The following is a 72,089-nucleotide window of genomic DNA, read 5'->3' as shown; positions in this document are numbered from 1 at the left end:
CTGACCTCACAAACATACATGCATGGTACATGCATGGACACACAGCCGAAAACTAACAAGTAAGGCCGCAGTGAAGGCTCACTTGCTGCTCTTCCTTAGAAGACCTAAGTCTGGTCCCCAGCATCCACACGGGGTGATTCACAAACACCTGTGACGTCAGCTCCAGAGGACCCCGCTTCTGGCCTCCACCTGCACTCATGTGGAATATACTCACACATACACAAAATAAAAATAAACGTAAGTCTTTTTAATTAGTTACTTAATTAAATATAATTAAAAATTTTAATCTGTGTTCTCAAGTCCTGTCCTCGTGCTTGCTAAGCCATCTCTCAGCCCCCTAAAAAGAGGACTCGTTGAAACAAGAGTTACAGCCTCTTTAGGATCCTGCTCCCATCTAGACTTTGTGTTCGACCCTATTTGTGGGTTTCTCAACGTTTATTGGCTAATTAATGCTCATAGCTCTCCTCCTTGCAAAGCACTGTGCTTTCATTAAACACAAACTTAAAAGGTGAAACGTCTGTGATTTTACCTCCAAATCTTTAGAGGTTTCCCTGAAAAAAAAATTAAATAGAATTGAAAAGTCTAAGGCGGGCTGGATAGTAACACAGAAACAGCCCACTGATGCAGAGGAACCGGCAAGTCCCTGCCGCCACCTTTGAAACTGGCAGCAAGTCCCACCCACCAACTGACGCTCTTGATTGACAGGATGAGTAGGTGGCAACTACTAATTCTACTTGAAATAGCCTTTTAATTGATGGGCCTCTGCATCAAAGCACAAAGAAATGCTTCAGAAACAGATGACTAGCAAAGATAGACGCCGACTGTTTTGTAACTCAAATGTCAGATCAGTTTCCCGTATGCAAATTACAGACTCTGGGGTATTTTAAATTAACGGACAGATATGACCCTTCATCATCTTAGTCCTTCTTCCCTGAAGTCATTCCCCCTAAGTGACTGGCCTGTGAATCTTCATTTTCAGATACTTATCATCCCCTTAAAATAGTTGTTTTCAAACTCATCGAGAGGTCGCCTCGTGCTGGTAATCACGTGTCTGTAATATATCAACAATTTGCGCAACATGTTTAACAGACTCGGATATATTATCTTTTCAGAGATTTTAAGAAACCAAGAATACTTGAATTCGTATTTGGCAAATGTTTCAGCATTTTGGCAGTTGACAAATGACTCCGATGTTTTATATCTATGGTACACATTTGTAAGCATTTATCATAGTCTATGTTTATTTAATATTTTTAAAGGATGTATTTACTTTTATTTTCTGTGACTGGGTATTTGCCGCAATGTGTATCTGTGTGTCACGTGTATGCAGTGCCCACAGGGTCCAAAAGGCAATGCTGGAATCTCTGGAACTGGGTCGTAGGCTGCCATGTGCATGTTAGGAATTGAACTCCGACCCTCTGCAAGAGCAACACATGCTCTTACCTGCTATTTTTAGACCTGCCCATGAGATTTAATATATCAGACAAGAAACGCCAGTACCTCTCATTATTTCTCTGCGATGTGAAAAATGCTCTACAATTACTGTTCTTAGATAGAGCATAGGAGAAAGCATGATGGCAATACAGAGCTAGTAGACCCTGAAACAGACAAGTACATTCAAATTATACTCACAAGAAACTGATACCAATGCAAGTCACCTGGCCTCTCGGCCAACCTTAGAACTCACTACCCTTGTGACTGGAATCCAAATTTTACATAGAAGTGACTTGAGTTACCTAAAAAACTTTACAGACCCTTTTCTTTTATTATTTTTTGTTCCAATGCATGTCTCTTGGTGTCTGCATTTCTGCCAGGGATGGCTGAATACCAATCCTAATAACAACTTTTCTTACCAGAAAAGAAAACTAGATAGAGAGAACCAAAACCCTACAATCAGACAAAACAAAAATATTGACCCATGTGCACAGAACTAAAAAGTGAATTCATCAGAAAAAAAAGGAGGGGGAGGGGTGAGACCAGAAAGAAACTCGCTGCAGCTCTCTAAGCAGCTACACTTGTATCAACTCAGTGCCCTTTCATTTGCAAGCTCCGGGAGGCAACTGGGAGTCAGAAATGACATAAAAGAAAATGTCTGTAGGGAGTTCCAGGCAGAGGCAGCTTCCCCTCCTCGTGCACGGACCGCAGGCCACGTGACACCCACCTGCTGCTCTAAGCCTCTCCCACAGCTCATAGAATCCGAAGGGTTTGATAAGAACTCCAGTTCTGCTTCAGAAATGAATGGGGGGCGGGGCTCACAACGGGTCAGAAACTGACTAAGCACACAGACACCAGACCAATGTGAACAGCTAGCCAGGGCTCGCCAGGGAGACAAGTTCCAGGCCATGGAGTCCAGAACCTCAGTTATGCAGCTTTGTAACAGGTAGGTAGGGCCATTAACATTGGCTAAAAGGGACAAAAGCGTCCTGAAACCGAACTGTGGTCTACAGCTAACTGTTGTTCAGAATGTTTGAAATGGAAAGAAGGTCATGAAATAACAAAACAAAAACCCTTCCCTGAAGGTTCCTCTGAGCAATGACAGTGGCTTCATCCCTAGCAACCCCTGCTTCTGCCAGTGCTTGAGCTGGGTATGCGTGCCTGGGTGATGACGTCCACTGTACTTACTCCTCCTGTAACCCCAGTGGGTAACAAAGTGTTGAGGTCCCAGAATGATTCACACCAATTATCTTTACTGGGTGGCCCCCATCAGGATCACTTTAAGACACAGAATGTGGGGTTGAAGAGACAGCTCAGTAGCTGGCTGCTCTTGCAGAGGACTTGGATTCAGTTCCGAGCCCCTACACGGCAACTCATAACCATTTGTAACTTCAGTTCCAGGAGATTCAGCGCCCTCTTCTGGCTCCCTTGGGTATTAAGCACACGTGGTGAACACACATGCACACAGACACCAGCACATACACATAAAATAAAAGTAAGCAAATCATAAAAGAGCAAAATGTTGTAGGATGTGTTACTGCTTGGGTGTGGGAAGGGTAGAGGACCAGGTGACCCTTATAGGGAGCAGGGTGTTACCCACAATTCCTATGTGGAGGCATGCCATGTCTGCAGGGCCACAAGGGGGCAGCACCATCAGCGTGGCATCAGGAGGCAGAAAGAAGTGGGAAAACAGTGTTTTCAAGGGAAAGAGAAGCTAAGGCAAGTTAAAGCTAAAATGGGCTAGTTTAAATAATATCCCCAGGCTCCTGATGTAAACTGTGTCCCCAGCTGCTAGTGCCTGGCCTGAACTTATAAGAATGGGGGACATTTGCTGGAGTTGGTTGGGGTGAGGGCTTTGGAATAATTGTGTGTGGGAGGTGAACTCTGGAGAGGAGAGTTAGATACATCCTGGAACCAGCTACCTAGGAAGGACAGCTGCTCGCAAATCAGCAAGGCCCAAAGATGCCAAGCATCATACAACACAGAAGACAAAACACAGTGTCAGCCAGGTGTGGCAGTACAAACCTGTAATCTCAACATTCTGTAAGAGGAGTTCAAGGCCAGCCCCGGCCACGTAGTGAATTTGAGGTCAGCCTGGGCTACACGAGAGCCTGTCTTTTAAAAGGCAGGAGTCGAAACACAGACGAGTGTGGAGTAGAGCATGTCGTACTGACCCTGACTGGCATGCCCAGTCCCAGGCTGACCTCCTCACTGGCAGTTCCCAGCTCCCCAGAGCATACTATGGCTCTCTCAGATTCAGAGAACACCCCTGAATTGGCCAGGGGGCCTCATGAGAGTACATGGAATTATTCCCACAGCTCCCAAGGAGGACCACTATGGGTTAGACAGGCTTGACCTGCCACAAAGCTCGTCTGTATGCGTCCATATCTTCAAATCATCTCTCTAGGCTTTTTTCCCCCTCTCACTTTTTTTTTCTGTGCTTAGGAACTGTGGTTCCTTTTTTTTTTTTTTTTTTTTTTTTTAAGGCTTCCTTTTCTAAATTGAGACTGCAAGGAGCCGGTTATATGTGTTCTTTGGTACACGGCATCTATCACATTGGAAAGTCTCGTTACATTTTACTTTTCATGGCAGTCACCATAGATACAGAAGGAAAGCTAGCAGAAATGTAGAAGCAGGGGCTGTAGTCCACCGTACTGCCCATCCCTGATGGCTCCCTCAACCCATTCCTGCTGACAGAGACCAAGTTTTATTCAGAGAACTCTGGAGAACAGGAATGGCCCCCAAACAGAAGAGCAAAGAAGCAACCCGTAGCTTCATCACTCTCCAGGCTCTGGATGAAGCATCGTTTCTAGTGAGTGAGATGCTAAGAGGGCTCTACCAGGGCTCTGGAAGACGTCTTTTGTTCTTTTGATTTTGTTTTTTTGATTTTGGTTTTGTTTTTTTGGGGGGGTTGTTTGTTTGTTTGGTTGGTTTTTGGTTTTTGGTTTTTCAAGACAGGGTTCCTCTGTACTGCTTTGGAGCCTGTCTGGGAACTCACTCTGTAGACCAGGCTGGCTTGGAACTCACAGAGATCTGCCTGCCTCTGCTGGGATTAAAGGCATGCTCCACCAACGACCGGCAACATCTTTTGCTTGTAAGAAGAAAACCATGGAATAAACAAAATATACTGTGGGGACACCAGACCTTGAGCAGAGACCCACTTCCCCTTCGGCCTGGGAGCAGGCAGCTGTAAGACAATATTTACTGAAAACAATTCAATGCCATAAAGCTCTTGGTAGGGCTCCGATAAGGGCTCCCTCACTGAAATGCCATGACTTTGATCCCCCCTACGGCTAGATGCTTCTTCCTGCTCCCTGCTGTTTCTCCCCGATTCTGGTGCCAGAGATTTAACGACCAGCCAGGAGGGTGAGAAGTCTGTGAGAGCTGTGAGAGGTGTGTGAGGCCTCCGTTGGAGAATTGTGTGTGTATGGATGGCAGAAGTCTTTAAAAAGGGAAGTGTTTTTTCTTGGGGAGTTCTCCTAAACCAACTTGGGGAGCATAAAGTTTTCTTAAGGCAACCGACCAGTCTCTGTGTCATCTATCCTGACCACCTCGCTACATTCTCGGATGCAGGCTGCTCAGCAGGTGGGACAATATACTATGTCTGCATAGTGCATACAAGTTTGAAAACATTATGAAGAGAAAGATACCAGACACGAAATCCCACAGTTGGCATGACTCTATCCCAGAAATGTCAAGGCTATAAGGACTGGAAGCAGGTAGTGACTGCCAGCGGCTGGGAGTGACGATGGGGAGTCATGAGAATTCAGACTTCCTTTGGGGATGAGGACACACTCGATGGAGGAGGTAACTCTGAACTGAGCTTCAGAATGGTTAATGTCATGGTAAGAAAGAGCACCTATGTGGGATTGATGCCTCTTCATACGTGGTAGGAGGAGGGCACGATGCAGCCTTTGGAACTGTCATGTGTAGGCACTCAGAGACATGGCCTTGAACAGCACTGATCAGCTATAGCACGACAAGCACTGCTGGGTCCCGAGTGGGAGATATTCAATGTTCCATAAGAAGGGATATTGCTAGTGTGGCTCACCTCCCTTCAGACCTCTGCCCAACTCTGCTTCCAAAACCCTGTGGGCTAAGTAATAGCCCCTGGGAGTCTCAAAGGGCAAGCTGCTTCCTTCCTGACTCCTTGAGAAATCACACAGCAGAAACAAAAAACAGGCTTGACTCCACCTCCATCCCAGAAGGGAGAAGCCAACTTTGTTCCTGGGTGAAGGAGGAGAAAGCACAGGAATACAGAAGCAGACGGGCTTGCCTTATGTTGTTCACCTAAAGCCTTGTGACTCTTCTGAGGTATAAACCTATCTCCCAGTAATCCTGGAGGAGCGGTACCTGAGACCAGGAGTTCAATGGACCTGATTCTCTGCAGGGTTGACACAAATTGACCACCAGCCATACCAGAGGTTGTTGTAGAGGACCAAGACAGTTTTGACTATGTCTGACATTCATCCAAGTAAAATTGGTTTTATGACATTTAAATACGAAAATAAAAATGAAGCTTGTAGGAGGGGGCAGAATCCTTTAAGAGAGGAAGAATAAGAGATCTGATCCCATGGGAATTCATAGGAAATGGTTTTGGGTGAAGACCCCAGCCATGACAAAGGAAAAGGAGCAGGTGACATGTGATGGTGGGAGTGGATGGGTCCAGCTGCAGTGAGCATGACACTTGTTCCAGCACTGGAGAGACACAGGCAGGAGACTTAGCCCAGCAAGGCCACCTGCAGCTTTTTGAGGCCAGCCTAGGACACATGAGATCTTGTGTCAAAACAGTAAACAACAACCAAAAAAAAAAAAAAATGGAAAGGAGCTGCCTTAGTTTTGTTTTGTTTTCGTATTGCTGTGATAAAATTTCCCAACAAAAGCAACTCAAGGGATAAAGGCTTTATTTAGTCCCCACTCCCAGGTTACAGCCCATCATTTCTGGGCAGGGAAAGGGGCAGGCACTTGAAGCAATTAGTCACATGGTATCCACAGTCAAGAGCAGAAAGCGTGAATTAATGCAATTGAGTGCACAGCTGTCTCCTTTTTATCCAGTCCAAGCCCAGGGAATGGTACTTCATATAGTGAGTGGGTCTTCCCACATGAATTAACATAATTAATATAATCCCTCACAGACATACTCAGCCCCGTCTCCTAGGCTATGCTAGGTTATGTTTCATTGACAATAAACTATTGCAGAAACCCCATGAGTGTGTCCACCTGCAAAGGGACACACACTCACTCAAACACACATACTCACACACACATTCAGACACACACACATCTGTACACACACACTCAGACACATTTGTATATATACATACCCACACACATTTGTGTACATACACACTCACACACATTCAGACATACTCACATGCATTTGTGTACACACACTCACACACATCTGTACACACTTCTGTAATGCCTAGGTATCAGTACTTGGAGAAACACACATTTCCATGGGCACTGAAATCTCTGATTTCATTCCCCTCTTGGTTTCTGGCTCGGAATCTGCACTATCATCTGCCATGAACGAGTGTTAGTTTCCAAATAAGAAAATACAGCTTGCTTTTTGATATATCTTTAAGTTCACGATGCCCACGAGGCATCATAAGAAAAGGTTCGTGAAGGCAAGCTCTTCTGCTTCCTCACACGTGTGAAAAGATGGGGACCATCACGGGTATTTTATTTTCTGGCGTGTTCAAGGTGGCAATTATTCTCTTCTGAATTCTCAGACAGTAATTGGTTCTCTCAGTCGCTCCGTCAGTAGCTTAACACCTATGGCTCTGACTGGAATGACTGCCAATCATTTGCCCAAAGTGACAGTTTTCGGCTCTTTGAAAGAAGTCTAAGGAAACTTGAGCCTTGAAGTTCAGAAAGCAAGGCTGCAGTCTCTGGTGTGGAGACAAAGAACACCGTACTTTGCACTGAGGTACTTGAAATTGAAGGTGTTTTCTTTGGTGGAGAATATCAGGATCCTTCTGGGTGGGCAAACATGGCAGACGTCTTCTGCTTCATCACCAGTCCGTGTGGAGAAGAGCCCGGTACACTTCCTGAGAAGTTCCTATGCCCTGTTTTGCTTTGCCAGAGAAGATGCCCAGAAATTTACTGCAAACAAAAATGCCAGACTCACTTCCTCAAGTCCAAAGGAAAGGGGCTTGGCTGCCCAATGTTTTATATTTCCCTCGAAGCTTTCTCTTCTTTTGAGTTTTAATTTTTGTCCTTGCATGTGTGTGTATGGTGTATTATGTGTAGGGACACACACATGGATAGAGAGTACATGTGCACATATGTGTATGCATGTGTGTGGTGATTTTTTGTTTGTGATCTAAGCTTGCCTGAAGATAAGAGTGCAGAGCTAAGCCACTAGTTAGCCATAGAGGCCAGGAAGTGGTAGCACACACCTTTAATCCCAGTGCTCAGGAGGTAGAAACAGACTGATTTCTGTGAGTTCAAGGCTACCCTTGGCTACACTAAATTAATCCAGTATAAAAGAGAAACAGAGCCAAGAGATGGTGGCCCATACCTTTAGTCCTAGTACTTGGGAGTCACATGCCTTTAATCCCAGCACTAGGGAGGTGGAGACAGGAGTGATTGGCTGGTCAGAGAAAGGAATATATGGCTTGGCTGGAAGAGACAGGAGCTCACAGTTTGAAGATTGGTAGAGATAGGATAGCCCCTTTGGTCTGATGACTCAGTAGAGGTAAGAACTAGTGGCTGGGTGCTCTGCTTCTCTGATCTTTCAGCATTTACCCTGATATCTGACTCTGGGTTTTCATTATTAAGACCAATTAGATTCATGCTACATGTGTGTGCCCAGATTTGATGTCCAGTGTCTTTCTCCATTGCTTTCCATCCTATTCATTGAGGCAGCGCCTACCAATTGGACCCGGATCTCACCAATTGGCTGGCTTGATTGCCCTTGCCAGCTTGCCAGGAGAATCTCATGTCTCTACAGATAGACTGCCACACTTGCCCAGCACTTACATGGGTGCTGTGGATCCAAACTCTGGTCCCCATTCTTATAGCAAAAGCTTTGTTCACTGAGCCATCTTCTTAGCACTAAAATTTTGAATGTATAAATTTCCATGGAGGCCTAAAGGAACCTGTAGGAAGAGACATTAGGACTGCGCCACTAGCCATGCCCATTTTGGGCGTGGCTAGAGGCACATACGAATGTGGTAATAAAAGGCAGTGAACTGCGCCGCTAACCACACCCACTTTGGGTGTGGATAGAGGTGGGTACAGAGGTGATAATAAAGGGCGGTGCAGGAGAGAGGCACTTTTAGGCTTCCTGTCCTGCAGCAGAAAGCTGCTGATTCACCTTGGTTGCCCGTTTTCGCGTGTAAGTAATTGCCACAATAAGTAGTTATCCATACCCTCCTCAAGTGTGCCGTTTATCTTTACAGGCACCCATTTGTCCCATATGAACAAAGATCTTCCCTCTTGAAGCCTGCTGGGTTTCCATTCAAGCTGTCCCAACCACACGGGCTTCATTTCCTAGCATATGACACTAGCACTCCATATAGAACACTCTTCAGATGTCACCTTCGTGGCTGGGATAGGCCAGTGTCTGGTTGCTGCCTTATGACTCAGGAGAGATGGTCAACTGAATAAGGTGGACAGAACTTTATGTCTGGCTTTGTCTTGTTCTAACTAAATACCCCTATCTGGCTAATATAAAAAGAAAGAAGTATGAGGACTTGATGCAGACCCCTGCAAGGGCTTTTCTGCTGTGTCATAACTCGGTGAACACACTTCATGCTGAGATAGAGCAAGCTGATAGAACCCTGGGATGACCTGAAACAGGCATTCAGGAAGCGCAAGTATAATCTTTTGTGGGGAGAAATATGACATTTTAGTTCACCAAAATCCCCAATTCCAACTTTTCCTTGAGCCATTTGGAACTTGGGTAGTAATGGCTAGTGTTGACTGTCAACTTGACAGAATCTAGAATCACCCGAGAGCCGTGTCTCCAGGCACGCCTGTGGGTAGTCGTCTTGACTACACTAATTGAAATGGGAAGATCTGCCCACTGTGAGTGGCACCATTCCCTTGGCTGGGATCCTGGACTGTGTGGATGGAGAAAGGGAGCTGAGCAGCAGTCATCACTCTCCACTTCCTGATCAAGCTCCTGCCACCTTGATTTCCATGACTACCATGATGGATCCCAGCACCCAGGAGGCAAACACGTGGTTCTTCTCTATGGACAAGCTAGCTAGCCAGATGAGCCGACTGGTGACTGGTTTAGTTCATAGACCCTAGCTCAGTGAATAAAGTGGACAGCAATGGAAGACACTGGATATAAACTGGGGCCTTGGATTGAAACAAAATGAACTTTTTCTTCCGGAAGCTGATTTCGTCAGGGTATTTTATCACAACAATAGGGAAAGAAATCAGGACAGGCACCTTCCATGTTAGCATAGTTTCCACACAGAGGGTGATCTAGCCTCTATAGCAACTTTTGGGGGTATGCCCAAGAATAGAAGTCGCTCACACTGCACCATCTCAACACTAAATGCCAAAGGATCGTTGACTTAAAACAGCCCAGTCCAAACCACACTTCAATACTTGTGAAATAGCAACTGGCTTTCACGGCCTGATTTTCCTGCTCAATAATGATTAACATTTATTTAGACTGAGGTCTGGTTCAAATACTTGCAATCTTGCACGTCTCATCTCCTCTGTAGTTCTTTTACAGCCCAGTTCCTTCCCCCTTGCACAACTCAGAGGACCTCCAGCTTTGCCCTGAGCAGACGCCCTACCTCCTCTGCACCTCATTGCGCCCAATGTCATAAGAGCACCACCGGTCATGAGGAATCCTCTCCCTCTCCCTGGAGGCCCATTCTGGAACAATGACTCCCACGAAGGTCCAAGCTCAGCCCTTAAATTAGAATTAGGCATGTTGAATTAAATCTGGGTTTGGCAAAGAAGTCATTCCTGCCTCCCTATTTCAACTCTCCAAATAAACAAAGAAGCCATCCAAGGCATGTGATTCCTTCTTGGCGAGACGGCAGGGTCACTGGCCATGCTTGTGAATCAGAGGTAGCATCCGGTCCTCATCCAGCTGGGTTTTCCCAGCACAACACCCACACACCAACTTAATGATCAGCCATTATTCTTTCCTCCCTCCTCTCATGAGCCCTCTTTAGTGAAGTCTGGAGTTATCCCACAGATGCTTGCGTTGGAGCAGATGATGTGAAACACAGATGAGAACAGCATGCCTGAAGAGAAGGAAGTGATCGGATTGACAATGAGGGACTTCCGGGGCACATGTGGTACAGGGACATTGTTATGTCCATAATGCCCTTGCAGGAAGTGTGCAAAGGGATCAGAAAGCAGAAACGAGTCAAGAGACAGTGTCATGGCATGTGTCTACTCCCTGACTCAGAGTAAGCCAGTCTCTGAGAATATCTATACATAGGTCTTACAGATAAGGAACTCTAACACACACACACACACACACACACACACAGAGAGAGAGAGAGAGAGAGAGAGAGAGAGAGAGAGAGAGAGAGAGAGAGAGAGCGCCTTGGGACTCTCTCATGCATGTTTATCATGAGCAGAGTTTAGATGGAGACCGACCATCAGGTTGGGGGAGTAAGCTCCATGGTACAGCTGAAGAAAAGAAATGCCATTAGCATTCAGAAAAGTCTTCCTTGGGCTGAGCATTGGTGGCGTACGCCTTTAATCCCAGCACTCAGGAGGCAGAGGCAGGGGGATCTCTGTGAGTTTGAGACCAGCCTGGTGTACAAAGTGAGTTCCAGGACAGGCTCCACAACAATACAGAGAAACCCTGTCTCAAAAAGCCAAAAAAAAAAAAAAATCTTTCTTGGACTGGGAGACGGCTCAGTCAGTAAAGCATTTGGTGTATTAAGTATGAGGTCCTGGGTTCAGATCCCTGGCCTACCAAAACTAAAAGCTGGTGTCCTCACTTGTATTGCTGTGATAAACACCATGACCAAACTCAACTTGGGGAGGAAAGGGCTTCTTCGTGTTTACAGTCTATAGCCCATCATAGAGGGAAAGCAGGGCGGGAATTGGAACAGGAGCCTGGAGGCAGGGACTGAAAGCCGATGCTATGAAAGAAGGCTGGCTATTACTGGCTTGCTCTCTACGGCTTGCTCAGAGTGCTTTGCTACAGCACCCAAGAGCACCTGCCAATGGGCGACACCGCCCACAATGGGCTAGGATCTCCCACATCAAATATTAATCAAGAGAATGTTCCACAGCCTTGCCCACAGGCCAATATGATGAGTCAATTCCTCAACTGAGATGTCATTTTCTTAACAGGTTCCCATCAAGTGTGTGGCTGACACACTAGATCGGGTGCAGATGTTGCTGGAGACTCTGCTTTCTTGCATCCTGCTTGGAAAAAGTAACCGGCACACTGGACAAGGGAGCATAAGCCTATAATACCAGTGCTGTCAATTATGCCAATTATTATGCAAATGATGTCCTTCTGCTCAAATGTGTCTCTGGAAACAAAGGGACTGAACTGGATCTGAGGAGTATGGATGGAAAATAATCCTGTGGTTTAGGTAAGTATTCCCAAAGGTCTAGGTGTCAAAGGTGTGGCCCATAGCCCCTGGTGCTGGGGGGGCGGAGACTAGAAGACGGAGCCTGGAATGAAATATTCAAACATCTGGAGAACATCCTCAAAGGGAACTGTGGGAACACAGCCTCTCCCATCTCTCTTTGTTTCCCAGATGCCTTGAAGTGAGCCACTTACTCCACCAGCCACCCCAACCAACACAAGTCCTCCTTCACATAGGTCCAAAGACAACAGAGCATGGACTAAAACTTCCAAAGGTGAGCCAAAGTAACTTTTTCCCTCTTTTTAAAGTTAATTGCCTTGTAACAGCCATGCAATTCTGAATGACATAAAAATCACAAAGACCACAAATTAAAGTTCTAAATTCGACAACTTAGACCCTCTACCTTGTCTCCAGGGACTAGGCATGGAGATGACAATTCCTTGACGTAAATATTTCCTGCCTTAGAATGGAGAGCAACATAGGTGTCTGTCATTGGAGCATCACTTACAAGGCAACCCACAGTAATTGTGAACTCCTACTCCGATGATGTCTGCATTGACACTCGAGATCTGGTGCAGACATTTCTGGGGGCTGTGATTTCCTACCTCTCCCTGGGAAAAACATCCACACAATTCACAGATGCCTTCATTTGTTATGGATCCACAGTTTCAGTGCTGGGAAAAATCTCTTTGGGACCAGCAGCACCGCGCGGTGAGTGAAGCGCTTGCCTCCCAAGCACGAAGACCTGAGTTCAGTCCCCAGACCCCATGTAAAAATGCTGGGTGAGATACTAGAGAGATGGCTCCGTGGTTAAGAGCACTTGCACTCCAAGGCATATGGGTTTGGTACCTAGCACCCATATCATGTGTCTATTAAGCCCATCTCCAGGAGACTTGGCATGTATGGCCTCTGCTGACACCTTCATTTATGCACACATGCAGACACACACATACACATAATTTAAAACAGCAAGCACTAATCTTGCAAAAATGCTGGGCTTGTCAATATATATTAATTACCCAAGAGATTTTTTTATATGACCCTGGGTATGTAGGTATGTTGAATATGTATACAAATCACAAACATTTGGTGATAATCACTACTTGTTAACAAGGAAATCAAATTTGCATATACATGAGATAGATATGCATATTCATTTTTCCAATAAAAACTTGACTGAATGTTTGATACCGTAGGATTTAGAGTTTATAGATACTTTGATTTTATAATTGTCAATACAGAGAATGCTTCTTTGCATAAATATGAAGTACACAATTGCAGAAGTATGTATAGGTCCCTCCAGGAATTGATGGGAATTCTGTCCTACTGGGCCCAAATTAATTCAGTGAAGTTTTTTAATGAAATTAAAGTCAGAAATCAAACTGATTTTTTAAATCAAGGTTTCTAACACAATGCAATCCGAAGACACACCTTAGACTCTGAGGAATAAGCGCATGAAATTATTAAAGTCTTTATTTTCTGTTGCTAAACCATTATGCTTCTCTAAGAGCAGAAAACTTTGCATATTCCATAAAAACATGGCAGTTCACAGCATGCATTTCTGGCATATCAGTATGCACAGTGCTGGGCGTGTATGTTGTGTATTCAGAACCAAGATTGCAGTGAAGTCAAGCGATGCAGTATGGTGAGGCCTGCCAGAAACATCCTGGGTTCATCGTGTACTTGATTTTGAAAGCCTTGGTGCATTTTCTGTTACTGGAAGGAAATATTTGAAACTGTAATTGACAAAGAGTAGATGTGATTTGGCTGATGATTCTGGGGGCTAGGACACCTGAGAGATGGTGCAGGTATCTGCTTGTCATCTGGTCAGGGCTTCCCTACTGCATCATAAGGGGGCAGAGGATCACATAGTGATACTGGGTAAGCCTGTACTCTCTCCAGTCTCTCTTCCTGTTCTCATAAAACTCCCAGGCCCATCATGGGGGGGGGGCTCTTTCATAATGACCTTATCTAATCTCTCCCCTAATTCCAAATACCATCAACATCTGAATTTGGGGATAAAGTTTCAACTTGAGTTAAAACTATGGGCACTAGAGCAGTCATTACTGATTATACACTTCTGTCCAATGAGTAGGCACTTGGCTCAGTAGGTTCCCAGCATCCACATAGTACGTTTTCATGTTAATCTATGCCTGTGGCAGGATTGTCTGGTCACTCTTCCTGAAGGGTTCTCAAGCAATGAAGACTGTGTAAACAAGCAGGAGCCAAACTTGCTGCCATTTCTGGGTGACATGTGCCTGTAATCTTGGAAGGATCAGCCTTGGCTACACAGAAAGGCTCTGTCTTTTAAAAAAACAAAACAAAAGGTCAATGAGATGGTTCAGTGTGTAACACACTTGTTACTAAACTAGATGACCTGAATTTGATGGATTCACAGGATAGTAGGAGAGGACTGCCTCACACAAGTTGTCCTCTGTCCTTCACACATGGCATGTGTGTGCCTGCAAATAAATTAATAAGACCAAGACGATAAATGTAATTTTTTAAAATCTGCGTCAAAAAAATAAAACCAAATTTTAAAAAAGTTTCTCTAGAGAGCAGAAAACTAAAGATGGGGATAGAGACTAAATGTGTACTTAGTATAGATAGTGATGTTTAGTGCCTGAATCTATTCGTGTCTACACCCAAGCCCCTAAGCTTTTCCATAGTGGACTGATGATGTTGGTGGAGTCAGGTATTGCATCTACCCTGTGCTGCCTGAAGCTGTCTGCATTGTACTTCTATAAGATGAACTGAGAGTCTAGACATAAACAAAAGGGAGGGCAAGATCTGCTTCACTCTTTGTTGGGTTGTCCTTCTGTGTATATGTTTCTCTTATTGGCTGATGAGTAAAACACTGTGTGACTAGCAGCCAGGCAGGAAGGATAGGTGGGGCTGCCAGAGGAGGAGAATTCTGGGAAGTGTAGGCAAAGAGGAGTTGCGATGTGAGCTCAGCAAGAGAGAATGCATCAGGCATTCTCCAGTAAGCCAAGACCACGTGGAAATACATAGATTAATAGTAGTGGGTTAATAATTAAGACAGAGCTAGCCAATGAGAAGCCCTAGGCACTGGCTAACAATTTTGTAATTAATATAGCGTTTGTGTGTTTATTTGGGGCAAAATGGCTACCGGGCCAAGAATCTCATGTAACAATTCTTTCTCAATCCCTTCTGGCTGTCTTGCCTCCACCAACATCTTTTCTTCCTGTCTCCCAAGTTCTCATCATTACTTATGTTCTCATTCCTTTCCATCCAGACTCCCTCAGGCTAAGCTTGCCTCTGTGGGCCCAGGATCATTTTGCCCTTTCCCTAGGAATCATGGAAAACATTTGGCTTCATTGGTGTGTTCTGAACTCACGGTGTTTTAAGGTATGAGGCTCAGACTGCACTGTCTCCTCCTATGAGGGAAAACGGTAGCCCAAAACAGTCTGTGCTTGAGGAACTGGGGGTTCTAACAGTGTAATGGCTGTAGAGATATGAGGTTTCATTACCCAATGTGTATCCTGCTTCATGGGAAAGAGTCCTGTATTAAGTAGAAGTGTGCTGTGCTGATTTAGAGCAAATGCAAGTAAAGACAAAGCAAAAACTTCAAGCTCCTCTGGTGATTTAAAAAAATTTAACCAGGATTTTCCAGTCGATAAAGATAAATAGTGATTAGCCTTGATAGATGCTTGGTGAAAACATATAAATACATTATTAGGGAAGTGGAAATAAACATTTTCAGTGAATGTTTGAATAGTCATGTTACAAATCTTCTCATTTAATGATACAGAGCCAGAGTAAGAATGCTAAGAGAGAGACTAGTGAAAACTCTTCCTTTCAAAATACAATGGGTTGTCTTTGAAGAATACCTAATTGTTTCTATATGTACGCATAGCTTTAGAGCAAAATAAATTCATCAACCTAGCCATGGGATTGTGAAACATTCAACATATCTTCAAGAAGTAAATGGACATTCTACATCACGCCATTCCAGTGGGAAACTCATCAAAAGGGATCTCTGGAGGAGGTATCTGGCATGAGGCTAGCTGGAGGGGAACAAAAGACCCCCATAGCACTGATCAGTGAACTATGGCTCTGACTGGCCGAAGGCCACACTATAAAAGTAGCTGGGAACCGGGAGAGAATGATGGCTTCTCTTGCTGTCAATATCTTAATTACTGAGGTGTTTGGAGAAAAGTGAGAATGGACCTATTTCTGAAGAGCTCACCAGGTAGGAAAGATCCACAGTGCTGCCTGCCAAAAGAACCAAGAAGAAAACATCTGTGAGGACAGAGATAGCCATGCAGACAGGATTGAGAAAGCTCACTATAGAGTCAGCAGGGATTTCACTAGACCCTAAGATTAGTGTCTGTACATCCAGAATGTGATCATGAGCCCCTCACTAAGGCCTTGTCAAATATTCTTTCCTTGTTACAATGATAAAATATTCTGACAAAAGCAATTTAAGGGAGAAAGGGTCTATTTTGTCTCACAGTTCAAAGCATAGTCCACCACAGAGAGAAAGTACAGGCAGCAAGAACTTGTAGCCACTGGTCACATTGCATCCAAAATGGGGAAAAATCCAGTTCCTTCCTCTGGTTATACTGTCCAGGATCCCAGGCAAGGAGTAAACCCACCCACAGTGAGCTGTTCCTCCCATTTCTTCCCTCTCCCCCGAAGATAGGGTTTCTCTATATAACAATCCTGGCTGTCCTGGAACTTGCCTTATAGACCAGTCTGGCCTTGAATTCACAGAGATCTGCCTGCCTCTGCCTCCCAAGTGCTGGGATTAAAGGCAGGTGCTCAGTTAAAGTAATCAATATAATCCCACCCAAAGGCCCATCTCCCACATGATTTCAGATCCTGTCAAGCTGGCAACTAACACTAATCAACACAGACCTTAAATAAATGAGGCTCCCAACAATCTTTGCTTGTACTGCCTGTCACGGTTTATTAAAGTCTGAGTAATAGAAATCCTGCTCAACTTGGCTTGAAGAATCTATATGATTTAATGACTTATACTTGAAACAATGCTGTTCAGGCATTTGTTTTAGCTTTTGGCCATCTTTTCCTGGCATGTTGACTTCTTCCTTAGGTAGTCTACCCTCATGATGGAAGATTGATGTCCTTAAGATCCAAGATGGCTGCCATCAGGATACAAGATGGCCACTTTCAGAATACAAAATGGCCACTTTCAGGATCTAAGATGGCCCTTAGAAAATAAGATGATCATTTTCATGAAATAGGATGACAACCTCCATCATGTGCCTTACAAGGTAATTGCCAGTGATAATCAAGAATAGAGTTTCTTCATCCATATTTAAAAACAAAGGGATTCTGTTTTCGCAACACCAGCACACTCCAAACACAACTGTCCACCAGAAGCCTGAATGAGTCCCCAAAATTCTTGAGTAGTTGCTGATATGACCTGTCTAAAACCTTCCTATCTAAAACTCATGAGAGGATTGCTCATCTGGTCAGCAACAGCTTCAAAGACCTTTGTGAACTTTACTGAATAATTCCACATTCATGAACCTTGTTAATCCTTGCAGCAGCCTTTTGATATAAAAACTATCATCATTTCTGTTTTACACAAGTATGGATCAGAGATTTTATTAATTTTCCAAAGGTCCCAAGGGCAATTAGCTTGAAGAATACAGAGTCTAACTCTAGATTTCCACTCATCTTTAACAGTAGAACAAGAGAACTGTTGTGAGCATCTCCTTGGGACAGTGACTCTGAGGCCCCACAGGCACCTCAGTGACCCGTCCAGCAGGCCAGGTTATTTACTGGGTCTCGAGCGGGTGTCACCTGTAGGAGTCAAACGGGGGGAGAGAGAAGTGGAAGCCAAGCGCGTAAAGAAAGAGTCAGTCTGAGTTGCGTCAAGGCTTCGTTTATTAGCTAGCAAGGTCTTATTTTTATAAAGCAGTTTAGGCAGGGCGGGGGATGAGGACAGGGGCAATGGAAAGTACCGGGCCCGGGTACAGAAGGAAATATTTCTTATAGAACACCTTATGTTTAGCCTGTTCCAGGAACCAATGTATGCATGACCAGTTTGTTCATAATAACTTTTCAATTCCAATTGTTTCAATTCAAACTGCCACTTAGTTCTGCTACAACTTAAAGGTCTCTGGGGCTCCAACATCTCCCCCCTCTCTAATAAAATCTTAGGCAGATTAATTTGGGATCTAGGTGCCGAAGTGTGCGACTAATAACTGACGAGCTAATAGGTCTTTCAAGACGAATCTTAAAATCCGGCTGAGCCTAAGCTGGTGCAATGGAAGCAAGTCCTCAGCGTGCAAGGCCTCAGTGTCAGGGATTTCTTCGCCTCACCTGCTCTTGTCAGAATCCAATGAGAGAGACTGAGCCTGTTGGAAGATCGTTGCTAGGTTCTTACCCGTCATTGGATCATCCTCCCCACCAGGATCATCCTGTCTTAGGTGAATCTAGACTTAAACGACTCTTCCGTCACTGACTTTCCAGTCTATCGTCTCATGGGGTGCACAAGATTTAAGGCACCATGGGGATAGATCTTAAAGGGTCAAATTTTTAGATCTGAAAGGCCAAATTTAAAACTTCCTCCAGAATTTTCGTCCTGTACCCGGACCAGAGGGGACTGTAAATCTAAGGTGGGTTTGAGGAGGGGTTTTTCCAGAGGAATCATGGGTAATAGATTCAGAAGCAACATTAGAAGGGCGTTCTTCTTTTTCCAAAGTTGCCAGCCAAGTTTGGGCTGAGCGACCACTCTCTAAAGCAATCATGGCTTGTAATATAATTTTCTTATCCCGAGAAGTTTGGGCTTTCAGGCGGCAAATCAGCCAAAAACATAATACACATCCTCCTAGACAACAAACAAGGAACAATCCCACCCCTATCCATTCCTTAAAGAAGGAAAAGGCAGAATAAAGCCAATCACTAAATTGTCCAAGGGTAATGGGCTGTACACGGGTATTATTTAGAACAGCAATTTGAAATAATTGTTCCTGTAATAATATTTCTCCTTCTAGGGACCAGTTACCTGCTAAGTATTGGCCAATTCTTAAACTTTCATTTCTGGAATTATTAAAAGGGAGGGAAGTAATGCATACATGCTTCTGATATGCAACACAGCCGATTTGTACTAAGCTAGCTAATTCATCAATTTGGGTCTGTACAAAATCAATCCTCTGATTGGCAGCTATAATCCCTGATGTTATATGTTTATTAACTCTGGATTGTGTAACCAAAGCATCTGCTGTTTTGCTAACAATCTCATTAATAGTGGATGCCGTCTGGACCTGATTGGCCATGGCTATTCCGGCCGTAACAGCAGCCGTGGCTGACAGAACAATGGCAGAAACGATGGCAGCAGTGATCCCAAAGTCACGTCGCTCTCGAAGGAGCAGGGTGACAGGAAAATGGTTTGGGTCTGTTTCTACAGGAAGAGGTACAAACGTGGGTATTCGTAGTACCACTGCCAACCCAAAACTACCATTCCAACATTCAGACAGAAAACATTGTATTGAATCATTTTTGCAATCAAGCTTAGTAGACCCCTTATTATCATTAGAAAGTAAAAAAATAAAGGGAGGGAGTACACACACTGCAGCTCCTGGGAGTGTATGATTGGCTATCTCCTGCTCCCGATTAATACGGAGCCTTCTGTCAAAACCCTTTTCTTGGACTGTGCCAGTAACATTTAGCAACTGGAATGTGGTAGGTTGTAAAAGCGCCAGGGCAGAAATGTCTGCAGTTGCACCCAATTCATTAGACAACAGCCATTGAAACCAAGACCATCCCGCTTGAACGGAGGAATCAATGTTGTTACTATTATAAATATACTGCTTCATAGATGGGGATAAGGAAAATCCAAAAGAGACTTGTTTTTGTTCCCAGGTCTTGGCCTGGCAAGCAGTAAAGACTGGTGGAAATGAAAACTCAGTAATACAGTGGGGTGATGCTTTAAAAGCTATTGCATTGTTGTTGCTATAATTGCTCGGCCTGGGCACCAGGGAGCTAACTCTCACGGCCAATGTGGTGACATTTAACTTTGATCCTTTGGTGCTCTGTCCAGAGCCCTCTGTTGCCCCCGCGGCTATCAGCGCGAGCGCTGCACTCAATATGTCCACCCCCACTCTACTATCCACCAAGGGATCCTTCCAGTTAGTGAGATTATCCCTTTTGAGTCTGATGCAAGGAGAGCCTCTTTTAAGAGAAAAGCACATAGTACCATTTAACTGGATACTGGTTAAATTAAAACTCTCAATCTTTTGTTCTGGGGCGGGTATGCAGGGCGCATCCATATCACAGGAAGTAGAAAACAGGGTAGGTAACAGTGAAGAATTAAAATGAACTGGCATGGGAACTGGCCAAGCCCTGGTCACTGCCCAGAGCATCATATTTTTAGCATCAACTATCCAGGCTTGTAGTATAAAAATCATCATCCAATAAACAACCCTCATTTTTATGATAATCTCTCAAAGTTTTACCCTTAAACTAGACAGCACAAGCGTTCCTGTCCTGATTCAAGACACCGTAACCAAAAGCAGCAGCAAGATACTACTATAAACATTAAAAATACAAAAAGAACTCCATATAAGGGATCCAATCCAAAGAATATCTTCTGCACTTCTTGTTGGCCTCAGTTGTTTAATCAGCGGGTCAAGGCAGACGTTTTGGCTTGGGTGCTCAAGAAGATAGATATTACCAATCCTATCCAAAGCATCTCAGCAGCAACAGGTGCGTTTTTCTCCGGGCACATGACATCGCAGCCACCAGCAGCAGCAGAGCACCACCACGACTATTAATATCAGGATGAGTGTTCCATCTAAAAAGCTGATGTCTCCAAACAGGATCCTTTGCATCCTCTATCGGGCCGCTCCTACAACCATAAGATATTTTTTCCTCAGGGGGGGTTTCCCTGGGTCTTATCAGAGAGGGGTTTGATCAGCCTGGCTTTCCACATTTAAAACAGGTTCTTGTCATATTGGACCTTCCTGCAGATGACTGAATCATGGCCCCAATGGCCAGACTAATAGATTTTGAAAGTTTATGGTCAAGAGGATCAACATCATTACAAAGCCTGATCATACCGTGTAGGTCTAAGATTTTTACTTTCCCTCTCAATACAGCTTTGCATACCGAGTTGGCATTTTCAAAAGCCAATTGTTTTATAATAACATCATCAGCACCGTTTTCTCCTAATAGTCTTTCAGCCACCTCTAGCAGACGGCCCACAAATTGCGAATATGGCTCATTAGGCCCCTGGACTACCTTGGAGAGAAAGGTACCCAATGATGCTGCAGCTGGTATAGCCCGCCATGCCGCTAGGGCAGCGTGCATAACTTGATTGAGCAACCCAATGGGTAGGGTCTGTTGTTTGTTTTCCAAAGAATACTTGCCTTTACCTGTTAACTTATCTATGGTCCATGAGGTAGTAGCAGTATTACGTTTATTTATATCTGCCTGTGTCTCCAGTCTCTCCAACAACTCGGCCTTCCATGTAAGGAATTGGCCTCAAGTCAACGCTGATTGCGCAATTTTTTCCCATTCAGCAGGGAGGAGGCTTCCGCCCTGCCCCAAGCCTTCCAGAATGGATAGGGTAAATGGAGCCGTGGGACCATAATTTTTTACTGCTGAATGGAGCTCCTTTAAATGTCTAATTTTTAAGGTCTTAATAATGCGTGATCCTGAGCTAGTAGGAGATGTTACTGGGTCTTTCTCCTCATCAGATTCAGGTGGCTCACTGTCTTCCCCCTCTTCATCTGCTGAGGTGGCATCTGCGGCCGAGTCAGCAGGTGTTTCTGTCTGTCTAGATCGAGTAACGACTGGAAAAGCAAGAAGGGTTGATTTTGACTTCATTTTATTTTTATTTATGCCTTCTAATTCCTGTGGGAGTTTAGTCCCCGCAGGGTAGAACAGGTTTAACTGTAAAGCAGAAACCTGTGAGGTTAAATCTTGCAGTTCTTGTTGGAGGGAGAGGACGCCCTGTAATTGGGATATCTGGGCACTTAACACATTCTTAGAGGCAACCAGATGAGCAACCACCGAGGGAGAGGGCTGTATAGTGGGGACCTTATTATCCCATGGCTGGGGAGGGACGGAGGAAAAGGTGCTGGAAACATATGGAGGGGAGCAAGACCAATGTAGTCGTCTTGAGTCCCCTGGGCGGGTATTTACCGGTGCTGCAAGTGGAGGGTTGTATCTCCCACTTTCATATTTAGCTGCTTCTTCCTCTAAGTCTATTTCTTCTGAAGGATCTATCCAGTCATCGCCCTGTTCTTTATGAATTACAGGATACAACGAGTTAATTGGTAACTTTGAGGGTTTCGGGATTAAAGGAGGGGCCAGATTCTTATCTGGGATTTTTTCATCAATGATAGAGGGGCTCTGAGAGGTGGCGGGGGACCAAGAGGACACCCTATCTCCTTTTATATTAACACTCTTTTTTAGATTATTTCCTTCATCTGCCCTAAGCATCTTGTCCAATAGTGGACTTTCATGATTATTTTTCTTTTCTCTATTATCCTCTCTTTCATTGATAAAATCCTCTGCCAGGGCCAGAAGATGGGAGACCTTTCCCTCTGAATCTGATTCTTTTAAAATATCTCTGATAACTCCATAAAAACTGAAAAATGATTCTGGGACTTCCCTTCCTTGTCTAAGAACCTCATTTATATCTTTCCCTACTTTATTCCAAGTAAGGGGATGAATATCTGGCCCACTGAGGACCAGCCATGGACATATTTCCTCAACATAACAAAAGAAATCTAATAAATCCTTTTTCTTAACTCTAATCCCCCTCTCCCTTAGCATGCTCTTTATCTCCTTAATAAAGAGGGCCTCTTTAGAAGCCGTATTTCCCATGACTCAATTCTGGACAACACACTTACCTCCAGTCGCTGCACGAGCGATGCAGACGATCTGTACCCAATCGACCGGTCAGTCTTGCTGCTTCAGGTTGTCCTGTGCCCACTGCTTCTCGAGCCCCACGTTGGGCGCCACTTGACCCGTCCAGCAGGCCAGGTTATTTACTGGGTCTCGAGCGGGTGTCACCTGTAGGAGTCAAACGGGGGGAGAGAGAAGTGGAAGCCAAGCGCGTAAAGAAAGAGTCAGTCTGAGTTGCGTCAAGGCTTCGTTTATTAGCTAGCAAGGTCTTATTTTTATAAAGCAGTTTAGGCAGGGCGGGGGATGAGGACAGGGGCAATGGAAAGTACCGGGCCCGGGTACAGAAGGAAATATTTCTTATAGAACACCTTATGTTTAGCCTGTTCCAGGAACCAATGTATGCATGACCAGTTTGTTCATAATAACTTTTCAATTCCAATTGTTTCAATTCAAACTGCCACTTAGTTCTGCTACAACTTAAAGGTCTCTGGGGCTCCAACACCTCAGTAGCTGTGTCTTGAACCCCACCACTGGGTTTCTAGGAAGCTTCCACCCTGCAGCTCTGTTATGTGGCATGGCAGAGATAGGGGTAGGCCCACTGCTGGAGGACCTGGAGCTCCTCCTCAGCTGACTTTGGCCTGAGAACTTCCAAGTTTAGGATGCATTTACTATCATTCTCTCAATTCCCTAGACATGAGATAGCTCTTCCCATTAACTCTCCAGTCAGTCATCAGATCCTGTAACAGGTCTCCAGACACCATCCCGGAGACCATTCATACCTTCATCTCTTGTGACACTGAGAAATCAGAAATGACAACACTAGACCCTATAACAAAATAATAAGCATAGCTAGGATTTCTTATCACCTGCCCAATACCAGACGTCTGTGATTTCCCACTTTCATCCATGCTGACTTCGGTGCGTGCTAGGGTTAGTTGCTACTCTTAGTTCTGCTTCAGAGGGAACTAAGACAGACTGAGACTAAGTGAGAAAGCCAGGCCATTAGCCCTGTCACTCCCTCAGCCTCCTTGTACAACCACTGCTCCATGGTGCCAAGTTTCAAGAGCTTCCTCCAGCCTTCGGGGACATGCAGGGGACCCCAGCCTGCTCTTCTCAAGTAAGCTGGTCTCTTTCCGTTGTATAGACGCCACAGAATTTACATAAGTTGGCATTGCCAAAGCTCACTGGTGCCATCATAGGAGATGCCAGGCCCTGCCTCTCACAAACACTACCCCATACATATCCCCCACATTGCCCAGGAGCTTCAGATCTGTCTTCTCTCACAGCAGTACAGCAGCCTAACTACAAAGCCCTGACATTCAATTAGCCATTTCTGTGTTGTTAGACATCAGAGCAGCTAATTCTTTGCCATAATAAATGATGCTATAAGGAGCATTTCCATGTACACAGCTTTCGCTTTGGCAGTCAAATTGAAATTACCTGTAAGCATAAAGATAAGGACAGAGGCCTTAGTGCCTTCTCGGCTGACTGACTGCCTGTCATTTGAGGTGAGGAAGGAAGGTCTCGTGTCCTCTAATGAGCCAGCCCATTCTTCTACCTGCTTCCAGCTGTCCCAAAATATGACACACGCAGGTACCTAGACATGCAGCCCTGAAGCCTGCTCCCCAGTGTGACTCACACTACCACACTCACTCCTCTCTCCTTCTGACCGGTCCCATTGCCCCCAGCGAAAGGCTGTCAGATATCTAGCACAAGATAGCTAGCAGACCTCTCTTTCCAAGTCAGGTGGCCTGGGTATGACACTCTGTTCCCATCTTAGTCAGAACAATGTTTATGGATGCCTACTCTTTTATTATTATTATTAATTAAATTTCATTTTATGTGTACGAATGTTTTCCCTGCATGTATGTCTGCACACTGTGTATATGCTTGGGACCTTGGAGGCCAGAATAGGGTGTCCAATCGCCCTCCTTGAAACAGGAATTATAGACAATAGTGAGTTACCATGTAGGTGCGAGGAATCAAGCTCTAGAAGAGCAACAATGCTCTTAGCCACTAAGCCATCTCCCAGCCTTGGCTGCCTCTTCTGAGAGGAGGGTGGTGCCTAATGCATCGCCATCTATTGAATGAGAAAATGAAAGAACCCTCAGAAATACACAGACAGGCAAAGGACCTGATGCTTAGGGAGGTCTGATAGCTTGCACAGACCCCAAAGCCATTCAGTCAGGGACCATTCTCAGGCCATGTCCTTGTGGCCGCAGGACTTGAACCCTGACCATTCCTTTTCCCCATCTTCTCGCTTGCTACTTATCTTTTCAGATGTGACATACTGTATTCCTAACACCCTGGCTGATTTTTACATCTTTATCAAAATATATCTGGTCTTTCAACAGCCATGTAGAATTGAATCTCACTCATCAGGGAAACTACTTTCCAAGCTGACAACCAGAAAAACCATCACACTTAAGACCTAACTAAGAGTCTGCACCCAAAGATTGTTTTGTGCTATTTGTTGCCCAAGACATGTGTGCATTTGGACACATGGACATGTGTGTGTTCACACATGGACACTTCAATGGCAAATGGCAAAAAAGAGAGAGAAGAGAAAGTTCTGCTACACCTAAGGGAGTGTTCCTAGCCTCAGACTCAACACATGTTTCTAAGACTCCATTAGGATCCCAAATGGAAGAAGAAACCAACTCCAGCGGCTGTGTGGAAAGCTGTTCATTTGGAAATTAGGCTTCTAAGATGACCTTACACTAGGATGTCTTTCCAAACTTACGGCATTTGAAGAGTTTACACTCACCTATCCTACTCCAGAGGATTACTTTAAATCAGAAAACAGAGAGCCATCTCAGTCCCCATCCTATCCAGCTGTGGCCTCTCTCAGACCACAAGAATCTTCAAGCCAGGCTTGTGGAAGAGAATGCCAGGACTAGATACTCTATGTATCTATGTATCTATCTACCTACCTGTCTCCCTATCTATCTCTCTATCTCCCTATCTCTCTATCTATCTGTCTGTCTGCCTGTCTGTCTATCATCTCTATCTGTGTGTGTGTGCACATGTATACACATATGTGTATACGTGTATATGAAGGCCAAAGACCAACTTCAGGCATTGTTCCTTAGGTTCTATCCCCCACCCCCACCCCCACCCCTGTTTTGAGGATGGGTCATATCACTGGATCTCACCACCTGGCCAGGGAGCCCCAGAGATTCTCCGGTCTCTGCCTCCCCTGAGATGGAGTTACAGTGTGTTCAATTATGTCTAGCTTTTTTTTCTCGGGTTCTGGGTCTCAAACTCAGACCTTCAAGCTCACAAGGCAAGCCCTTCCCCCACTGAACCATCTCTCCAGCACCATAGCCTGTTTCTTATTCATCCTGAAGCCATCCATCCTCGGAGTCAAGTTTTCCTAAAGCTCACACCAGACACAGACAGTGACCTTGACAGTGCACGAGTCGATAGTTCAGTTCAGCCAGCTGAAGTGGCTAGTGCACTTGAACCATTCCTCAATCCTCTTCCCCATGCAATCCCATACAAAGTATAGATCCCTTACTGAGCCTCATAGCACACACTTTATAAAAAAAAAAAAAAAAAACTGGCACAGCCACTATCTGGTGACCCTGAGGAGTAGTCAGAAGCTTGTGGCTCTCGATCAAGGACACTCATCCTTGCAATGGTTCTTTTCACCAGTGGGAAATATTTCATTCAGGAATTGGGGTCATAATTTGTCGCACCTGCTGTGCGGCCTGCATCCGAGAATGTAGCGAGGTGGTCGGGATAGATGACACAGAGACCGGTCGGTTGCTTTAAGAAAACTTTAATCTTCCCAAGTCAGCTTAGGAGTTGACCCCAGTCCGCTTAGGAGAGCTCTCAGGCGAAATCTCAGGAGAAGTCTCTCCAAGAAAAAGGGCTTCCCTTTTTAAGGACTTTTGCCATCCATTTACATACCATTCTTTCCACTTCTCACCCTCCTGGCTGGTGGTTTAATCTCCGGCCCCAGAATCGGGGAGACACCACAGGGGGCAGGAAGAGGCATCTAGCCATAGGAGGTGTGGAAGGCATGGTATTTCAGTGAGCCAGCCCTTATCTGAGCCCTATCAAGCTTTAAAGCACTGAATTGTTTTCAGTAAACATTACATAGATGCCTGCTCCCAGGCCGAAGGGGAAGTGGGTTTCTGCTCAAGGTCTGGTGTCCCCACAATTCACCCCTTTTTATTTTTAAATGAGGCACTCCTGTCTTAGGTCAAGTAGGGTCACCCTCCCTGGCCCGTCTTTGGGGGACCTTGAACCCCTGTTAGGTGGGAGTGGGTCTTCCCCACAAGTTGCCCGTCATTGAAGTAGCCCCACCCTTAAAATCATTTGTAATAAGGCTTTATGGCTATCGGGATTGCCATGGGCTAAGGCACTTTGAACTCAGCATGAAGCCAGAATGCCTACTGCCACTGTTACCATTCCTAGGACCCCCACTGACTAGCGCCTCTCTGTCACCTGCCCATCCCCCGATCTGGGCCTTAGCATTCTACCACCAGCCTTTCTTTGCTACAAGGGTGATTTATAGTTACAATTTGCCGGTCAAAACAGTGATAAAGTTTACAATTATTTTAAGATCTACTTAGGAAAGCATTAGAGAGTGCGCTTGCACAGATACATTAGGTACAATCATTGATGTTACACATGTAGCATTATAAAAATATGAACAAGAGGCTTGTTGCACTATTTACAGGGTACCAATTTGTTCCTGTGGTGATGTAGTCTGTTGATTTAATGTCAGTAGTATCAGCCGAACATGCAACCCGAGTCAAAGTCTTTTTGTCGCACCAGGACAAACCACATTTCTCCAGAAAAACACTGTGATTCCAGAAACAGGAACTACCGAGTCTGATATTTCAAGTGACCATGTCCTGTTCAAATACTGAAAAAAGGCTTTTGCCATTCATCACAATCCATACCAATGTCTAAATGTTAAATGGGTCCTTTTTCCCCCAAAGGGAAAAGCTGGCAAAATGAATTCTGTTGTTTTAAGGTGTATCAAAGGCTAGCTGCTAATCTTCCAGTTTTGTTGGCTTTGGGATGAAAACTCACGGGTCCAAGAGGTTGATGTAGCAAGCCTGATGAGAAACTGGAAATCTCGAACTGACTGTTTTATTTCTTTCTCGGGCTGTAGATTTGATGACATCAAGGGTCAGGAACACTGATTTAGGAGATCTCGAACTGGCTTGAGCAGGCTCCCACGGTCTCAGGTCCAGTTTTTCTGCTCCATGCATCTCACCAGATGTTGTGACCGCTACTGAAGCTTTATTCTTTTCCTGTAAGAAAACACAAACATGCCCTCGACCCCAAATTAGGGTCTTCTCTACTGTCTAGTGTATGGATGTTTCCATTTGGCCTGAGTAATAGTTATTTAACTTTCATTATGTCAGAATCTGTCTGAAGCAGATTCCTCATTGGCATTTATATTTTATAAATATTTAAATGAGGAGTGGATTATTTAATGAATCATGTGGAAACTGGGGACATTACTCCCTCTTATTTTTAAATTTTGTTTGAACTGTTGAAGTTGGACCATAACAGTAGAAGGATTTGTCTACCCTCCTTAGTCAACTATCTAGGTGAATTGGGATCACTATTTAAAATATTAGTAGATGTCCTTTAAAAGGGACATAACCATTAAGTACCTTTGAGAATCATTTAAGGATTGTTAACTATACTATGTCCCAAATAGTCCTTTTTTTTTTTTCTAACCTGTAGCTCTCACTAGCTGACAAGGCCTCGTTTGCATCTGAACTGACAAGGCCTAATTTGCATCTACACAGACACCTTTGGGGGTGGGGGCCTGCCAAAGCGGCAGGACAGTTCCCTGAAAAAACCTCTCTTTCTCTCTCTCTCTCTCTCTCTCTGACTGGCTCTGAGGGCTTAACTTGAATTTTTTTGTTAAAATATTAACCGACTGACTGGATGTTTCTTTTGGCTATATCTAAATCGATTTAGGTAGTTTTTAACTGTTTGAAGGGATTTAAGTATCCCTTTAATCATATCCAAGGCAATTAGAACAGTTGCTTTTGTCAACATTCACGCATTTACATTTCACACTTCATACATACTGACGTGGCCACGTCCATACACACAGACCATGCATACATATCTCTCCTTGCCTAGGTTATGATTAGTTTGTTGAACTGAAACGTCTTTAACGGAACAACTCCAGTCAATCTTTTCATTAAAACTAAAGGTTGAAAAAGTCCTGTATGTCCCTCGTCATTTCTTCATTAGAGAAGTTTTGAGCTACACTCAGGGGCTACAGCCATACCCACTTCTTGTAATTCTGTAGATGCAAAGTGGAAAGGCCAGGCTTTTGCCAAAAGTTTTTAGAGATGACTTACAAAATTCAATAACCTACCCTATATAAATGTAACCAAACATTTTTACTTTATATACCTTTGCCTTTTTTTTTTTACTGAATACTAATACCTCATTTATTAACTGTTCCCAATTTTTAATTGACCTTAAACTTGTATCAATAACCTATCCCATATAAATGTAAACATTTTTATATACCTTTGTCTTTTTCTTTACTGAATACTAATACCTCATTTATTAACTTTACCATTTTTTTTTACCCATCTTTAATCTATCCTCCCATTGAGGATGATCCTCCAATCCACCCTCCAACTGAGGGCAACTTTTCATCTTAGGTTCCCTTGACCTTTGTTAGGTGAGGGCCTAGACATTTAATCTAATCCACCCTTCAACTGAGGGTGATCTCTTAGGTTCCCTTTTTTTTTCCTGACCTTTTTTAGGCAAGGGCCTAGAGATTTAATCCAATACCCCCTCCAACTGAGGGCAATCTCTCAGGGTCCCCTTACTTTCCTGACCTTGTCAGGCGAAGGCCTGGAGATTTCATCCGGTACCCCTAGCTTGGTACCCCTTTTAACACATCCACATAGCCTTACTGGCTAGCCTTTTAGATCTCTCAGTTCCCCTTTACTTTCCTGACCTCAGTGGATCAGGCGAAAGACTGGAGATTTTTTATTTTATTTCTTATTTTACCCTTTTTTTTCATTTCTTTTTTTTTCTTTTTTTCTTTTTCTTTTTCCTTTTTTTTTTGAGACTGGGTTTCTCTCTATCCTTTTGGAGGCTTTCCTGGAACTCGCTCTATATACAAGGATGGCCTCCATCCTACCTACCTCTGTCTCTCGAGTGTTGGCATTAAAGGCATATGCCATCAACACCCGACTCTAAAGATCATAGAGAACATCCTTCCAATCTGGGACATTTAAGTCTCCCCCAGTAATGAACCATGGACTGGCATGTTCAATCCATTTTAAAAAGCCTTCCAAGGTTTTAGGCTTTACTGTAGTCCCATGTCCTTCAAGTAACTTTTTAACTTGATACTGTAATCACTTACCTCGCTTTCATGATCTCGGTGGGATCCTCCAATTGTCGCACCTGCTGTGCGGCCTGCATCCGAGAATGTAGCGAGGTGGTCGGGATAGATGACACAGAGACCGGTCGGTTGCTTTAAGAAAACTTTATCTTCCCAAGTCAGCTTAGGAGAGAGCTCTCAGAAGAAATCTCAGGAGAAGTCTCCCCAAGAAAAAAGGCTTCCCTTTTTAAGGACTTTTGCCATCCATTTACATACCATTCTTTCCATGATTCTGCCCTCTCTATGCACAAGATCAGCATGTGTCCAAATGTGAGCAGCCTGTGCTTTGTCATAGAAGAAAGGGACCTACAGGACCAGCCTCGGCAAAGCTACCATCAAGGGACAGATCAAACCTCAGAACACTGTACAAGTCAGATTCCATTTGTAAGAAAGTGTTACACATGTAGACTAGCATGAAAATGCACAGAGACAACTTCTAAGTTGGACAGAAAAAAACTTCCAAAAGGAGTAAGACTTTTTCTTATGAGTGGGGAGGCTGGGACCAGGGACCAGGGACTGGTCAATTTTTCTTCATGTTTCATACTTCCATAAGGATGGGAGATTCTGTGATGATTACATACAATTTTACAAACTGACACACAAAGTGATGTCCTTTCTGAGTCATTCAATGATTTTTAAATGCAATTAAATGCTCTTTTAGAACACAAAGGCAGAATGCACAAGAACATGGACACGGTCACCTACAAACCATTCAGAATGTATTGATCAAAGATAACTGCAACTCACTCTTTCCCCCCAAGAGGCCAATGTGGCATTTTAAAATGTATCATACCCAGCTTCTACTGTGGCATTCCAGTCACTGGAGTCTTCCAAAGGTGCTACAGAAAGCGGGGGGGGGTCTTTTAATTTTCCTAGATGAAGTGACACTACCTGATTCGTCAAGCATCGTTAAACTGTGGGAATGTACTTACTAACCAGTTCTGTTGACTTGTCTCAGCCTAAAGGACAAAGGGTGACACCAGCTGTATTAGTAACCTTTATTGTTGCTATAACCAAACACCTGAGGAGAAGCAGCTTATAGAAGGAAAGTGCTTATTTTGGCTTTCATTTAAGGGGAGACAGTCCACCATAGCAAGGAAAGATGGCAGCAGGAGGGGTCCAAATTTCCACCTATAGACAGGAAACAGAGAAGAGCAGGAAGTGGGATTGAGCTATGAAACCACATGGCCCACCATCAATGATTCACTCCTCCAGCAAGACTCCGTCTCTTAAAGGTTCCACAACTTTCCAAACAGTACAACGGCCTGGGGGCCAGGTGTTCAAATATATGAGCCTGTGGTGAACATTTCACATAGAGTCACAACATTAGAGCTTGAGTAGGGCTGGCCTTGAGCAGTATGTCCAGAAAGCTTCACAATTGACAGAACAGTGTCTCATGCTTCTAGCTCAGTCTTTATAGAAGCCATGTAGCTGCTTAGACAAGTACTTTTCACAGGTAGGGGAACTGAAGCTCCCATAAGAGACATGAGCTACCTAGGTTTGTGCCACTGGAACCAATCTGTGTTCCTTGCAGCCTGCTATCACAAATTTAAACCACAGTAGGAATAGTCTGGAGTCTCATACATATACCTTTGGGTGGAGGGATAAACTTTCAATCCCTTTGGAAAGATCTGGCGATATAGAAATTCTCATGTCCTCTGGCAAAGCAATTTCCCCAGCAAGAACTTACCACATAAATATAGCTAAGAATGAAAGTGAAATGTGAATGTCAATATCCATCCCAGAATCATTTGCATCAAGGGAGCATTAAAGATGACCACTTTAAGAGTTCATTTGATAGGCTTGGGCTTCCTCTAGAAGATGGTATAGAAGACAGTAACCTCTAGAAAGGAAGCTGGCATATCACTCGGGGCCAGTATAGAAGACCTAACATACACTCTATCCTGTTACATCTTGTTTTCAACCACTGTTTGCAGATGGCCTGCTTAAATCATAAAATGGAGGAAAGCCCTGCTCCAGGAACTCCAGCTGACTCCCACTCTTCTACAGCTTCCATGGACTGAGAGTGGCTTTGCTATCTGGATAATGAGAAATCCAGAAAGCAGTGAGCATAACCTCTTTCTGGACAGATGGATGGACGGGCAGGTGGAATTCTGTGAGAGCTGTAGCTGGACATGGATTCTCAGGTTGGAGCAGATCCTCATACAGATCCTGTATCTTGAACCTCTACCCAGCTTGTGACTTCCTTCTATAAATACCAACACTGACCTTCAGTTTGGACCTGTCTGTCTACATTGTCATGATGCTGTTTTGGAGAAGGCACATGAGAACACTTCTGGTTGTGCCTGACACATGGTGGGTGTGTCCGGTTCTATTGATGTGAACAGTTCAATTGATGTGATGTTAACTGAGATGCAGAGCCTGCACACTCTTGGGTATCCTATTGTTAGCATCCCCACAATGCTGTCTAATAGTTCACCATTTAGAAACTGTAATTCACTTGCCTGCACATTTAATCTGCTCCTGTGACCATGCATGTATGTACACACACACACACACACACACACACACACACACACACACACACTGTCTTGCACACAGAATGTTGTAGAGTGAAGTCTTCCCACCAGCCTGGTTTCAGAGCCGCATCAATCCCAAATGAACACACAGGACACTGTATTAATTATGAAGCTGTTGGCCGTTTGCTTGTTTCTTACTGGCTAGCTCTGACTTAAGTATTTAACCCGTAATTGTTAATCTAGATATTTCTCTTACCAGAGAAAAGGGTCCGGACTTCTTATTCCTCTGGCAGGCTACATTGTCTCTGACTCTGCCTCTCTTTCCCAGAATCCTCCATGACTCCTAGTCCCACCTATCTTGCTTCCCTATTGGCCAACAGTGCTTTATTCAACAACCAATAAGAGACAGATTTACAGAATTACATCCTCCATCACAATGTTATTTTTTCAAGCATCCTTGCTTCTGGGGTACAAACATTCAATCAAAAGAACAAGCTTTTGTTGGGATGGCTCAGCTAGTAAAAGCGTTTCTGCCAAGCTAATGACCTGTGTTCAATCCCTGAAACCCACACACTAAAAGGAGAGAACCAACTCCTGCCAGTTATACCTGAACTTCACATGTATGCTGTACCATGTGCATGGCCCCCAATAAATAAATGCATGTAATAAAGGAAGCAAATGTCATGGGGAATAAGTTTTTCCTAGTATGACAGTGATGTTCTGAGACACCTGACCTAAGAACAAAAGTCTGGAATAAGTGGAGGGATAGAGCAAACAGGAGCCTGGAAGGTAAACCAGGGTCCTCTGATATTATTGACACCCAAACCTTCTCGACTCGGACAGAGTTCTATAACGTTTAGTTCTATAACCTTTACACCATTATTTCAGCTAAATATAAAAATAGGAGGAGGCTGGTATTTCAAAAGGGTAAAGAGACATGACAACAAAATGTAGAAAGTGTTCATCTCGTCCTTTTACCCCCTGAGGAAAAATTGAGACAGGAGGTGGCCCTTTATAGAAAAAGACAGTACCCCCGTCTGCGGGCAAGAGCATTGAGCAATAAAACAAGGAAGCTTTGCTGGGGCTGGGGGGTCACAATGGCTGGCTGACACTGAGGAGGCAGCATTACCCACCCTGCCCATTTGTCCTCATTGCCAGAGTCATCAGTGTCCTGTGATGCCTGAGTGAATGCTTGACAAACACAGGATTCCATTCACACCTTCTATCTTAAATTGTACCTCATTTTGTTGAGAGCTCTAGGGTCACACTGCACCAGTGTAGACCTTTAGAGACTGGTCTTGAAGCCCCACTGCAGGCACCAACTGGTCTCCACTCTGGAAAGTTCTTAAGGCAGCTGCTGTGGTCAGTGTGAGGAGTATCATGTTGTGCTGACTACTATTGGATTCCCTCATGATGGAACCTTAGAGGCAACACTGCCATGGTGACCATAGAGACAAAAAAGTTGCCTTATGGGGGATCAATGGGAAAAGCACTTGCCATGCAAACATGAGGACCTGAATTTGAGCCCCAGAACCCACCTATATCTAGACATAGTAGCATGTATTTGTAATCCCAGCATTCCTAAGATGAAGGGGCATGTCGAGACAGTAAAACCCCCAGAAACTCACAATCCAGGAGCAGAAAACAAGAAAAACTACCTCAAACAAGGGCAACGTAGAAATAGATCACATAGGCCTAACATTGCTTAGCACTTGGCCTGTAAGGGGCGTGTTCTCAGGCTTTAGATACTGCTCCTGTGTGAGCCTCACAGCCAAATCGTGAGGAACAGAGTCCAAGTTCATTGATAAGGATTCACCTATGCCCTCACTGCAGGATTTTCAAGTAAGACTAGGGTTTGAATCTAAACCCATGGGGCAGCACATCAGATGTCCAATGGGGGATAAGGAGAGGGGAAGGAGGTGCTTGGGTCAGCAGAGCTGGTCTTCATCCTTCTGGTCTACCTACCAGGGTTATTCTTGATGTGGAGAAAGGGACACTTGGCTAGTCTTGTCCCAGAGTGGGAGGGTGGAGTACTTTTCAGCCTATGTTTCAGGAAGGGTAAAAGGGGGCATTTGGTCCATGACCCCATCTTGGGCAAGTTGACTGAGAAACTCTTTCCACAGGCAAGCAAAGGTAACCAAAACCCTTCGTGGAGTGAGGAGAAGAATAAGCCTGCCACATCCCATTCACTTTTGTAGATCTCATGATATCCTCTTATAAAGTTTGTCCCCACCTGTCCTAGTCAGCATGAACTGCCATTTTGACACAGCCTACAGTCAACTGAGAAGGGAATCTCAATTGAGGAATTGCCAGAAGAGATAATGTCTGGTATTTATTATAGTGATGAAAATCTGACTCAAACACATCCAAAGACTGATGGGACCCAAATTTCAGTCTACTTAGATTGTCATAGACAACTAAAACTTACTATTTCTAAAACTGAGCTGTTTTTGTTTAGATGGGATTTCCCAGGGTAGCCTGGGACTCACTGTCTATCCTGTGTTGGCCTCAAACTTATAGCAATCATCCTCATCTGCCTCCTGAGTACTGGAATTATAGGCCTAAATCACCACACTCAACTTTTTTTTTAACTTTCCCCACTCTCTTATATGTTTATTTATTTTGTGTGTGGATTGTCTTACCTGAGACCCAAGTATGGAGGTCAAAGGACAACCCAGGGGGAAGGTTTCTTCATTCTACCATGCAGGCTATGAGGATCAAACTCAGGTTTGCACTCTTATTGCTAACATCACTGACCCACAACTGTATTCTTAATTTCCTTCTGACCACAGACATCATACACACACACACACACACACACACACACACACACACACACACACACACACACAAACACACACTCCTCAGGACCTGTAGGTTTTCAGTTACAGAATACCTCATGTCATCTTCTGAAAGAGGAATGGCTTTGAGGCAAAAGAGACCCAGCTTCAAATCCTGGCACAGCATTTTAAGCAACTCTACAATACTTTCTAAAAGGTGTGTGTGTGTGTGTGTGTGTGTGTTTGTGTGTTTGTGTAGGCCAGAGTCTGTTCTCTCCTCCCTCCTTATCTTTGAAGCAGGGTCTCTCTCCTTTCTGCCACTGTGCTTCATATACAATCTGGGAACTCCCCTGTCTCTGTCTCCCACTCTGCTGCAGGAATGCTGGCATGACAAATGCCCAGCCAGCCTATTACACAGTTTAAAGGGCTCTAGCTCCAGCCCTTAGGCTGACACAACAAATGAATGTTCCTATTGAGCCACCCCCACCCCCATGTTGCATTTTTTGATAGACAAGTTCTTCAAGCACAAATAGATCAACAGTACCATGTGACAGGGTGTCCATTTGCAGTTGAAGGAGACTGTGAATGTGCAAACCACCATACAGTGTTCCCCATTGTCTGCCTTCATTTCTTTCCCTTTCTCTTCCTCGAAGGCTGCTATGGAGCTTGAAGCTGACCTCGGCTGCATCCCAGAAGGGTTTCTCCTACCCACCCAGACCATGGTGGCCTTTCTTCAGCTCCCCCAAATCTCAAAGTCCTAATTCATTCTCCTTGTCTGACTCAACCTCCACTCGGGCCTGCCCTGCCCTATTTCTTTCATCCTTTGCTGAGACTGTTTCAGCAGGGATGTGCTTTGAAATATAATCTGACCTACCCTCCCAGGCCAGGCAGTGGGAGCATAAATATAGAACACGTCCTGGGGATAGATACTTTTATAAGCATTAGAAATGTTAATTTGCATTCTTTGGGGACCTCAGAACCACCATTCACTGTGTGGATTTGTGAACTCCACTCCATGCTTTAGATCAACTATTGCCCCCTCTTCATCTGAGTGGGAGGCCTCTTGGCTTTTCACTGGGACAGGATGTTTCCCATTTCTAGACAGATGCAGATCAAAACTCCAACCGCTGGTATGTCAACTATGCCCTCATTTTTTAAAGTCAGTATTACCATCCAGTTGGGACTTGGTAGGCGACATTATTTGGCTTCCTGGCAACCTGGTAGAAACTACTTAGAACTGAGAAACAACCCCCTCCATATGAACTTCAGCAAACACTGATACCCACCCACCCAATCTCTGATCCTCTTTAGAACAAAACATCTTTTCTTCTTTTCCCTCTCATAGGAACTTTGAGAGCCCTGAATTCTAAAATGAGGAATCAAAGGGTTGCAGGTGTGTTGCTTTGTTGTCTCTGGGTATTTTGATTATTCCCCCTAGATAAACCAGAAAGATGCTAAAAGTAAAGGAATTGAATAGTGTACAGGTCAGTATTCTAATTCTACCATCAATCCAGGGCACTGTTTTAATTTTCATGTTTTCTACCAGAAATATTAGCTGTTCTTTTCCAGAGGACCAGAGCTTAAATTGACGTGGCATTCAAAGACCCCGACAAAAGAGTGGACATATGACATAACCACAAAGTACTTGTCAAATATGGACAAGACCTTGAATTCAAGCCCGCAAGAAATCAAAGACACCACCACCACCCCAGATATAGATACAGCTTGCCTCTGTAGATGACTGAAAATCAACCCCCACCACGTTAAGACCTAATGGGTAGGCTCCCAGTGTGGTGATAAGTCTCACAAATACCAAACCAGGGCCTGGACACCCACACCTCTGAAAGGGAGAAAGGAAAAAAAGGCAAGTAAAAGAGGCCGTGAGCACATCTCTGCTGTTGATACAGAAATCCTGGCTGCTGTTTGCACCAGATGCCAGAGCAGCATAAATCCAGAGAGCATCTGGCTGGGAGCATGCTTCCCGAGGACACCCGGTAAGAAAGTGCCTGATTTAAGCTCTCTTTGGGATAAATGGTTGGAGGTTATAATTCCGTGACAGAGTCATAGATCAACCGGATCTGGAAAAGAAGGCTGGAGGAGCTGTAAACACCCATCGATTATCCTATCCGGTGCGTTGAATCTGGAGCCTGTATTCCCAGATGTTCTCTGGGGAGTTGTGCTGAGAGCTAGGGAAACGTCAGATTATAAAGGATTTATTTTTAAGGCATTAATAAGGAAACAAGTTGCTTTGGGGTCTAGTGAGGGCCAAGCTTGTTTTGTTAGTGACACATATGGAGAACTCAGAGCTACCTAAGCTCCAGGCTTTAGCCATTAGCTGTTGCTACTTAACTAGTCACCAATATTCAGTGACTTTAAGCTGCTATTAATGGTTTTCAAGAGTCTACTAGGAATCTCAGCTGTGGGCTGACTGGCAAGCCAGACAGGGTGGCTTTCCTAAAAATGGGAACTCTCCAACATGGAGGGGAAGTGACAGCTGCCTCCCAAGTTTTAACTCAAGACCACCCCACATCATTTCTGTCTCAAGTGAGGGACCAGAAACGGGCAGATTCCAAAGGTGGAAAAGCAAACTCTACCCCTCCTGAAGAGAAAGCTCCCAAGTCACATCACAAAGGCCAAGTACAGGAAGCAACTGAGGACAGCAGTGAATGCTTTCATTGGTCTCACAGGACTTCCTCCTGAAGTGAATATTGCTACTTTACTAACTATTTAAGGGCCGAGGAGATGTCCGGTGGCTCAGGCGCTGCTGGGAAAGTATGAGGACCTAAATTTGGATCTTCACTGCCCACATAAAAGCAGGCTTGCTTCTGTAACCTCAGGGCCAGGGTCAGGGCAGAGGCAGGAAGAGCCCAAGGACTCAGAAATGGTAGGGTTCATGGTGAGGTTGAGACCTTGTCTTGAAAGAATACTATCTTCCGGCTTCTACATGCATACACATAGATACATGTACCTGTGAGCACGTGTGAACACACCACACACACACACACACACACACACACACACACACACACACACACACGATGTAAGAAGAGCTGGAGAGCTGTATATGTAAAGTCTAAGTATAGGTGGCTTGTAAAGAATTGAAGTGCTCATGGAATGCCGGAGGCCAGGAAACTATAGTCAAGCTCCAGTAGATCCTCTGTCTGGGGTACCTGCTTCCTGCTTCACAAAAAGTCTGTCTCCACATGGTGTCCTTACATAGTAGAGGAAACGGGAGATCCCTCTGCTATCTCTTGCTAAAGATACAGACCCAAACCTCAAGGACTGCATACTTACAACCCAACACCTCCAAAAAAAAAACCCCTCCAGCACTGCTGAGCTGCAGAGATGGGAGAATTGGTCAAGCCACAGCCATTGTTGAGTTGGCAGCATTTATTTTGCATAAGTTTGTTATTAAACACTCATTGTGAGTCAACAGCTTCCTACCTGCATCCGCTAAGGCGGGAGTATTAGCCTCCATCAAGCATACACTCATTTGTCTATAAACTTGCCCTTAGCTGACATGAGATAATTCAGAGTCTATATTTATCCTCCATGGTATGAATATTCATAGTTTTACTGTAGAAATTTCAATGCACTTAATTACAGACTGTAGCCCCAGGCCCCCCCCCAGGGGATTTTATATAACACATGGTATGTGCACTGAATAGCTTTTTTAAAACCTTCAAATTTCAGAAATCTTAAACACAGATGCCTTAAAATTTTCAGCTAAGGAGTCTTGTATAAGTTTACTGACTATTATATAAACTATAAATAATATTTGAAATATATCTTCAAAAATCTCTAGGAACATTTTAATGCCAATTCCCACTTTCCCTGGTGCTTAAAAATATACGGCTATAAATTCTATCCTGTCCTCTCTCCAAAGCCCTAATGAAATTCCTTGGGTCATCAAAAAGGAGAAAGCTGAAGGTAGAAACAGAACTGGCTGGGAAGAAGGAGGGGACCAACAAGAGTGGGGGGGCAGGAAAGGGTGACAGGGGACACAGGATCAAAATACATTAGATAGATGTTGAAAATGCCTCTGTGAAGTTGATTATGTATAAGTAATACGCAGTGATTTTTAAAAATGAAAGAAAAAATGGGTGAAACCTAATTTCCCTCTTCTTGAATGTGAACAGGACCCACGGACTGACTTCTAATGAGAGCAATACAATAGGAGAAGTGGTCTGTCACTGTCAAGATTAGATTAGAAGACAGCTGCAGCTTCCACCATGGGTGATGGGCCCCCTCCCCCGAGAAGGCTACTGCCATGTGATGAGCTGCCCAATGAGGAGGCTCAAATGTTACGACAGTAAAGGGGACCTTCACCATCTATCAGTGAATGGAGGCCCTGAGGCCAAGAGCCCACAAGGACCTGAGCTTATCCGTGACCATGTAAGTGAGTTTGAAAGTGGATTCTTCAACCTCAGCTCAACCTTTAAACAAAATTCCAGTGTAGGACAGCAACTGGCTGGAAGCCTCCCAAGATAAGAGATGTTTGTTATTTCAAGGTTCTAAATTTGGGATAATTTGTTATACTGCAATAGAAAATTGATTAATCCATCAGAATTTCTGTGTGTGTATGTGCGTATGTGTACGTGTGTGTGTGTGTGTGCATATGTGTGGTATGTGTGTTCACGTGAGTTTATTTATGTTTGTGCTGATACTTGTCTGTGTTTGAATCTATCTGCACATTTGTGTGTTTGCATGTTGAGGCCAAAGGACAGCCTTGGATGCCATTCTCCTGGAGGAGTCCACTTTGTCTTTAAAGAAAGTGTCTCCCACTCTCCTCCAACTCAGTAAATACTCCAGTCAGTGAGCCCCAGAGATCCTCCTGTCTCTGCCTCTCCAGATCTGGAACTACAAGTGCCCAGCATTTTGACATGAATTCTAGGGCTCAAACTCAGGCAATTCATCCTGCTCCTGAGGCAGATACAGTATGAACAACCACCAAGCACCACCTCTAGTGTTTTTCAATAGTTCCCAGTCATTTTTCCTAACACCCTTTAAAGGGAAGACTTATTTTGTTTCAGATTTCTTTGCTATTTACCCTCCTATTGGTGAGGGAGGAGCCAAATGGGTCTATTTAGTGCTATGTTCACACCACTGAATACAGACTGGCTCAAGAACAATGGTCAGAGCCGGGCGTTGGTGGCGCACGCCTTTATTCCCAGCACTCGGGAGGCAGAGGCAGGCAGATCTCTGTGAGTTCGAGGCCAGCCTGGTCTACAAAGTGAGTTCCAGGACAGCCTCCAAAACCACAGAGAAACCCTGTCTCGAAAAACCAAAAAAAAAAAAAAAAAAAAAAAAAAAGAACAATGGTCATACACCCAAAGATGGGGAGGGAGGGAGGGAGGGAGGGAGGGAGGGAGGGAGGGAGGGAGGGAGGGAGGGAGGGAGGGAGGGAGGGAGGGAGGGAAGAAAACTCTTGTTAAGGGAGGACCAGCAAGCCAAGAGGGTTTGGTCTCAGTATTAACAAATAACTGGCAGTTCTTTGACATGTCTAAAGCTCCAAAAGGCAGCCTGGACTCCTCTGTCTCCCACTCTCCAAGTGAATACCAAGACTCCTGACTCTAACCTCTGACACACCCCGCTCCTCCATCCTCAGTCTGTCAGGTCAGCAATGTCCTCCTGTCTCATCTGCCTGTCACCATGTGGACATTCTGAACCCTAAGCATGAGCAGTAAGTGGAAGAGGGACAGTTCAGAGTCCATCTTTCCCCCAGTAGCTTAAGTGGATCCTCACTCCTCCATACTGTTCCGAGATAGGTAGTCTTGTGTGTGTGTGTGTGTGTGTGTGTGTGTGTGTGTGTTTCTTGTCTTTATTTGGGGTGGGAGGAGGCAGGAGGAAATACAGGGTGAGAGAAACGGCTGAAAACAGGCAACCTCCTAATTTTTCTTCTCAAACAAGAAGTACTGCCATTCTGACAGCAGGCTACCTAAAGGACACATTTTGAGTTTATAACAGCACCCTGGACTAAAATTCTAAAGGAAAAAAAATGCTTCTTTTGACATACTGCCCACTAGCATTAGGTGATGTGAGTCTGACCACATTTCTAAGGACAAGTAGAGGTGACTGGGTGGCTTTTGCTGAGACTTGGCAGTGGGACAGAGGACTCAATTAGTGGGACAGTAACCACACTCTCAGGGTGAGTGGAACAGCAGATGAGGGACTCCGAAGTGCTTCTGAGGAGGGGTGTGAGAGAAGAGACGGGACAGAGAGGTGAACAAATCGGAGAGCAGAGGCACGAAGGGAGAAAGACCGAGCCTACAGATGCAGTAAAGCCTTTCTTAGACGGCCCTGTCAGGTAACCCTGGGGACAGTGGCACTGCGTGCAGGGGGAAGCTGACTTTTGCTTCCAACAGTGACCTCATGCTGCCTCGCTACTTGTTAGAAGGAAGCCATAGGTAGTCTTAACTGTCAACGTGACATAACTTACAAGCACCTGAGAAGAGAGCCTCAAGGAAGGATTTCCAGACAAGGTTTGCCTGTGAGGACTTGTCTTGATTATATTAATTGATGTGGAAAGACCAAGCCCACTATGGGTGGCACCATTCCCCAGGTCTGGGTTTGGAACTGTATAAGAGTAAAGAAAATGAGCTGAGGGGCAACAGCCCTTCCCTCTGCTCATAACTGTGGGTGTGACTGTCTGATTCAAGTTCCTGCCTTGATTTCCTCTCAATGACAGATGGTAACTTGGAAATATTAGCCAAATAAAACTTTTTCCTTTCTTTTTTTGAAGATGCATTTGTTTTTATTTCGTGAGTATTTTGCCTGTATGAATGTATGTGCACCTTGAGAATGCTTTGTGCTCACAGAGACCAGAGAGGGTTTCAAATCCTCTAGAAATGGAATTCCAGTTGATTGTGAGCCACCATGTGGGTGCTGGGAACTGAACTCAGGTCCTCCACAAGAGCAACAAATACCTGACTTTTACTTTCAAGTTGCTTTTATCAGGATATTTTATCATAGTGATGTGAAAAAGAATAGTGATGTGAGTGTGTTTATTTACTCTCAGTTTTATAGAGAGTTAAGACAGCTTGCCTCATTCTAGGGTGGCAAGAGTGAACCACACACTTTTGTAGAAAGTGTTTTACCCACAAGTTCAGAAAGACCTAAGGTCATCATATTCTGCCATCCTGTAACTCTAATAATCAAGCTTGCAGGTGTATGGGCCTTTAGCAGCGCTCTTCACACAGATCTCAAACAAGATGCTCGGTGCAGCTTGTTTATAGCAGGTGCAATGCAGCTCTGCATACCCAGCAGGGGGAGGGACTTCAAGTAATTAGAACTTAACCATTGCCTAAATATCACTCACCTAGTAAACATGAAAGGTTTTAGTGCCATGAGAGAATGCTTGTGACATGGTATAAGGTATAATCTATGAATGTATATTTTTTCTTTATCCTAATTGTATGTATGATTCTATGGAACTCGAATTGTTTTTATATTCACCTAAGTAATACTATTTTTCAGTGAAAATCAGGGAGAAATATGGAGAGAATTATTTGAAAATAACATTCAAGATTCTTGTTAGAATTCTCCTTGAGCTTGGTATGTTAGCACATGCCTTTAATCCCAGAGCGTGGGAGGCAAAGGCAAGCACATCTCTGAGTTCCAGGCCAGCCTGGTCCGTGACAGCCAATGCTACACAAAGAAACTCTGTCTCAACAACAACAAAGGGTTCGTCTTGTTGGCCAAGGGGATGCCACCCTGGCCACCCACTGTGGTTCTGAGGAAAACAAAAGCCAGCTGACAATGGGGCTTGCACCCAGGCTTACCTGTCTTCTTTACCCAACTTCAGAGGACAGCTGTGTCTGTCAGGGAAGGCCGACTGGAACAAGGAACAGCACTGGAACCTTGTGGACACAGCACTGGCTTGTTTCCTGCTTAGTTGAGGGGCTGTATTCCACATCCTGGGATGGCCTGAGAATGGGTTGCCTCCAAACTTCAGTAGGAACGTGACGTCATTGTGTTGTTTGGTGTTGGGGGGCTGGGCCCTTAAGTACTGACAAGAAGTGGTTCAAGGATAATCCCACAGAAGGACTTGTTGGAGAGTAGGCTGCTAGAGAGCAGGGCCAAGCCTCCTGTTCTCTGCCCGGCAGGGGATCTACTTTCCTTTCTGCCTTCTGCAATGAGGTATTCAAGTGAGAGGCCTTACCTCAATGTATAAGGTAAAGGGTGGTCAAGAAAGACACCCATTCATCAATCCCTGGCCTACACACACACACACACACACACACACACACACACACACACACACACACACACGACGTAATGTTTAACATGTGTTCATAAATTTGACAGTAATATGTGAGCCAACCCACAGGGCCTATCAGCTTCCTGTTTCTCGTGTGCCAGCTCTGAAGCAGCAGCAATTCATGGGAACTTCAAGAGACCAGGACGGAGCATGGAGTGGACTCTGTGTGCATCTTCAAGAATGTGAGTGACTGTTCTAGCACAGGTGCATGATGGGTCACACATTACCACCTCCTCCATGGCAGCCACCTGGATGCTGGGAAGAAACAGCACCAGGAGAGGTTCTGTGCCCTGAAGCAAAGCAGGGATGCAGTCAGTCATGCCCATCTTCCCGCTGCTGATCGTGGACACGCAGTCCTCACTTGGGTAAATGTATGTGGCCAGAGGGAAGAAGTGGGAGTGCCATAAATAGCTCCAGCTGTACCAAAGCCATGGCAACAAAGGCTTGGTTCGCAGACTCTGGAGCCTCCAGGGGCTGGATAGGAAAAGGAGGAGCCAGACCATGAACCACAGGAAGGAACTGGCCAGAGAACCTCAAACACACCCACAACCTGACTGCTCCCCAGGGAACGAGGGCTACCCAAAGACCAGCTTCTCAAGACAGGCCAGGAACCAGGGATTCATGGGAACCAGGGACTTATGGGCATTTCTAGCTTTCACCTTCCATGTCCCTACAATAGAAGAGACAGTATGAGGGAGCAACAGGAGCTGGTTGCTAAAGAGGATGCGTGCAGCATCTCTTGACGAAGGCTTAGGATGCTGTCAGTGATTGAGATGAGGTCACCTCCCCTGGGCTTTGAGGAGTTCCAGAAGATGCTGATTTATTCTTGACTCCTGACTTTCAGGATGCTCAGGCAGGTGCTGATGCTGGCAGAGTATGTCCCTTTCCATTGGTGTAGGGGGCTGCCACCCCCAAGTCCCTCTGACATGTGGGCAGGATCCCAGCTGAGACTGGAGTAGTGAAGCCCACAGAAGCCAGCAGTTTGGGACAGGGAATCAGATGATTCGTAAGGAAGAGACACGCTGGGGCTGGGGGCTGACTGGTGAAGGACTTGAGGTAATCTCACGAAAGAAGAGAGAGACAGCTTGGAAAAACAGTGCCACGTCCTGTCGTGTCCTGACTCCTGCTTGACTGCATTTCTCTCCAGGTTGGTCCTGAATCAGAACCTACAGCTCTTGACTAGGAGGGTCTGACCAACTACTAGTTAACGGGTGTTGTAAAATGTAGAGTGCTTCCCTGACTTCCTGGTCCCCGCCCCCCGGAGAAAAATAAATCTCATATCCAAGTGTAAAAAAGAAATGCTGAAATACGGTGTAGCTAAGTAAACAATATGCTGTTGACTGGGCAGTTGGAACTGGTCTGTTTGCCAAGCAGAATTTCTTTGTGTTGTGTCTGAGGATGGAGGCGAAGCTTTTGTCATGGTCCTTGGGTCTCATCCCATGGCTGTGCTTTCTTAAGAGAGCCAGAAATATTTTTGTGCCAATACCAAGCTGTTTTTTAATTGAAAGCCCTGATATTAACCCACACACCTGCGAACACCTGATTTTTGACGAAGAAGCTAAAACTATACAATGGGAAAAAGTTTCCTCAACAAATGGTGCTGGCATAACTGGATGCTGGCATGTAGAAGACTGCAGATAGATCCATGTCTATCGTCATGCACAAAACTTAAGTCCAAATGGATCAAAGACCTCAACATAAATCCAGCCACACTGAACCTCTTAGAAGAGAAAATGGGAGGTACCCTTGAACGAATTGGTACAGCAGACCACTTCCTGAACATAACACCAATAGCAGAGACACTGAGATCCCACAAAATGGGAAAAGATATTCATTAACCCCACATCTGACAGAGGGTTGATCTCCAAAATTTACAAAGAACTCAATAAGCTAGTCTCTAAAACACCAAAGGATCCAATTAAAAAGTGAGATACAGAACTTGTAAGAGGAAAACAGAACTCCGCCATTAGCCATGTGACTTATTAGAGGCGCATACAGATGAGGTAATAAAAGGGCGGTTTACCACACCGCTAACCACACCCACTTTAGGCATGACTAAAGACGTATAAGGACGTAGGTGGTGAACTACATCACTAGCCAGGCCCACTTTTGGGCATGGCTAGGGGAGTTACGAAGGAAGGGTATAAAAGACTGAACAACGGAAGTCTTGCTCTCTTTTTCCGGCTTTCCAGCTTCCAGTTCGGTGGCAGAAAAATACTTGGCTCACCTGGGTTACTTGTTTGTCTCTTGTGAGTAATTTCTACAATAAATACTTATTTTTACTTTCAGTAAGTGTGCCATTTATCGTTGCAGCATCAAGAACTAAATAGGGAAATCTTAATAGAGGAGTCTAAAATGGCCGATAGGCACTTAAGAAAGTGCTCAACATCCCTAGCAATCAGGGAAATGCAAATCAAAACAACGCTGAGATACCATCTTACTCCTGTCAGAATGGCTAAAATCAAAAACACCAATGACAGTTTATGCTGAAGAGGATATGGGGAAAGGGAAACACTCCTCCACTGCTGGTGGGAGTGCCAACTCATACAGCCACTTTGGAAATCAGTATGGAGATTCCTCAGGAAAATGGGAATCAGTCTACCACTCTTAGGCATATACCAAAAGATGCACATTCATACAAGGACATCTGTGCAACTTTGTTCATAGCAGCCCTATTTGTAATAGCCAGAACCTGGAAACAACCTAGATGCCCCTCAGCTGGAGAGTGGATAGAGAAAATATGGTGCATTTACACAATGGAGTACTACTAAGTGGGGGAAAAAAAACAAAGGAATCTTGAAATTCACAGGCAAATAGATGGCACTAGAAGAAACCATTCTGAGTGAGATAACCCAGTCACAAAAAGACAAACATGATATATACTCACTCATATATGGATTTTAGACATGGAGCAGGGGCGTCTCAGCCTACAATCCACACTGCCAGAGAGGCTGGGAAACAGTGAGCATCCTAAGAGAGACATATATAGTAACCCGGAGAAAGGATCTCCTGAATGGATTGGGAGCATGGGGGAGGGGAGAGGGGAAGAAGAGGAGGGGAGAGGAGGACATGGGGGAGCAGGAAGTTTGAGTCAGGGGAAGAATAGAGGAGAGCAGGATGAAAGATACCATAATAAAGGCAGCCACTATACGTTTGAGAAGAGATCTGGCACTAGGGAGATTTCCAGAGATCTACAAGGATGACACCAACTGGCAATCTAAGCAATAGTGGAGAGGCTACCTTAAATGACCTTCCCCTATAATGAAATTGATAACTACCTTATATACCATCCTAGAGCCTTCATCCAGTGGCTGATGGAAGCAGAGGCAGACACCCACAGCTAAACACTGAATTGAACTCCTGGAACCCAGTTGCAGAGAGGAAGGAGTGATGGACAAGGGGGTCTAGACCAGGCTGGTGAAGCCCACAGAAGCAGCTGACCTGAACAAGGGGGAGCTCATGGACCCCAGACTGATGGCTGAGAGGTCAGCATGGGACTGATCTAGACCCCAGAATGTGGGCGTCAGTAAGGAGACCTTGGCAATCTCTGGGGCCTCTGGTAGTGGATCACTATTTATCCCTGGTGTATGAAGGGACTTTGGGAACCATTCCACATGGAGGGTTGTGATCTTAGCCTGGACACATGGGGAGGGCCTGGCCCCTACCCCAGATGATATGACAGATTTTGGGGACCCCTGTGGAGTGCCTCACCCTCCCTGGAGATCGGAGAGGGGATGGGATGGGGGCTGATAGGGGGTGGGGTAGGAGGGAAGGGAGAGGGAGCTGGGATTGACATGTGAAGCAGGCTTGTTTCTAATTTAAATTTAGAGAGAGAGAGAGAGAGAGAGAGAGAGAGAGAGAGAGAGAGAGCCAGAAATATGTCTAAAAGACTGTTTAAGCCATGGGGACTTACCCACAGTTCTCAGTGGGGCTATCTTATAAATGTCACTGGGGTTGAAGAGATGGCTGGGCCACAGGGATCACCAAGACCATCAGAAAACACAGATATTTACATTATAATTCATAACAGTAGCAAAATTACAATTATGAAGTAACAAGGAAAATAATTTTAAGGTTGGTCACCACAACATGGGTAGCTATAGTAAAGGGTCACAGCATTAGAAAGGTTGAGAACCACTGACTTAAAGGGTTTGGGGCTTGCCAGGCAAGCATGAGAACCTAAGTTTGATCACCAGCACCCCACATCAAAGCTGGGCAAAGGGTCAGTTCCTGTAACCTCAATGCTGGGAAGGCTGAGACGGGAGGATGACAAGACCTTGCTGGCCTAACAGATTCCGTGATCGGCAGGTTCTGTGAAAGACTCGGAAAAACACAAGGTGGAGAACAAGAGAGGAACCAATGTCCACATGTATGTACACACAGGTATGCTCATGTGCACGAGTATACACAAAAACAACAAAACAAATACACGACACTGTCAAGGTTGAATGAAAGGACAACACCTGGTCCTTAACACTCCCAGGATAGGGATGAAGCCAGAAAGTATTTCAGCACCACAACACCCATTTCTCAAAGACCAAGGACAGAGACCCCACCTCCTTCTCCCATGGGAGTGTTCTGTCATGGGAAAGGTGTTGTCACCTGTAACATAGAAGAAGTGCAGGGACTGCCTGGTAGAGCCAGCAGAAGCCCATTTTGAGAAAGGGTTAATAGACAAGCCCTTTGGGAGAAACATTTCCCAAAGGAAGGTCAGAAGAGGCCTCAGTCATCAGAGGAAGATGAAGTCCAGTCCCCATGACCCTGACCCAGCCCACAAATTCAGCCAGAATTCTGAAGAGAGAAGACTAAGCATAGACAAAAAGAGATGTACTCATCAAAAAACAGTTAGACTTGGGGTGCCAGAAGGAGAACAGACCACCCCAGGAGTCTCAACACTCCTGGGGTCAGCACACCAGGCTGGATGAGCAGCAAAAACCAAAGAACTGGGTGATGTCTGCTATAGGAGATAAGATGTATAGAATCTCCTGCGATTTCTGGACCAGGGACAGCCTATGGCCTTCAGATACTAGGAATGACAAGAAGGCACACACTGTAGGTGTAGGGGGTTTATCCAGAACCTAGCTTCAAATTGCAGAAGCTACAGAAGACATTGGCAATGAGACCCCAGGATCCCCCTAATTATTGTGTTGACAGCAGGTCAAGCAGGAAGCTTCCTCTCCTTTCCTAAATGCAACAGTCAGTGAAAAGCATATACCTGATCTATAGTAACACTGACACTGTCTGCAGACACTCCCATAAATGTCACCTCCATGGGTTTTTAGATCCACAGCACCTGAGTTTTTGTGTTAGTAGATGGCTTTTTCTAAATAAGACCTCTTGGGGAATCTCAAAGAATAAAACAGATAATGACGAACTGCCAAGCTCGAAGACCAGATCAGAAGAGGAGTCTGTGCCCAGCCCAACCTTCAGTCTCAATCACATCCTTTGCCTGGCCTGAGAATTCTATAGAAAAGAAAAACTTGGAAGCACAAATATGCTTGTGACGGTTCGTTTAATTATCAACTAGGCACAGTCTAGAATCACAAAAGTTTCAGTCAGAAAGTGTCTAGACCAAACTGGCTTGTGGGAATGTCTGATAGTGGCAGGGGCGTGGCAATAAAGCTTCCTTTTTTTTTAAAAGATTTATTTATTTATTATGAATACAACGTTCTGTCTGCATGTATCCCTGCAGGCCAGAAGAGGGCACCAGATCTCATTACAGATGGTTGTGAGCCACCATGTGGTTGCTGGGAATTGAACTCAGGACCTCTGAAAGAGCAGTTGGTGCTCTTAACCTCTGAGCCATCTCTCCAGCCCCTAGAGCTTCTTATTTACTAGCGTTAATTGATTTGACGGGATGCAGCCCACTCTGGGTGACACTATTTCCTAGGCTCTGTGCTAAGTGTGGAGAAGGGCTTGAGTGTGCATGAGCATGCATGCATGTACTTCTTTCTGCTCCTGACTATGGGCGTGATGTGATCAGCTGCTTCAAATTCCTGCCTTGACTTCCAGGCAATGATGTGTTACCTGGAATCATATACTAAAATAAACTCTTTCTCCCTTATGTGGCTTATTATATCACAGCAGGAGAATGAAAGTAGGACAAAGATCACGCTGTGAAAGGGGAAGTGGACAAAAGATGTCCCTGTGACCTTTCTTTTGTCCATTTTGTAGCATTAAAAAAAACCCTCTGTGATAAGGAAGGAGGCCCCTTGGGAAAGGATCAAAGCAAGCTTCCATAAGGCTTGGTGCAGACGCTCAAGTCAGGACATCGGCTAGCTTAGAATGCAGTGATGGAGGGCAAAGCCACTCAACCCTGGACCGTCCTGCTCCCCCAGCCAACATGTCTGCCTCTAGCCTGCTCTGACACTTCATGAATATTCATAACCGTTAGCTCAGCGCTTTCAGAATATCCCTGAGTTTGAGCTCTGCCTCCCCACTTTCCTGGACAGGAAGTCAGGTGGAATGAGGATGCAGTCCTTGCACTTTCCAAAACTACTGCATTTGATTCTATTATTATCTTACCCTTCCTTCCCCGAACTGCAGTTCTAACTTTTATCAGGTTATTCCTAGCCACATCTGGTGGCAATGTCACAATGTCCCTGTCAGGTGAAGACTCAAATGGAGTCCTACTCACTGGGGCACTGTAACACTGGCCAGGTCTATCTCCCTGGAGTAAAGAATCACTCTGAATGGAGAGTCAGTACAGGAGATCACAGAGCAGAAACCCAAGAGTAGCACACTGCTTTGACCTGGGAATATTATTCCTTTGGGTGACTTAGTAGGTTTGCTTACTAGGGGAAAATACTCATCTCAGTTTCCTAACTGTGCCCGAGCCAACAGTCTAAAGCAAACTTTCCCTCTTCCGGTTCGGAAGTTGAAACTCTAGCATGGATCTCCCCAAGCTAAAGCCAATACAATACCAGAAGGGCTTGTTGCTCCTGAAGGTTCCAGAAGGCAATCTGCTTCCTGTCTTCCCAGCCTGGGAAGTCCACAGTTGCCGTCGGCTATGTCCATTCCTCCATCTCCAAAGCCTGTGGAGCCACAGAAGCTGTCTCATATCATAGCAGTCCGAGTTCTGCCTGCAGCTCCCACTTATAAGGGCTCTGGCATTACCTTGGGACGGTCTAGAAAATCCAGAATCATGCCTCTACTTTCAGGTGGATGAGCACACTAATTCCACCTTCGTCCTTAATTCCCTCTTGCCCTGCAAAGCACAGGGTCACAAGTTCTGGGAATTAAGATTGCTAATTTTTCAGACCACATCACCTTCATACTCTCTCTCTCTCTCTGTCTGTCTTGCATCTTGTGGATGTGACTAGCTGTGTGTTGTGGTGAAGAAGGAGCACACAGCACTGGCCATGTGCCCAGTGCTTCCCCTAGCAACAGGAAGCACCAAGATTAGACAGACACCAGCCTGCAGGGTCCTGTAAGACTTGCATGCTTCCCATTGCTGTGATGAAATATTCTGAGCCACTTGGTGAGAAAAGGGTTTATTTGGTTTATACATCCTGATCATAGTCCATCATTGATGGAAGCCAAGGCAAAGCAAGAATCTGGAGGCGGGAACTGAAGCAGCAACCATGAAGAACTCTGCTTGCTGGCTTGCTTCCCCTGTGGCTTGCACAGCCTGCTTTTTATACATCCCATGGGATGGTACCAGCCACACTGGGAAGAGCCTTCCCACATCAATCATTAATCAAGAAAATGCTACCACTGACTTAATTACAAGCCAATCTGATGGAGGCATTTTCTCAATTGAGGTTCCCTCTTCCCAGATGAACCTAGCTTGTGTGTAGTTGACATAAACCTAATCAGCACACCCAAGGAAGATTCTAGCTAATGCTGCCCACCCAAACTGTCAACCTTAAGACGTTGAACTCATCTGCCATGGTTCAGCAAACCTTTCCTGTACCTTCACTTGTGTAAGAGACTCAATGTCCAAGCTCCTTCTGTCACTTTCCACTCAGCAGCAGGGAGGGATGGCAAATAGTGACACTCTTTCTGGAACTCGAGAGTTCATGAGATCAGGAATATTCCCTTGACACTGAAGTCAATTTCAGGGCTCCCAGGAGCAGGCTCCCCTTCTGAGGAACAAAAAACAAGTCAGCTTCACTCTCAGGAGATAGCTGTATGGCTTGTCTCTACCCAATATGGACATGAGTTAGCCCCATATTCATTCTCCCCAAGTCTCTTTATCATGGCTGTCTCCATGGTTCCTGGGAGTTTTTCCTCAAGTCATCTTTGTCCTGCAGACCCTGAGCAATCATGAGCTGACACCCTAACTTCCCAGTGTCCTTTCTGCTGAAGGGATTCACTGCCCTTAGCCATCTATGGCCAGAGGGGCTGCTACACATGGGCACAATTCCTTAGCAAACTGAACCAACGTAGCTGCACAATTGGAGTGATATTAAAGGTGAAAGGAGACTATGCATGATGAGACAGTAAATATTTCAATAAGGGCTGTAATGCAATGAGAAAGACATGAGTACACCAATGCTGGGCTCGAAAGTCAGGTGTGGTGAACACACCCATAATCCCACCAACAGGGAGGTAGAGGCAGGAGGATCAGGAGTCCAAGGCCATCATCCTTTGCTGTGTGGTGAGTTCAAAGCCAACCTGAGCTACATGAGACCTTTACCTAAAACAACAAAACAACCAACAAAACAGTAGGCTTGCATCAATACCCCACCACTCTAGAAACAAGAATGGCCATCAGTATTATCTGGTCCCAAATTCTGTTCTGGTGGCCTGCCTCTGTATCACAAACTGCCTCCAGCATGAACAAAGCAGAAGCCATTACACTTCACAGCATGTGAGACGCTGATGCAGTTCAGGACCTTCCTCCTTTGTCCACTGAGACTGTTCTCTGGTCCTCAGTTAATGAGACACTGAGTTGGGAGATTCTAAGACACTGTCATGGTGGCAAAGCCAATCTCATCCTTTGTCATAGCTCTTGTACAGCCCCTGTAAGCCCTGAGCCTCCTCAAGCTGAGATGCTGTTCCTAGGAGATTCAGTTAGGTTCCCGGGAGTGTCAACTCAAAATATGTGTCAAGCGAGATGTACACAACTTTGAATGTTGTCTCTTTCTGGTTAAAGATGCTTTACAGAAAACAAATTTCTAAAAGTGATTCGCTGTAAGTGCTACTTTCTTCACTTAGATAAAGCTGTGGCTGAGACATTTCCCAACCTTCAGTAACCTGACCCCAAATTTCTTTGCCTTGTAGCCTCACAGCAACACTGTCCTCAGCTCTTCTTAGCAGTCTTCATCTCCAGAGTCTAAAGTTTAGCTTCACCATTTTCCGTCACTTCTTTAACTTTGTCATATCTGCAGATGGTACCCTTGGCACTTTCGGTGCAACCTCATTCACAGATTGGCAGACTTCCATTTCCCTTATCCGTGTACATTGTTGACTCATTAACATTGAACTCACCGCCAACACCACCTATCTCTCACCCAAAGGAAGCCGATTGAACACATCTCTTTTCTCCCGAGGGCACATCACAGGCTTCTTCCCAACAGAGAGCCCCTCACTACTGCACATGGGAGGGTCAATTCAAACATGGAGGTCAGCAACGAAACACTCAAAGTTCAGAAAATGTGGCACAGATAAGAAAAGGCGAATTGGCAGTGTTGAGAGCCGAGGCAAGACAGCAGAGTCGCCTTGTCTGACCTCAGAGTAGAGCCTGTCGGGAAATCGAAGGTTTGCCATTCTGCACACTCTGAGGGCAGCGAACAAACAACAGCAGCTACGTGCTTAGGGGTTAGGAGAAGATTTTGGTGAGCAGACCAGTTCACAAATGCGGAGATGTGCAATGAGGGTTAGCTCTATTTGATGAGGCCTCAAAAGTGAACCGTGGGCCGCATTGGCTGGTACTGCCCATGGGTGTAGCCTCTCCAGTGTGGTGGTCTCGGGGATCTGGACTGCTTCCGTCTGCTTTTCCTCTTTCAAAGTAGGGGTGCGTCTGTGTCGGATGTCTGTGATCACACCAAATGTCACTGTGTATCCAAACTAAGGACTGGGAGAACTCTGAAGTGCACCTAGTGACAAAGCTTACTAACAAAAGACATGTGCACTGGAGAGATGACAGCTTAGAGGATAGAGCAGGGCCTCTGCTGTTTTGCTGACCAAGCATGAGGACAAGAGTTCAAATCCCCAACTCCAATGTACATATCAGAAGGACATAGCAACCCTCCTATTCTCCCAGCACTTGAGGATGAGAGAGCTACTTAGCTAGAGAAATTGAATCAGTGAGCTCCTCAAAATATAAAGTGAGAAAATGATTAAGAAGGACATCTTTGACATCAACCTGAGGCCTCCAGGTGCCACACAAGGCAACTCTTAGAAAGGAAAGCATTTAGCCGGGCGTTGGTGGCGCACGCCTTTAATCCCAGCACTTGGGAGGCAGAAGCAGGTGGATCTCTGTGAGTTCGAGGCCAGCCTGGTCTACAAGAGCTAGTTCCAGGACAGCCTCCAAAGCCACAGAAAAACCCTGTCTCGAAAAACCAAAAAAAAAAAAAAAAAAAAAAAGAAAGGAAAGCATTTAACTGGGACTTGCTTACAGTTTCAGAGGATCAGTCCATTGGCACCGTGCAGGGAGCATGGCGGCGTGCAGGCAGACATGGTGCTGGAGAAGGAGCTGAGAGATCTACATCTGATTCCTCACGTATCAGGAGTAAGAAGGCACACTGGGATGGAATTGGGCTTTGAAACCCCAAAGCCCACCCCTAGTGACACACTTCCACCAAAAAGGTAACCCCTACTCCAGAAGGCCACACCTCTTAATCCCTCTCATGTAGTGCCATTCCCTAATGAGCAAGCATTCAAATATATGAGCCTATGGGGGTTGTTCTTATTCAAATTTCCACAATCAGCAAGAGCCATTTAGGAAAAAAGTGTATCACCGTGTCCTTCCCTCAGTTTACACAAACCTATAATCTACTCATTTACTCCATTAAGAAAAAGAACCAAATCAGCCATATGGTGGTGGGAACACCTTTAATCCCAGCACTTGGGAGGCAGAGGCAAGTGGATCTCAGTGAGTTCCAGGTCAATCTGGTCTACAAAGTGAGTTCTAGTCAGGACTGTTACACAGAGAAATCCTGTCTCAGTAAAAAAAAAAAAAAAAAACAGAACCAAATCATTTTATCACCTATCTAGGATACTCTTAATTATGCTGGGATATTGGGCTTAGCCCAGGATGGTCCAGAAAAACTAGGACTCCCTACCTATGGAGGTACAATAATAAATGTAAACCCGCCAACATCTTCAAGGCTGGTTTGGTTGTAATGAATCGTGTCTTCTCAATTATGATACAAATTGCTTCCAGGGGACACAAGTTGAACTATTCCCTGTAAAGGCACATTGAGCAGACCTTAATTGGTTCACAAACTCCTGCAAACTATCCCAGAGATCTGTCTACCCGGGCAGTTTACTTTTGTAAGAAACTAATGACATGTCCACAGTGATTAACGACCGCCGTGTTCAGGGGGGATGAGGCATTCAGAAGTGATTCCTGCTGCCGTTTATTTGAATACATTACCCTTGATTCTCTCCCTAACCGGACTGCATCTGGACCTTATTTCCCATTGTCAGTCTGTGTTACAGGCTTTCTAAAGGGCTGGTTTAAACTTAACTCCTCCCCAGAGGAGATGTAACAGCTACCTCTAACCAGGTACATCAAGGCAATAACAGCTGTTTCTTTCTCCATTCCTACACTCACCACTCACAAAACCAAGTCAATAAAGTGCTGAGACTGTCCATCAACAGGATGGCAGAGTCCTGTTGGCATTCTAGACACTCGAGGCACAGTTTTATTTCAGAAGTGGTCCGTTCCCACTCCCCATGCAGACACAGCCTACAATATTATGTCCTGCTTGCCAAAGAGGCTACTGTTATCACAGTACTGCTTGACATCTTTCGGAGAGCTGTGATGGTAAATGAGTCCCTTGACATTGCCTGCAGTAAATGCTGTGTTTGTGTGTGCACAATACATGCACAATGCTTCCTGAGGACGTGGTTCGGGCATTCCCCAGATTCTCGGAGGGATCACCTGAGACTGGGGAAAGGTCACTATGTGGTCGCTCGAGAGATGGCTCAGCCATTAAGAGCATGTGTCGCTCTATCATGAGGACCCGGGTTTGGATGCCAGGATCCATGTCAGGAAGCTCACAAATGTCTGCAGCTCCAACTCCAAGAGATCTGGGAACTGACACTCACTTGCATGCGCATACACACACACAAACTAAATAAATATTTAAAAACAATTAAGGAGCCTGGCAGTGGCGGTGCACGCCTATAATCCCAGCACTCAGGAGACAGAGGCAGAAGTTCAAGGCCAGCCTGGTCTACAAGTGAGTTCCAGAACAGCCAAGGCCACACAGAGAAACATGCTGACCTTCCCTGGGCTTTATTTTGGTGCCGGTGCCTGTGAGTGTGGAGAGCCCTTTACTGACCGAGCCATCTCCCCAGCCCCAGGGTCTCCTTGACTTTTACAGATAGTCTGCTTGACTTTGAAGCCATTCGTATCCATAAAAGCTTGTTGTTTACCTGACTATTTACAGAGAAAAACCAAGAAAAAGAAAAGAAAAGAAGAAAACAAAACAAACAAACAAAATTGTGAAAGGTCAAAACAGACACCCCTGGCTCAAAAGGAATATCATTCCACAAGCAGATGAATTTTTATATATACACAAAAGCTGTGGCCCGTCCCCAAAATGTCGAAGTCAATCTCCATGTTCAGGCTCGTCTGACATGCTCCAGGTACACAAGCCTCTCCCTTTATTGTTTTATATAACTGACTCGGTCTCTACTGGCACGAATTCTGCTGGGATTTAAAGCAACTGAATATTTTCTTGTGCCCTTTGATGAGCCTATTATTTCTCCTGTTCCAGAGACCCCTCCCTGCCCTTCCCCTGCTCACGTATTGATATAAATTAATGTCACCTCCTCTGTGTTCAGGGAAACTCAAGACTCCATCTTCTACTGTCTGCTTGGGTGGAGAATATTTTGTGGAGGCAAAGGGGAAACATGGACTTTCTACAAAAATAAGATCAAAACAACATTTCCAAGCTGTCCCTCTTTAGATTTTAATCTGATTTTAAAATTTTCACAGCCTTGCCCAGGATAAATCTTCATGAGAGAGTCTGGTAACCAGGACAGTTTGGGGACTGTGCTGCCCCTGAGTTAAACACAGTAGAAGTTCTCAGAACATGTCTGTCAATCTTTGATCCTCATTCGTGACACCCAATTATTTTAAAAATGAAGTGTATGATTATGGGGGCAGGGGTCCCAATGCCCCCTGATTTGGTACACAGAGGTGATTCTCTAACTTCTCAGTCTCATTTTCTCTGTAAATAGTCAGGTAAACAAACAACAAGCTTTTATGAATACGAATGGCTTCAAAGTCAAGCAGACTATCTGTAAAAGTCAAGGAGACCCTGGAGCTGGGGAGAAGGCTCAGTCAGTAAAGAGCTCTCCACACTCACAGGCACCGGCACCAACAAAAGCCCAGGGAAGGTCAGTGTGTCTGAACTTCTCACAATGGGGAAGTAGAGGCAAGCAATTCACCAGGGCTGGCCAGCCACTCTAGACAACTGGTCTCCGGGTTCAATGGGAGGCACTGTTGTCTCAAAAGGTGAGGTGGAAGGCAGGAGCAGGAGACCCTGCGACCAACCTCCGGCTTCCACACTCGTTCCCACACACACACACACACACACACACACACACACACACACACACACACGCACTTGCGCCCACATGCACACACGCATTCACACACACACACACACACACACACGCACGCACGCAGGCACGCACGCACGCATGCACTTGCGCCCACATGCACACAGAGTAAAGGAAGCTCGGGCCCTGTCCTTCAATGCTGACTTCTGTTCTCCATGGGATCTCCTGTTTATAAAGAACAAGGCTGTGATTTTCATGGTCTCCTCCCCCAGCCTTTGACCCTGCAGTCACCATTCTGGTTTGGGTTTTTTTTTCTTCTAACCAAAAGGAAGAGTCCGTGCATAATTCTCTGTGCCCTTCGCCTCTCTGTGCAAGTTGCCTGAGGAGTTGGGATTACAGGATCGTTGAACACTGCCCTTTTAAGGTTGTTTCAAATCTGCAAGGATTTGGCCCATTTTCTTCAGGGTAACTCTGTCTTTGCCAACCTTATCTAGCTTTCTTTTGTTAAAGAATGTAATGAGAGCAAGCATCCAAAGCTCAGAGGTAGACCAAGAGCTGCTGAAACCCCTCTGCAGCTGTGGTCCAAGCCAGCATCCCCTCCCTAGAGGATGAGTTCCATAGGTACCACGGCTGTGACTGCACTCTGGGACCACGGTCTGTGTGGCTTGTAGGTTACTCTCCGCTACGTGGAGTCTGCTCTTTTTATTTTCTACATTGACCATATTTTGACTCTACTGAAGACCACAAGGTAGAAACCCACCCCATCTCCAGACTCGCTTCTCATCCAAATGGCTGCAGGTTTCAACTATGTGGTGTCTAGAAGCTACTCTGTCCTGCAGTGACCATCCCGTGACCTCCTATTAAAAGTAACCAATTTGTGCCTCTTTTTGAACCTCAAAGTGTTTCCCCGTCAGTTTCCAGATAAACCCTACAATGACCCATTCAAAGGGGCACAAAAGGGCATGAGTCCAGCTTTCTCTGTGGTTACAATGAACGTCTCAACCATGTGACTTTCTACTTGGGGTCACCCATCAATGACACAGCTAGCTCAGGAAATGCAGAAATGGCTGCCAGACCCACTAGAATAAGTCTTTCTGCCCTGTAAATAACAATGTTTTGTAAATAAGAACAGCTTTATATCAAAGTTCATCAGGTTGAATTTCTTGAATTCTGCATGTGGCTTCAGGAACAGGGAAAGGAAAAAGAAGAGAGGGACACTTACTGAGTCCGAGCCTATCCTGTGTTGTCCCTTACACAGCGATGCCAGAAACTGATGTCACAGGTTTCTGTTTCTTAGTGCAGTACTAGAGACTGAGCCTCAGGCCTCCTGCATATTAAGCTGCATTAACCTACAGCCCAGCCCTCTTTTTACTTTTTACTGTTTTTTAGTCAGGATCTCATAAAGTCACCCTACTTGGCTTCAAACTCATAGTACAGCCCAGGTAGTCGCTGAACTTGTGACTGTCCTACATGAGGCCCCAGGGTGACTGAGATGACAAGTCTCTGTCCCAAGGCCTGCCTACTAATTCCTAATTATAGATGAGGAACTGAGGCTCAAAGAGGCCCATACTTTGCTGGAGATCATCCCAATCAGCAGAGTTAACAGGTGAGATTAGATTATGCTAACAGTTTCCTCATGTAAAAGGCATTTCCTAGGGGCCAGTCACCACAAACAGAAACCCAGCATCCTCCTGTATAAAATGGTAGGTGGCCTAGAAAATGGAGTACCATACCAGAGAGGGAAAAAAAGCATCCATGAGAGAAGTGACAAAGGCCTACCCTCAGAAATGACCCCAGCCCAGTTCTCAAGGCACAGCTGATTGGATCTCCATTCCTCTGACTGCTAGGGTGGCCTGACGAGGCTCAGCCAGGAGGCTCTGAGACTTCCAAAAACTGCCAGAGTGAGAAAGAAAGCAGATACAGGTTGAGGCCAAGGTGGAAAGGGGAGGCCTCACGGTAGTGTCCTGGGCATAGTGATGTCCTATTGGATTCATGGCTAGGATATGGCAGAAAGTATATTTGGTAAAGAGCAGAGGGAGAAGTGTTGTATGACCGTTCCTAGGGAGACATGAGCTCCAGATAGGGTACCAACGAGAGAAGAGAAGCGATTTCACCCAAGCCTAAATGGGTGAACCAGTGAGTTTATGGGCCTTACTTACAAGAACATGGGAGCAAAGATGACTCAGAGCCAGACCCAGCATGGGAATCATCAGAGCTACATCCCTGGGACACCATGCACAGCTTCTGGCTCCACCCAAGAGTCTACTCTCCCAGGCAATTTATAGTCTGAGTCCTGAAACCTTCTCTCTCCCTCTAGGAGGAAGTGCAACTGGGAGGGAATGTCTACCCAACAGGGATCGAGTCAGAGCAGAGGTGTGCCAGGGGCCCAATAATGGCATTCAGAAAATTAGAGCACACGCCAGAAATGGGCAAACTGTAGGGAGAGTGGGTGTCCAGGTTCTGGACTAAAATGGACAGGCAGAACAGGGTACCTGGCAGGGAGCCCCATTCCTAGGACACCCTCAGCCTCGTCAAAATTATCCCAGAAACATAGAAGATCTCCCCAGCACTATGCCTAGTTAGCCTGGCAGGGTCTTACAGACATTCCAGAAAACACATGAAAAGCCCTGAGCAAGCCAGTGTCGACTGGATGAGGAACAAGAAAAATAAGTTGAAATCTTCCATAGCCAGAAAACACACTGAGTCTGGCAATAATGTCAGAGGTGTTTTGTTTAGAAAATACGTTGGCTTTGACTCCTGGCTATAAGTTCAGGAGATGACGTAGGGATGTCTCATTTTAAAAAGTGGAGAGCAACAGAGGACACCTGATGTAGACCTCCAGTCTCTGCATGCAGGCGCATAATTGAGTGTACACTCACACACATGCACACATGCATATATACAGCATACATATACACATACAATAAAATAAGAAGGTGTAACGAGCGTTATTCCCGACAGCCTGGTCCCAGAACCACGTCAACCCCAAATAACACACAGAGACTCTATTAGTTACTATGCTGTCGGCCAATGTCCAGGGCTTCTCATTGGCTAGTTTTGTCTTAAGTATTAACCCATGACTACTAACATTTATATTTCTATAAGGACTTATCTTTCTGAGGACACCCTCCTGACACATCCTCTCTTCCTGGGATCACATGGCGACTCTCCACCCTTGACTACATTCCCAGAATCCTCCTCGACTCCTAGTCCCACCTATCTTGCTTCCCTATTAGCCAACAGTGCTTTATTTATCAACCAATAAGACAAACATATACACAGAAGGACATCCCCCATCAGGAAGGTTTAACTAGAGTCCATATATAAAAATGAAGCAAAGGCAGAAGTTTAAATTCTCGGGCACAGGCAGCCTCCCTCCCTATCTGGAGGATAGAGAAGATGGAAGGTGCGACAAGAGACAGAGACAGCAGGTAAGCAGGCTATGCGAAGCTCTGAAAACACCTTCTCAGCCAGTGCACACCTGCTCGGGATGGGCACAGGCAGCTGTTAAACTTGGATCATTTTGGAGACAATGGCAAGCCAGCCAACTACCGTCCCCTCCCAACTCCCCAATTAATCGTGGCATCTGCTGAGTCATGAGGTGTGACGGCTCCTCCAAGCAAAAGTGCAAACACTGCCCAAGTACCTGTGTGCCTGGGAGCTTTGGAAACTAGGAGAGGCGTGGGGCGCTTTCTGAAACCAAGCCTGGGCAGGATGTAAAAGCTCTGTCAAACACAGGCAAGGGGGTTTCTGGAAGCCTGAAAGGAAGGGCATTCTCAGAGTTACATTAAAGGAAAATTCTCTCTCCCTCTCTCTCTCTCCCTCCTTTCTGATACTGACATTATTTTCTGATTCATCACATTTCCTCCCTTCTTTATAGTTCTAGTTTACTTTCTATCACTATGATAGCTGCCACAACTAAAAGCAACCTTGATGGGTGAAAGGGTTTATCTTGTTTACCTTTCTAAGGTTCCCAATTTTGCTTCTGGTTTCAAAGCTGTCCCCCTATCCCATAACCTGACATTCAATGTTTCCAGAAGTTCCTTTTTTTTTTTTTTTTTTGGTTGTTTCTGAAATAAGAAACCTTAGTGGTGCTAAGTCTAGGTGTGGACTCTATAATTGAGGCCACTTTGTTCTGGTGGCTCTGTAGCCTGAAGGACCAACTCTTTCTTCAGCTCAGAAGTTTGTCATCCCCATGTCTCCCACTTGTTCTGGACCTCCTGAAGTGCATGAGGTCTCTCTGGGCTGCTCTCACCACTTCTCTTCATGTCGGTTTCAGACCCTTGGTTTCTACTCAGCAAGGGGGTCCTTCTCCAGCTCATGGTCTACTCAGCCAGCAGCATCAGATCTGGTATGTGTTGCTTTGGGTGGATTTCCGGTCCCACTCCCATGGCCCCCATCTCCAGCTCCTTGGCAGAGATTTTCCACTCAGGAACCCCGTGTGGGTCCCTCTTGCTCCTTACCCTCTCCTCAGAAGACATTCTCTCTGGTACTTATTTATTATTTATTTTAAGTTGCTTGTTGTCTGGCTGGTGTCTTTCTCCATATTGTTTTATACGGCTATCCAGGGGTTTTGTCTTCTTAATTCTTAAAAGCAGCAGGCCCTGTCAAGAAATTAGATGGATTCCGACACATGTGATCCAAATCCCTCCAAGTGATTTCTGGACTCCATGAAATTTAAAGGCTGGTTAAGAAAAAATCTTCACTAGCCACCTCAGGGGCAGGCATCCTGTAGAGACCAGTGAGGGAGACGGAACCCCAGCTACAGTGACACAGGGCATCAGTTGGTAGAGAATTTGCTCTGAATTTCTTCTCACACCCTCAGCCAACACTAGGATACAATGACCAAAATACCTGGATTCATATGAAAATAATCTTTACATTAAATGCAATCTTTAACTGGCAGATAAAATTGTATGAATATGATGTACAACATGACATTCACCCAAAGTATACACTCATTTTGAAATGAATAATTTGGCTAATTAATGTGTGCATTACTTTGCATATTTAGCATTTGGGGTGAGAATATATGTTTTCTGAAAACAATATGTAGATTAACTACTGATGCTGTATTGTATGGTATGTCTCTTGAAGTTATTCCTCAGGTCCAACATAAGTTTGTATCCTTCTATGAACGTTTCCCAAATTTTCTCCTTTAATAACCCTAGTCCACAGTAACTATCATTCTACTCTCTTTATATATACGAAATCAACTTGTTTAGATTCCGCATATTAGTGAGGTCATGGGATATTTGCCTTTCTTTGTCTGACTTACTACATATACCATGATATCAAATTCATTTGCATTGTCACAAACTTTTAAGGTTCCCTTTCTTATGGGTGAATAGTATTCCCTTATGTATATATGTCTTGTTTTCCTAATCTATAATCCACTGATGGACATGGGTTGATTGCACAAGCACTGTGAATACTGCTACAATGAACAGTGGTGTGTGGATCTCTCTCTCTCTCTCTCTCTCACACACACACACACACACACTCTCTCTCTCTCCTTCCCTCCCTCTCTCCCTCCCTCCCTCTGTGTGTGTGTGTGTGTGTGTGTGTGTTTGTGTGTTATTAACAGAAGATATGATGGTTCTATTTTTAGTTTTCTTAGGAAATTCCAAAGATAACTTATAAAATCAGTTAACGGATATAATAGTTTCTTGATTATAAGGGGAAAGAACTGTACACACTATTTTGTAACTTAATGTTTTCATTTTATAACATATGCTCTAATCAGCTTTGACTGTCAACTTGACACAGCCTAGAGTCACCAGAGGTGGGAGATTCAACCATTCCAGTCTGGGATATTGGGCTAGCCTGCAAGCATATCTGTGAGGAACTGTCTTGACTATTAATTGATACAAGAGGACCCAGCCCACTGTGGGCGGCATCATTCCCTGGGCAGGTGGTGCAGGGCCATATAAGAAAGCTAGCTAAGCACGATCATGCAAATGCGTCAGCAAGCAGCATTCTCCCATGGTTTCTGCTTGAGTTCCCATCTTGGCTTCCTTTAATGATGGGCTCTGGTCTAGAAGTGTAAGTCAAATAAACCCTTTCCTATTCAAGGATGTTACAGAATCAACTTGAATAGCATATACAGTATTCCTTAGACCCCCTCCCATTTCATAGTGTGTCCCCCTTTGTCATGGATACTTGACTCCACCAGAACCTAACAGATCCACTAACCAGCCTCATACTGATGGCACAAAAGCTGTCAAGGCAGGTGGCTTGGTTGATTTAACCGTGTTATTTTGTTTGTGTTGTGCTTTCAAAGATAGGAATCTTTGAAATAATTAAGAAATTATTTCAACAATCCCTGAAATATTGTTGAAACCCAGATTAAGACTTTTATAAAAATGTTTTTGAGATGCTTATTTATCTAAATAAGCCTTTTAGAAAAATGTCAAGACAACTCCCCTTTACCAGGCAATGGATGCTCATGCCTTTAATTCCAGGAATCAGGAGGCAGAGGCAGTTGGATCTCTGAGTTTGAGGCCAGCCTGGTCTAAACAGTGAGTCCCAGGATATCCAAGGATACAGAGAAACCCTATCTTGGAAAACACAACACAACAAAACAAAAACAAAAAAAGAAGAAAACTCCCTTTGAAATGTGAGGCCCAGGCCAGCCAGTGGTAGCACATGCCTTTAATCCCAGCACTGGGGAAGCAGAGGCAGGTGGATCTCTGTGAGTTCAAAGCCAACCTAGTCTACAAAGAGAGTTCCAGGACAGTCCCCAAAGCTACAGAGAAACCCTGTCTCGAAAAACCAAAAGGAAAAAAAATAAAAAGAAAGAAATGCGAGGATTGGAAGGGTTGTATGGTAGGATATTTCTTTTTCTATGTTCCTACTGTTTTAACAACCAAATATAATGCTATTAGAATTTTGATTAGTATCCATAAGGAAATATTGCTGTAATGAGGTCTTCATGATAACATACAAGCCTGTCTCTGAAATACAGAGAAATTCGATCCCAGGATGAACAGTGTATGCTTGTACTATACCATCTCACAAGCGCAGAAGGCCTTAGAGTCTTGACCTTCTTCCGCATGGCTCCTCCACAGGCTGAGACAGGCAGCCATGTGGAATTGAGCTTTGGTGCATTGTGGTAAGGTTCACTTCCACAACCAGTATGGAGGATCCATCTTGAAATCCACCCAGGCAGGCTCAGTTAGTGAAAGGGCTGGAGTGGTCCTGTGTGGTGTCTTTACCCTCTTTGCTTAGCTGCAATTCAAGATCAAAAGCCCAGGCCTTAGTGCCAACTCCTGCCTAATCTTACAGACTCAAAGAGGCACAGCCAGAGTAATGGGTGAGGGTGGGGACAGATTCCTGCTCAGACTTTGCTCAAGTTCCACTCCTGCCTGTCCCTCCCTGTCCCTGGCTCTGTCTTCTGCTGGATTTGCTCAGGGTCACAAGATGGCCCCCACAGTTCCCAGAGCCCTGTCCTCCTTGTACATATGTAGAGAAACATTAAGTCCTGAGCTTTGCATTGACTGAGTGACCCCTGAGCCATCCCTGCAGCCAAGTGGTCTACATTCACTGCTGCTGAGCTTCGCCCAGAGCCAATCATAAGGGCAAGTGGAGGGTTTATAATCCACAGATATCAATTGAGGCACACCCCTAAACCCAAGAGGAACCAATCCCAATCAATCTTAAACTGGTGGATAGGGAAAGAGGTCATCAGATGCAGTGGGTATTTATCTCCAAACTCTCTCTTCCAGGCTAGTATTCCCACAGACAGGAGTAGAAAGCCAGTGTGAACTGAGTTTATTTACTGGACACTAAGCAAGAGGCTCTCACTAGTTAATTCAGTCCTGACGACAGAGATTGTCACTACACAGAGGAGGGGGTGCCAGTTCCAAGAATTTGAGTCATTTGCCTCAGGTCATATAGCTAATTTCCATCAAAACTTCTAATGCAGATTTCATACACTGTCCAGCATGGGTTGTCAGTGACTCAGTGTCAGCCAAGTTTACCATGGAAGGTGCATCTAGAACCTGTCATGGTTGTTTAAAAGTCACCAATGCTCTATGGGACATCTACATGTATGGTTTAGACTAAAATCAGAAGTGAAATCAGGTTTGTTTTGCCTGTTCCAACTAGGCATCTTACAGCTGTTGGGTTTTTGGTTTGTGATATCAGGTTCTGGCCTGAAACCAGAGCACAGTCAGAGCTGATGTAATTCTTGGTACCCAGGTGCACTGCATTTTTTTTTGGTATGAAATCAGAGCTCTGCACTTGTCCCAGGTGTGCAATCATGATGCTATGAACCAGAGACTTGGATGTAACTCCAAGAGCCGAGGACACATAATGAAAAATGGGGAAAGCAAATCTTCAGGGGGCCTGGAGGATCTCTGAAGCTCCTCCTGGCCTTGTAGCAATGCCAAGGTTGAGTCTGTGTGTAGCCTGGTAAGTAGAACATGGGGACAAAGGTTTTCTCTTTCCTCTGAAAGAGCAAGGGCTATGAGGACCACAGTGGTGAGACTTACAGGAAGTCTTCTTCCTTCCTGGGAGACTTCTTGAAAGGGGAAATCCCACACTCCATCCAAACCCAGATTTCTGATCAGTTATCACTGGCATTTTGGACTGGCCCAAGGGTCCTTGATAGCCATTCTAGGGACAAGTGGTGTAAGTGTGTAGGAGCCAGTGGGTGGAGGTGAGTGTCTGCCTAGTTCATGGTCTCCATGGCCAGCTGGGGAAGGTTCAGCGCTACCATGCCCAGAATGGCTGGCTGGCCAGACAGGGAAGCTGGACATAGCCTTTGTTCTTTCTGTTCAGGCCAGAAATGACTTTTCTGCCCATGACAAAGAGGAGGAGTCAGCTGTCCTATAGATTTAAAATTTCAGCCAGAAGTGAACGAAGATGAGCAAAAGGACTTCAAGTCCTAAAGTTTTTCTTCCAAGAAGTTGCATAGGAATTTCGTAGTTGAAATAATCCATTGTTCTGAACGTCACTGGCAATGTTAAAATACCTTCAAGATAACGCCTGCTCTCAAACAAAGTTCAAGATGTGAAGAGAAATTGTTAAAAATTATTTTTTAAATGGTACTGCTGTTTGGCAGTGGGGAGGGTATTGTATGTATTTAGTAGTGGAGAGCTTATGGGCTTGGTCTGTCTGTATTCAATCCCAAGAATGAGATAAAGCATGAGAGCGTGAACAAGCTGGGGGTAATGACCTCAAATGTAACAAAATACAAAGAAATTTCTTCCAGGCTTTCTCTTCCCTTACAGAGTTTCATTTGCTATTTAATGTCCTTTTTAAAACTTAAAATTCAAGTTTCAAAAGTGGAGATTGAAATGAGTGACATTGATTTCATCAAGTCTCTTAATGTCCTGCAATTCATTAAAACACAAATAAAAGTGCATTTAGCTCATTCACAGAGTCTCCAGAATGGCACCATTTGTAATTTGTAGCGTGCACGCTCCTTGATTTGGTTCTACCCAGAACACAGTGTGCGGCCCAGGCCTCAGCCACTCCTCCACGTGCACATCTCACAGGAAGCTCCTGGCTCACTGCTCACAGCAGAAGGCCTGAAGGAGGAAGGGTGCCCTTCCCTTGTGTCCTTCCAAGTCCTCAGCGCCCTTGGCTGCTGACGCAGGCCAGCACTGTGAATTAAAGGGGCACTGCGCTGGTTTTCTTCTTTCTTAATTAACATACAGAATAAGGTTTTCATTGTGACATTCTTATGTACGTATCAATGCTCTTTGCTCATATTAGCCTCCCATCATCCTTTCTGTCCTTAATCTCTTCTTTCTCCACACAGATAGACCCCTTTCTGCTTTTGGGTCTTATACACACATACTCATGTATGTGTGTGGGGGGTGGGGGATGTACTTAAACCTAAGCTCCACACACAGAAAACATGCCATGTTCGTCTTCACGAATTACCTCCCTTGCTCCCCCAACTCCCCGTTTGTAGGCGCCACGTGCTGCTTCCATCTTCATGCCATACATATTTTGATCTTGATTTTTGCACAGGCTAGAAAATAATCCATATTTATCCTTCTGAGTCTGGCTTATTTCAGCTAACACGACAATTTCCAGTTCCAGGCATTTTCATGCAAATTACATAATTTCATTCTTTACAAATGACTACAGTATTTGCGTATGTCCCTCTTTTCACTATCATCTGTTGATGGGACTAGGCTGATTCCAGGTTTTGACTGTAGTGAACAGTACTGCAGGAAAGATAGGGTGACTTGAACTCCTTTGGGTAAATACCCAGGGGTGGTATAGCCAGATGTGTGGTGGCCCTGAGAAGACACTTTTCCCCACAGGATCCAAAACTCCTTGTATTTGAAACAAGTTGTGGATGTTCTGGGAAGCATGGCCTCTGGGAGACATTACTACTTCCCTGTGAGCCTCTGTCTTCCCCCTCAGCCACAGATGCAACACAAAACAACTATGGGAGTCACAACAAATAGCAACAAGTCAATATGAATCCTGGTTTGTTTTCTTTTAAAACAGTCTGTGTAGTTTGTGACATGTAAAAATTAATGTCAACTTTTTAAAACATGAGCTTTCCTTTTATTAAAGTTTCTTAATGTTAAGCATATTTCATTTTCAGCAATTAAGAACTTGTGTTTCGTCTCTAGACAAACTGTGTTAAGGATTGAAGTTGACATCACAGTTGATAGTGGCCTTATTTTATCACTGTAAATTAGATTTATTTGCTTGCTTAATATTTAATAGTAACAGATTTGCTGAACTCAAAACTTACATAGTCCTAAAATGAAATACAGGCAAACATTCTCCCCTCTCCCCCTCTGAGTTCTCGATTCTGACTCCTTTTCACAATGGAAGGTGGGCATGAACACCTTAACTGTTTCTCCTGAGACTGCTTCCTACACATCTCAGCTTGTTGAGCTGTGCCCCGGCCTAACACCTGGTAGCATGGTGAATGCAGCCTCATTTGGAAAGAGTCTTACATGTGACTAAAGACCTTTGGGTGAGGTCATTAGGCCCTAAGTCTCAGAACAGGGGAGACAAAGAAGAAGATGGGCGAACCAAAGAAGATAGCCATGTGGAGTCAGGCCAAGATCAGAGTGACGTTGACACTGCCAGGAAGTGAGGAAAATTGGGGACCACCCAGAAGCTGGATGTGAAGGGTTCTCCTTAGAACCTGTTTGGGAGCAGGGACTTGCCTGCATCTTGATTTGGGGCCTGACCTAGGGAACTGTGAAAAAGTGAAATTCAAGTTGTTGCTGTTTGTCTTAGATAGGGTGTCTATTGCTGTAAGGATACACCATGCCCACGGCAGCTCTTATGAAGGAAAGCATTTAATTGGGGTTGGCTTACAGTTTCAGAGGTTTAGTCCACTATTGTCATGGCGGGAAGCATGGTGGCCTGCAGGCAGATATGGTGCTGGAGAAGGAGCTGAGGAGTCCTATATCTTGATCTTCAGGCTGTAGGAAGAGAATGCCACACTGGGTGTGGCTTGAGCTTCTAAGACCTCAAAGCCCACCCCCTTAGTGACACACCTCCTCTAACAAAGCCATACCTACTTCAACAAGGCCACGCCTCCTAACAGTGCCACTCCCTAGAGGCCTATGGGGGGCGTTTTTATTCAAACCACCACACTGTTGTTTGAGCCTGTGGTGATTTGTTACATCTCTGTAGGAAACTGCACAAGACTTACGAAATGCATTCACTTTGTGTGGTGTCCTTACAAGGGCCCACCTCTTGGCGAAGTTATATCTTTAGACTTACAGTGTAGACAATCCTCAGGTAATGGGATGTCACAGAAGCACTGTGACAGAAGACTGTTACCACCCTTCCACTGTCGTCTCCACCAGGAGGGCTCTGAAGGCTGGACCACACCTCTGCGGGCATTGGATGCTAAGCTTCAGTCCTGCCCCACTTTCTAATGGCCACCTCGGAGGACTGTCTGTGCCTGTCACCTGAATGGGATATTTTTAATTTAAATTTTGTTTGAGAATTTCCTATATGAGTATTGTATTTGCATCATTTCCACCAATCCTCTTCCCTGCAAAGCCTCCCATATTTCCCCAATTCCTCACATTTCTGACTTCTTCAATTGTTGTTATATATATACATATGAAACAGCCTACTAAGTCCATGTATGTGTGTGTATTTGTTTAGGGATGACCACTCAGGATTTGGAGGACCTATTCCATATGGAATTAACAAGACAATGTCCTTTCTGGGAGACACAGCAACTCTTTGACATGCATGTGCCATTCATGGCCAACTACTCTGAGAGTCTTCAAAATTAATTACAATCAAAAGAGTATTTTATGTTTAAGTGTGTGTGTGCTTGTGCACGTGTGCGTGCATGCATGCATGTGTGTGTGTGTGTGCTTGTGCAGGTGCGTGCATGTGTGCAGGTACCTGAAGTGTTGGATCCCACTGAAGTGGAGTTGCAGGTGGTTGTGAGCTGCCTGATAGGAGAGCTGAGAAGCTGATTCCATCCTCTGGCAGAGCAGGAAATGCTCTTCACCACTGAGCCATCTCTCCAGTGCCCACCTCCCCATTATGGGCTTAATTGTACAAATTGATGGTGTACAGTGTGATCACACAACACACATCTGCAGTGTGTTGTGATCAAACCAGGATACTTAATGCTTCCATCTCCTTAAACACTTTAAAGGTTTTATTATCATGTAATAATTGTAATATTTACTGGATACAGAGTTTTCACTTATTTACTAGCCGGCTGTCACAAAAAGTCAAAATCCTGAGTCGTTGTTAAACCATAGAAAAAGTGGAAGAAAAATATTTTCTGCTCTTTGATAATGCTGGGGCGTAATTATATGTTTCCGGAATTGCAGCTTCAGGGAGTTTTGAAACACATAATTTAGCGTGCTTCTGCTGTGTGAAATATTCTAGTGGAGCAAACAGGATCCAGGCTATTGGGCTCAGTTCATCCAGAAGGTAGAAATATAATTTATGCTTTCAGAGTGAGGGGGAGAGACTGCACCTGAAGTGGCCGACTTTAATTCCTGTATTTTCTCATTTTTAACACTGGGATTAAGCTCTAGTTACTGCTGAAAATAAATGTGTGTTGCACAGAGCTAAAGGCAGAAGACTCTGGGCTCTGGGGCCCTTTCGTCTGGGGATGGTGGGAACGGGAAGGGAGAGGGAACAGGCAGAGGGAGAGGCAGATCCCACAGGACTGTACAGAGCGGGGAGGGGAAATGAGCTTGGGAAGGCAAGCATTAGGAAGAACAGAAACATCTCATCATTTAACAGCCAGAACCGTGTCCTGGGGAATGTCAGCTGGACGTAGCTCTGGAGAGATTAACATAAACAGACCATTTTGCCAAATACCTTCATACCCATCATCCGGTATCACTGGGGAGGCAATGGTTTGAGCAAATGCTGCCCCATTATTCTCTGTTCCAAGATATGTGGCCCATGGTGCTTGGAGCCTAAATCTTGTGATTTCAAATTCAGCTGTTTTTTTCACGAAATTATATCTAGTCTTCCAAAAGAGACTTCAGGCTATGCTTGCCTGTCATGCACAATGACCTAGTGTCAACCACCAGGGCACATAAATGGGTCATGGTGATACATACCTAATACTCGGGAAGATCAAGTTCGAGGTCATCCTTCACTGCATAGTGAGTTTGATGCTGGAACATGCCACCAAGCCAATTCCATTTAGGATGAGGAATTCAATAAAAACCATTTCGAAGGCAGAAAGAAACTGGAGTGGGATATCCAGGGTCCAGGTCACCAAGAAGATCGTCCCAGGATAAGTTCTTAGTAGTATACACCCTGGAGCCTGTGCTTGTAGGGAGGGACTTCTGATGATGACAGGGGATTGTGAGGTGAGGTACACCTCTGCTCAGTGGCCTCAGTCACAGAGCGCACCATCCGAATAAAGACAGCATGTCTACTCTACCCCATAGCTAACCCCAAACTTCAGTCAAAATATTTCAAAGGAGGAGTTGGGGGATGGCACGGTTGGCAAAGTGTTCTCACTGTACAAGCATGAGTGCCCAAGTCCAATCCCCAGTACCCATATTAATACAAGGAGTGGCTTGGAATCCTAGCCTTGGGAAGGCAGAGACAGATGGATCCCTGTGACTCACTGACCGGCTAGTCTAGTTCAATGAGAGACCCTGTCTCAAAAAGATAAAGTGGAGAAGTGATTAAAGAAAACATGACCGGGCGTTGGTGGCACACGTCTTTAATCTCAGCACTCAGGAGACAGAGGCAGACGGATCTCTGTGAGTTCAAGGCCAGCCTGGTCTACAGAGCGAGTTCCAGGACAGCCTCCAAAACAATACAGAGAAACCCTGTCTCGGGAAAATCAAAAGAAAAAACCCAAAAATCAAAAAATAAAAATAAAAATACACACACACACACACACACACACACACACGCACACACACACACTCACACACAATATTCCTAGCAGATTATTTTACAGGACAATAGGTTTGAGAAGGGCACATCACTGAATTTAAATTAGCATCCAAGAGCACAGTTCACCTTTTCGACAGGTACAGGGAACTGAGATGCCCAAGTCCTTCCCAAGTTGGTCTGCATCCTCAGCCTCTAGGGGACCATAGGGATGTCTCCAAAGGTCAGGGATGAGGACAAACGGCTCTTCACTCTGCTGTGCAAGGCCCCCTGGCCCTGGCTGAAGCTTGTCTCTTCCCACAGACCCTCAGCCTCTCTCTCCTGAAGCACGAGCAG

General features: G+C 44.9%; 2 long non-coding RNA genes across 2 annotated transcripts; one reads left to right on the top strand and one right to left on the bottom strand.

The window, feature by feature from the left end:
- The first annotated feature begins 11,741 nt into the window (after window positions 1–11,741).
- On the top strand, window positions 11,742–32,426 carry LOC121142743. The gene is made up of 3 exons (XR_005879827.1): window positions 11,742–11,975; window positions 12,144–12,246; window positions 32,148–32,426. It is a non-coding gene; the product is annotated as an uncharacterized LOC121142743 (long non-coding RNA).
- Window positions 20,566–23,319, bottom strand: LOC121142744. The gene is made up of 2 exons (XR_005879828.1): window positions 22,826–23,319; window positions 20,566–20,814 (listed from the first exon to the last, which is right to left on the bottom strand). It is a non-coding gene; the product is annotated as an uncharacterized LOC121142744 (long non-coding RNA).
- Window positions 32,427–72,089: the final 39,663 nt, after the last annotated feature.

This window comes from Mesocricetus auratus, unplaced genomic scaffold (assembly GCF_017639785.1).
Source record: "Mesocricetus auratus isolate SY011 unplaced genomic scaffold, BCM_Maur_2.0 Super-Scaffold_100010, whole genome shotgun sequence".
Lineage (NCBI taxonomy): Eukaryota > Metazoa > Chordata > Mammalia > Rodentia > Cricetidae > Mesocricetus > Mesocricetus auratus.
Note: the sequence above shows the minus strand (reverse complement) of the source record. Positions and strands in the feature narration are given on the sequence as shown.